At 39.7% G+C, this 70,003-nt stretch overlaps 1 protein-coding gene across 1 annotated transcript; it reads left to right on the top strand.

Annotated features, from left to right (window-relative positions):
* The first annotated feature begins 32,740 nt into the window (after nt 1-32,740).
* On the top strand, nt 32,741-68,793 carry ENPEP (glutamyl aminopeptidase). Its single transcript, XM_065690218.1, has 20 exons — nt 32,741-33,598; nt 38,532-38,673; nt 41,301-41,432; nt 46,736-46,856; nt 48,929-49,083; nt 49,697-49,810; nt 51,478-51,612; nt 55,857-55,922; nt 57,309-57,374; nt 58,875-59,026; nt 62,097-62,176; nt 63,236-63,363; nt 63,488-63,543; nt 64,329-64,479; nt 65,240-65,313; nt 65,430-65,531; nt 65,641-65,811; nt 66,618-66,758; nt 67,568-67,646; nt 67,885-68,793. Exons 1-20 carry the CDS (start codon nt 32,985-32,987, stop codon nt 68,032-68,034), a joined length of 2,829 nt encoding a protein of 942 aa, XP_065546290.1. The 5' UTR covers nt 32,741-32,984; the 3' UTR covers nt 68,035-68,793.
* Nucleotides 68,794-70,003: the final 1,210 nt, after the last annotated feature.

Here is a 70,003-nt window from a genome sequence, read left to right as displayed (position 1 = left end):
ATAATTTTAATAGAGCTTCAGTAACTTAAATGACTTCAACAGAACCTGAAATTACCTTCACAAGTCTCTCTCAGTTTCTTTAATCACATTTCAGTCATTTATATTATAAGAATTGCTGAAGTATGTTCCATGTAAATTCAAACCTGGCCTTTTGTACAGGTTTATAATTGGAGATGAACATTCAGGAGTGATATAAATAGCTATCACAACCTAATTGAGAACAGCCTCAGTGTAAAGAACTGAGAGGTAAGAATGAGACTACACAGGGATCCTTCAACTTCTGATTTAAAAACTAATTACTATGATTTATTCTGAAAGAAAGAGAGTGATAAGAAAGAAAAAACTCTTCTGAAACAATTTCAGGGTTTACAGCTGAAAGAACTCTGTCACCCAGACAAAACAAATGGGTTTCTGCAGTCAGGAAAGGAATTCAGAAAACATGAAGAAGGTGTCACTTGGCCAATTAGATCCACCAAATTTGTAAAATCTCAAAGGTCATGACAATTATAATGACAGTGCTAGGAGAACTAATTAAAAACTTGAGAACTGATTTCCTCAAAGAAGCAAAAAGTGAAGAAAAGACAAGAAAGATATTACCATCATCAGACAAAGATGCATAAGGTTTTAGGGAAGAGAAAAAGAGCACACATTAATTGACAAAAATTAAAGAAAACCTAAAAATGTTCTGGAAATGCACACTGACTGCAAGAGAGATTCATGACTTATTGCCTTGACATCAAAGCCTTATCTCTCCTGAAGATGATACACTTGAGAAGTTAATCTTAGGCTAAATGAAAACTTAGTTATTTTAAAAGACAGAACACTTAGTGGATGAGAATTCCATTCCAGCTCCTTGCAAGTAAAGTTCAGGCTCAGAAAGGGAGAAATTCCTCCTGACCATTAAAGATTACACACTTGGTGTTTGCTATTGATGAGGAAAGTGCTAAGACACTAAGGTGAAAAGTTGCAATGTAGATGCTCCAACATTTGCTCCAACAGATTTGTAAAGGAAACTTTTTAAAAAGAACATTATTTTTTAAATGAAAAACTAGGTTGGCTAATTCTCTGTATCTTTAATGACTTTTAAAATCCAGTTTACAATTATAAGCTATTTGTACACGTGAGAAAAAGGAAAAGATGCAGTGTGATTTTTTTAATATATGCTGGCACTGTAAATGTTCACTAGTTCTATCTACAAACATCAATTCAGTACAACTAATCAGGATATTTGGGTGTTAAACTCCAGCAGCAACCAGTGGGTGAACTCTGGAAATCTACTTCACTGCTTGCCTTTTAAGAGTATGGCAGATAGGCTTTTAGATATTTGAATGAGATTTTTATGGCAGTCAAAGTGACTTCAGAAAGAAGTCAAGTACTTTGGAGAGCAGTCTGAGGTTATGAGCCAAATTCATCCCTGGGAAGACTAGCAGAAGCTAGCACTTTTATTGCCATCAGATAACTCTGACTAAGTCTTCGAAGGTGACATGGAGAAGGTTAAGCACAACAATAAGGAGATATAAACCCAAAGACAACTGTAGCACATCCTTTGTATATCGGTTTAAGAACTCTTACCAGTTTTGGTAGGTTGTGATCTAAATTCACTAGAAGAAATGCTCCAGGACAAGAGGAGACCTTGACTGTGTGTATAAAAGAAATGCTGCTATTATTGACTACCCCTAGATTCCACAGAATCTTCTAGAATTTCTTATTCAAATTAAATCGTACGTATAGCTACTTGAAGCAATTGCTACTGAAGGTGTCATACATTTGTAAGACATGAAACTCTAACATGAGATTCTTTGTAAGATGAAGCAAAGACCTGAGCAGTATCGCAGCTCAAAGTTAATTTTAGATCCTTAATTACATCAACTCAATTGGGTCAATACAATTGTAATGGGTCTAGAAGGGAAACAACGACCTGAAAATTGATATAACATTTTTCTGTTTCATTATTTTCTACGCTTCTCTTAGAACAACTAAAAGGAAAAGTGTCCCTAGCCAGAGAGAAATCCAGGGAATATCTCATCATATTTGTCTGTACCTGACCTACATACTAACCTAAAGTTAAGTAGCAAACATGGATACTTCAGAGTTTTTCTTCCAGAGAGAACATTCGCAACAATCAGCAAATGCAGCATACTGATATCACTGGGAGGTAGACTTTTCTAGTATGGTGTCTAATTAAAACTTACCAGTGAGTTATGAGCCTGAGCTTCACTGAGTGCTTTTATGTCAATGAAGATTATAAATTCTTATTTCTTGTAGAAAACCAGCTAGCCTTAAAGGCCTCAAAAAAGGGTAACAGGCTGTGACATTCCATAAATGCACCCATCTAACATGCAGTGCTAAACCAACTGACTGAAGATGCAGAAATTCAAGGTTTTGTGTCCTTTTTCACTGAAAACACCAACTGCGGATTCTTTTTTTCAAGAACTGTAGGTGCTTCTGGACTTTTTTTGTCCCCTAATAAAACTTACGGAGAAGAAAGGTTAGGAGCACTGGTGCAGAAGAGAGTACTGAAGCAGTCTGAAAAAGAGCACTGAAGAATGGGAATGATAGTAGCCTCTGAGGATGTAAATGCTCCTCATCTGCTCCCAGTTCCCAGAGCAGCTGCACAAAACACACTGGGCTTACACTGATTTAGGAGGATAGACTAGATAACCTCTCAACCCTCAGCCCTATTATTTTTTATGAATCAGCAGAAAGAGAAACTCCCTTCTCATACAAATCTCAGCTCCTGAGGCTCCAAATTCTCATTTTTCTTTTCAGGTGTTTATATTATATAAACAAAGGAATCTTATCATTAGACATAAACCAGACCCAACATAATAGATTCTGGGGCCTATTGACTTTCTTAAAAGAGAAATTCAAACATGTAAAATATGTATGATGCAAACCTTGTCAAACTCACACAAAAAAATAGGAATAATTGCTGTTGGATTTGCTCATATGTAATTTTGCCAGCTTTTGTCATCAAGGGAAGCCTGTTTTGTTCATGTATTATTCTTGTGAGCTAGGAAGTTTTCAAGGTATCTACAGTTACTGCAGTCCCAAAGTGCCCAAAAGACTATTTTTTTTTCATTCTCAACTTCATCTTTATTCATCACACAGAACCCTATAATTACACATACTCAGAGATTTTAATAAACAGATTTTTACTGCCACAGCCATCTTCACCATATAAAAAATGTCTAGTCAGGCTGGCAAGCTTCCCTTTCCTTAGAACTGTTTTTACTGCATATTGAAAATGAGATTGTAAGACAGCAAAACCAGGTTCAGTGGGCTTTTGCTGATCACATACCGAACAGAAAGGTTTGCACCATGGTTCCTGACATTACTAGCTTTCTTCAGGCTGCATCACGTGATCATTTATGAAATCCACTTTGTGATCACTTCTGGTAGTCCCAAATTAGCCTCCATTGTTTTGTGCTGGAAAATAACCTGCCAGTTCCTTGGAGAAGCAAACCAGCAGCACCATGAACAATAAGCTCTCCAAAGTCAGACATACACACGTTTCTTGTTTCAGCCCTGTCAGACAAGCTACAGAGATCTTTAACTTCAATTATTTGCAACTGCCTGGAAACCAGCACAACCTGTCCATATGGGAAACTTGACAAAGCTGTCAATAATCCCTGTTTCACTGTAGATTTATGCCAAAGAACCTTCTGCTCATACAAAATTAGACAATTATTTTAATTTTTCATTTCAGTTCCTTTCTAAATATTGTAAGAAGAAAGAAATGAGCCTACACAGTGGGGTAAAAATATAAGACGAGGATGCAGGCATGAAGAGAGTATAGACAGCAATAAACTAGCAAGCATAACACTGTATCCATTACTGAGCCCCTGGGCACCTATTTGGCTGAAGCTGCTTCTGGCAGCTTATACATTTTGCGCACAATTTATAATTGAACCGTGTGTCACTAGTTTTGGAGTTTAGGCAGATTAGGTTTAGCATCTGATTTTCAGTAATATATAGGAAACACTGGAATAATATACTCTCCCATAGCACTACTATAAACCCAGAGTAATGAAATTTAAACCAGTAAAATGTACGAGTTTGCAACTGGGATGTTGAATTCATTTACTGCATAGCTCTGCAGTTTGTTTCTGAAGTAAACCCCAGGCTCTGCTGAAGTCAGTAGGCATTTTACCACCTACTTCAGCACAGCCCAGATTTTAGCCTTATGATGTGTGCTTGCACAGCAGAGGAAAAGAGACAAACAAAGTGATCAATAGGATGTTTTTAGTTTCTTGTTCTTGGCTGAAATGGTCAGAGCTGGTGAAGGGAGACTCTATTTAGACACTGCTAGTTTTTAAATGTGGTCAGGAGGTCTAATGCAGTACCCTGCAGCTGTGGCTAAGGAAAGGAATCCTCTGCTGTCCAGGGAGGCTCCAGTGGAGCAGGAAAAGTGTGGCCCTCCTGGGACAAGCTGCGGCAAGAGCTCCTTCAGGCTGGCAAGAGCTCATTGAGCACTGCCAAAAGAGAGAGGAAGGAGGCATTGCCAGCCCCAACCCTTCACCCCCAGCATCTGCAGGCCAGAAAGCAGCAGGCTGCGTTGCTTTTGAAGCAGACCAAGGCCCGTTTCTCACAGCCCGGATTTGGCACCAAGGCAGTGTTGCTCCTTGGCAGTGTCTGTACCGATTAAGATCACTGAAGCAAACAGGGAAAATAAACTGTCCTCCCCATTCTGAAAACAGTCTCTACAGTGCTAGGGTTAAGCAATGCAGAGAAGCTGGATCCCATATACTTTCTTCTGGGAATTCCAATGCAGATGCCTGAGTTCCATGCCCATTTGTGACTTCTCACCAACATACAGCTAGTGTAAATGATGTGGAAATACTACTCCCCATGCAATCACAGCTCTTTTAATCACTGTGATACAATCACTTGTGTACAGAAAGTGCTGGAAAAGCTGATGTTACCCAGCTAAGCCATTTGCAAGTTTTGCCCAGAACTGGATGTGTTTTCCTCCTGGGACATCTCACATCCACTTAGGACTGCAGGACATATGCAGTTGTCCTAACAAGACTATTGTACATCGAAGAGCTTGTGATCCATGCAGCAGTTGCCTTGAACAAGTGCAGGCACATGCTGTGTTGTGCTGTACTGTGTTGCATATACTGCTTGGCCTTCAGAACCATGCTGTACTGTACATATCTCTTAAACCTAAGCTTAACTGGTTAATCTTAACGGAAATGCCTGGAGGTCTATTTCACCTGACACCAGGGATGATGCCACCAGCATATCCTTGTCTTTATCTTCAGTGAAAGCAGCATAGTTTACTGATAAGTCCTATAAAAACTCTGAAGGCTGCAATGCCAGTGAGTATCACCCCTGACAGCAAGTCTGCACAGTGTACCGTGTCCTGACCATAGGGCAGTCTGATGCTGCGTCGATTTTGGGGTTCCCAGTATCAGAAGTGACACAAGATTTTATAACTCACTGTCACCTTCAGTGCTGAACCAGCCCTCTCGGGGAAAAAAAAAAAAAAAAAAAAAAAAGAGAAAGTAAAGGAGTTATTTTGACATCCTCATTTTCTCCTACCCAAATGCTCCTGGGGGCACATCGGGGAGGCTAATTAGAGCTATTCAGCAAAAGCAAGGACAGGAGGGTCTGACTGTAAACACTGCAAAATAGCTGAGTTTACAAGCTGTTTTCCCCTTTACATCCCATTTCCACCTGCTTCTTTGAAGCTTACATGCTTATATCCAGCCGGCCAATAATCCCACCCTGCATTTGGACAGCCAGATTACTGGTTTAGGCACTCAGGTAGCTCATAGTTCACTGAGATCAGGTTTGATACCAAAGCTTTTTATGGAGTCAGATTCCAGGCTGCTGCTGGGAGAGCTATCCTTTTCTGAAATATATCCCACTGAACTTAGCAATGATACAGCAATGCAGACAGCCTTTGCTTGTTGAGGAGTGCAGACAGGATCTGCTGTGTTTAATTTGTTGCTTGTGATGTAGGGGAGAAATGGCTATGAGCTCATAAGAAGAAAGGAAAAGTCAGAGAAAAATTGACAGCAGATATTTGTACACAGCAAACTCACATCTTCCTGGACTTCCTGGAAATCTGATGTCACCCTACTTGCTGATCACTTCAGTCTGCTACATTTAAAATGTTTCCCTTGTATTTGGAATTGTTCACTGAGTCCTCAGTTCAGAAAAGACCCTGAAATATATTGAGATGAGAAATTCTCGATTCCTAAACTGGGCAGCTGAAAAGTGGAAATTCAGGCATTTGTATATGAGTTTCTGTGTTGTGCCAGCCCTCCAACCACTGCAGGCTGTGATCTGGGGAGCTGGCAGGATACAGCAACTGGCAGAGCTCCTGCTCCCCAAGCATGCAAGCGAACAAGGCACATGCTGCCAGCTTCAGCACCTGCTAACTGGGAGCAGAGATTGATGCAATGGCGCAATATCCATCCCATCACTTGCAGAAATATTTGCATCTATATCCATCATAAAGCTGAAGTCTTGGGTTTCTTTTAGTCATTTTTCTGGTGACAGCTAATGTTGTTTATCATCCCTGTGCACCTCATGCCCTAAAAGTTCTCTGAGCTGCAGTGAGTTTGAACTACAAATTCTCTATTGTAAATTCACTTTGAGCACCTCACTGAAGAATGTATTAAAGTATATTACCTATGGTAAGGTAAGTGAGTTACCAATTTGGAGAAATCTACTTTGCCATAACAGGTTCTCAAAGGTGCTTTAAAGCAAAATCTAAGACCATTACTTCAAACATACAGAGTTTAGTTGTTACTGCCTGCTTTATGCTTTTTGGAAGGAAATGCTATCGCACAAACTGTAAGGAATCCTATTTTTGTCAAAAAAGAGCCTGAACAACAGTTAACACTTCTCAACAGATAGGTACGTACACCACTCCTGCCTATAAAAGCAGCCATGAACAGCAAGCAGTTGGCCTTAGTTTATTATTCTTCAATAGAGTGCATCTTGAAAGAAACGGCTTTTCAAAAAGCAGGAGTTCCAGAAAGCTTGGAAGTCTTTAAAGCAGGCTTTCCTATTTTCCATGTTAAACATAGCAGTGCATTTCTGCCCAAAAGACTTGCTAGCACAGCTGAGAAAAAATGCTTGATAGAAAGACATAAGCTATCAACCGTAAAGATGGGCTCAGCTCTAGCATATGGAACTGAATTAAGCAAATAAACTTCCAAGAAGATTTTTAGGAGACACTGACTTTCCATTCCTACTCTTCTTTAAAGCTTATCATGAATCTTTTCTGTCTTGTTTGTATATTTTTCAGTAATTACTTCTTTCTGTCATTCAACTGTATGCTAAGCTCCATACTACTTGACATATTTCCCCCTTTTTATTCACCTGTTTTTTCCGTTTTGTCTTTGCATTTTTAATTGTCCTTAAGACTCCTTGAGGCTTTATTCTTCCCAGCTGCTCGCACCCTGAAATGGTAGACCTGACAGTTCTGTGTGCCTGTGATCATCTTTCTCTGAGAGAAGATTGCTTCTCTTTTCTTATACTAGCAACTTTCTCAGGGATGCACATCATAGTGAGGCTTTTCTTATTTCACTTCAGAAAAGGATAAAGACAGGGCTGGTTTTGAAACAGAGCAAGAGAGAACAGGTATTGCTTGTGTTTCTTCACATGCACTGCTTCTCTTCCAATGATGAACATCCCAATGATCTCCAGGTCCTTCAGTCACTTCTCTTGTGGTCTCCACTGCCTGGTAAATCTTCCCTTACTTTGGCACTAAGAGATACTTCACAGATGGTCAGAGGAGAAAAAACAAACCATGGTGGGATTAGAACTACAGCTTCTTACTTAATTATTTTAAGATTTGAGCAGTTGGTGCTGCAAGAAATCAACCACATAACCTGTTGCTTACCAAAAGGGCTTCTGCTAGGGTGATGAACACATGTCCTGGGTTCAGCAGTAGCAGTTTTTCTCCTTCTTAGTAGCTGGTGCAGCGCTGTGTTTTGACTTTCAGCCTGGGAACAGAGCTGATAACACAAATGCTTTTAGTTGTTGCGAAGTAATGTTTGCTCTGACCAAGGACTTTGTGAGTCTCATGCTCTGCCAGGGACGAGGGGAGACCGGGAGGAAGCAGAGACAGGACACCTGACCCGAGCTAGCCAAAGAGGTATTGCATACCACAGCACGTCATGCCCAGGGAGGTAACTGGGGCACAGGCTATGCCCAGAAGGACACAGGCTCTCTTCTGGGGGTCGGACTCATTTCAGCAGGTGGTATCGTATTCTTTTCCCTTGTTATTTTCTCTTATCATTATTATCATTGGTGGTAGCAGTAGTGATTTGTGTTATACCTTAGTTACTGGGCTGTTCTTATCTCAACCTGTGGGAGTTACATTCTCTTGATTCTCCTCCCCAGCCCTCTGGGAGCAGGGGCAGGGAAGGAAAGAAAGAGGGAGAAAGTGTGTGTGGGGGGGGGAGGGGGGGGGGAGGTGTGTGAACAAGCTGTGTGGCTGGGTTTAAACAGCGACAGCACAACAACCCCATCTTCAAGGAGGAGTCTGGATTATCAGGTTTCAGTGGGAAAAAGTACTTTAAAAAATCTACCTAGATCTACCTTGCCTCCTAGACTGCCAAGCAACAGCATTTTGCAGAGATAGGTGCAGAAACAAGGAGACACTGAGTGGCTTTGTACTGTGCTATCGTGGAACAACAGCAGACAGCTTTTTTAGACTTTCTAATCCATCAAGCTCTCACCACACACATGCACACATGAGAAATACCTGTAGGCTAACATTACTCCTAGTAACACAAGACAAATGCCTGTATGCATCAACTGTTGAACAGTGCGTGTTATGCAACCTGACACTGCACACATGGCTGAGGGAAGAGTTCAGAAGAAGTAAGGTTTTGCAACTCAGACCTGGTTCAGTTGAAGTGGCAGAGCAGTGAGATCAGCAGAGCAGTGCCATCAGGTGCAGCTGCGCAGAGATTGTTTGTGATCACTGTGACTGGCCAGTCACACAGACTCGTACGACATTTCTAACTGAGGGACAGGCACTGCATCTCATGCAATGTATAGCAATAAGCATTTTTTTATGGTGACAATGCAACTTCTTGGTCATGACATTCTCCCTGTCTGCTTTGATCAACAGATATCATTGGCTGTTTTACAGAGATGCATGTTCTCTCCCACCTTGGCTTCCACTTAATTTCCCCTAATATCACCCTGGAGACTTCCTATTCATAGGGACATACATTCCACATCCAGAAGAAGTCTCAAAGTTAAAGCATTGTTATGTCCAAGATTAAGGCACTGAAGAGATAAGGCTGAAATGAAAGTAACCATTCCAAATATCCTATGTAGCACCTTTAAACACTTTCAGGTTAGTAGAAACTGTGCAAAGGACCAGGATTTAACAACATTATTGTGGTGGGAAATAGACAGGAAAAGTTTAAAGTGGAAGAAAACCTCAGGGCACAGGCCAGCAAGCACAGATTCAGGGCTGTCCTTGCTGGGTTTGGAGCACTGGGGTTGAGCTAGACCTAGCAAGGGAATAAAACTGTCAGCATACTGACTGAAGAATATGGTTTACATCATCTCTGAAATTGAGTATCATAAAACTAACAGGAGATGGAGACCCATGGTGTTAAAGATAGGATATTTATGGGTTCTTTGAAGTGTTCAGATATACATATAGATAAACCCTAAACTCATGATTTCCTTCTTCATGTGTAATTCTTATTGTTTGTGGAGTATTTGAATTTGTTTTTTTAAAATCTTGCTACCTCACAAGTATAGCTGAATCAGAAGCTAACCTCTGGAAACTTTAGTAGCAACTAAATGCTTTGAAATTTCAGGGGTTTCCAGACGAAGCACTTAACTCTGTCACTACATTTTTATTTTCCTGAAAGTAAGGCTGATTTTTTTTCCTCCTCTTTGATAGACAATTATCTTTAAGAAAAAGATTGTTTTGTGGCTAAAAGTATAGGCCAGGACCCTGGAAATCTGCATTTCTAGTCTGCTCTGCTATAGGTGGTCTTTATGATTTTGGGCAATTCATTTGATCTTTCCTTGGCCCATTTTCCCTTTTCTAAACTGAAGAAAATTGTATTTCCATACTTTCCATAGAAGAGTTAATGAATTCATCTTTATGAGGTACTAAAGGGATTCTGATGAGTACCATAAAAGGCTGACTTACAAATAAAATCCTCTCTGTGTTCTGGTTTTCCACTGATACAGCTGTTTTTCTCTACTTCTTAAAGCAAGGACATTTTTTTTCTAGAGTAATATTTTTCACTTCTGACACGTCTTGATTTTACCTTGGAACAATAAGTACTTGTACATTGCAGTTGCAGCGATTATTTTTATGCATGATATGCTATATATGAAACTTTCAGTGTCCAAACAGAACAGAATAGTTTCTTTCAAGATTTATTTTTAAAGCCTGTGAAAAAGCACCAGACTTGCAGCTGACTACAGAATAACATCAGTATGTATAAACTCTGCCTTCTTACTCCATCTGTAAAACAGAGGTTTGTGGGGTGTCACTCAAGCTATTTTCAAATTTTGGGTAACAACCAACAATAAACAAACCGGGCTGAGGTCTTTCAGAAGAAAAAGAGAAGAAAACTATTCTTCCTGCCTTGCACCGGCAAACTTGAACCACTTTGTTAGCATAAAAACTATTAAATCTTTAGCAGAATCTATCACACAAGTATTAATCCCTGCTGGTAATTTGGGCAATCGTCTGCTTCTGCCCTACCTGAGGATGGAGCTGCACCTATAGGGATTAAGCAGTCATGGTGTCCCTGACAAAACCTGTGGGGTGCTTGGATCAATCTAATTTTCTCCATGCCTCATCATAGGCGTATGAGACATTGGTCTCACCTGAGAACTACTTCAGCAATTCTGTATGGAAGAACGGCACATATTATGGTCAGTAAGACTTAAACATTAAGGAGCAATGTCTTCTGTTTATACTCAGTGCATTGCTATGGGATCTGACCAAACCTTATCACTGTCAGGTTGGGTCAGAAGAAAGCCTTGGGAAGTGTTGCAGCAATGGAAAATGTTTATCTTGCTACCAAAAAGCAAAGAGAATTTTAGCACCAGCTTTGCAGAGGAAATCATGTGCATAACTAAAGTCTCTTTTGTTGACTGAATGTACTTATTCCTGTATGTATATTTATGATGACACTAAGCATTATGTAGAAATTATCTACACAGTGCTATTTCAAAATTAATAAGAAATTAAAGCCTTCAAAGTATGCAGGGAAATAAATCTTGACTACTATAAAAAGCAGCTTTAAAACAACTTGAGAAAAGAAAGCAATTCCAATTTTTTTCCTATGCTTGAGCACTATTAGGATAATAGGGAGCTGCATGACACCATTCAGACAAGCAGATTGTTTAAATAAGCCCCTAATCAGAGGAATTCATTCAGCCTTTCAGTTATCCTTCCCTCCGAATGTCGAGCTGGTGAGAAAAAGCATTGGAAGAACGAAGCATTTTAAGCCATATACTGCCACTTGCAGGTCAAACTATGTTCATGTCAGCTACATAAGGCAAGGATAGACGCACACAAATTCATAGACATATAATGCAGGGCTTCAGTAAGAGATTTGTTAGAGATGCTCTGGAATAACTTCTGTCATCCTCTCAAGAGAGGAAGTTTGAACAAAGCTAGTTTTGCTGCCAAGGAGGAAGCACTTAGCAGCAAGCACAACTCTTAGAGCAACTGTGGTTATGTGTTCTGGTGGTAGCACAGCAAGATGTCCCAGTTTTCACAAAACAAACATGAGTGCATAGAAACATCAGCATGTTGAGATAATGCTCTTGAATGACACAAACAACAAATGACACAGCATGCAGTTAGGTTAGGACAGCACCAGGGTGAGTCCTGGGCTTTGGGAAAAGCACACATGCTTTTAGGCTGCCTCACCCTCTCCTAGTGGCCTCTCTGGCTCTCGGTGTCAGTCCATGCTGACAGGTCTGCACTGTGCTGAGAGCAGCATTCCCTGCCGGGTGGCTCTGCTGGCTTGGCCTTGTGCCCCATTCTTCCCCTGTGCCAAGGAAGAAGCCCTCATGTATTTGGCCATTGTAGGTTTGTGCTCTGGGCTACTTTTCTGTAAAAAAAAAAAAAAGAAAAAGCAGCTGTGAAGCTATGCATGACAAGGACTTAAGCCCTCACCTGGAGGAAAACCAGCTGTTCAGGCTGTGAAAATCTCCTCTAGGTGCCACATACAGAGGAAGCAAGGAAGGACCAGCAGTCAGTAGGGAAAGGAGGGCAGTAGACCTGCCATTCCCAGCCCACCGTGATGCCTGGAGCCTCAGAAGCAGGCAGAAGGCCAGGGTGACACTAGTTCAGTGTGTTCCACTTAGCACACTCCCTAGACTGAGGTCCAGCAGAGTTTCATCTCAGGTGGCACTTTGAAGCTGCGGGTTGCATTTGAGCAGCCCTGCAGGACACCCATGCTCTCCTGCGCCTTAGAAACTAAATACAGTGATAACAGCCTCAAGATCTTCATCACAATTTATATTTGAAGGGAATTCACAGACTTTCTGCTGGTTTGGAGGAGGCAGGGAGAGAAGAAAACCGAGTTTAACGTATGCATCCAAGTGGTGGCCCTCATCTTGCAGCAGAGATGCATTCCTGCTGACATTTTAAATTAATAACTTGTCAGTGGAGCCTGAATTACACTGTAAATATCATATTACTGCACATCCACATTATGCCTGCATGATTTCATCATAATAAAATGGCAGCATAATTTGGCTGATGTAAAAAAAGTAGTAATAAGTGTGAGATTATGAAAATATTAATTGCTTTCCAGTCAGTCTGGTGACCATGCACTGTACCACCTTCAGTGAGGAAAGACAGCCTGGGATCTATGCTGCTGTACTCTGACCTCCTTAGACAAGTGTGAAAGGGAATATTTTGATCCTGCTGAAAGGGTGACTGAACCTTCTTGTCTTTGTTTTGGGGGTGCAAGGCCAGCTTATTGCACTACAGGAAAGAAATCGCTGTGTCTCCTGTTTCCATTAAGTATTTTGAACAGCTGAAGAAGCTAGGAAGTTTAGATTCCACCAAATTAGGTGGAAGTGAGCACAATGCTGTGGAATTAATTGGAAATGCTCCTTGATGTAAAGCATAATTGCTACATTTTAATATTAGATTATACACATTTCATTCATTTACAGAGAGATAATAGTTATTTAACTTAAGCTCAAAGTCATTACTTACTATTTTCAGATCCTTTCATTCTTGCAATTTTTGTAATTAGGGATTTTGTCTTAAGTATCCTAGAACAATTACAAATGGTTTACATTTGTAAGGGATTCTCCCTGAAATTTGTTAATTTGTACCATGAATTAGAATCCTGCTGAAAAGGACTGAAATTATTTTTAAAAAGCAAATGTGCTACATATATATGCATACAGCATTAACTTGGGAACTCAAAGTATTGTGTATCCCCACATTTATTTTGGGGCATTTTATTATGACTATAGTATAGTACTTACATTTCTAAGTATTTTGGTAAGTCTATATTAGCACAAGTACAACAGCATCTTAGGCAAAATAACAATATATTAATAGTCTAAATGTGGGCTTTTTATCATTTTCTACCATTAACCTTTCTAGAAAAAAACATAAAATTGATCTCTACTTGGAATAAATATATTAAATTGTATTTTTAAAAAGTTTTTCAAGAGCAGATGAAAAAGATACTTGAATTTAAATGTCTGTATGTTTTCAAGCTAGACCTTACTTATACTTCCATGTCAGTTAACTCCTCAAAGGTATACACACTTAACACTCAAGCAGCTAATGGAGAGATAAGAGTATCCTCACCAGCTTTCCTGAAAACTGTTCTGCATAGCCTGGCTGTTTGTGGTTAAGAGGAACCCAAGCAATATAAACACATTTGTTCTGTACACCACAAGGTTCCATTAGTGAGCTTTGGTTGCTCTCCGATACCTCAGACCATGTCTGGTTTGATGCCGCAGGCATCAGAGAACTGCATCTGATTTCTGTGACCAAAGGGTGTGGGAAAATTACAACACAGTCAATTAAACTAAACCTTGCTCTGTAACCTGAGCATAACTTTGCTTCCTGGAGCATGGCAAGGCAATTTAATTCTCTAGAACCTGGATTTGCTGAAGCTGCTTTCAACTTTCTCCCTTTTAATATTTAGCTTCTGCTCATCTGTTTTGGAGTCTATATATAAAATTGTATTAATATTGAACCTACAAATGAACCAAAAGTAAAACTTTCCTAGTAAAAATAAATAAATATATACATACCAAGGATTTTGACTCCTACAATGAAATGCTATTGAGGAAATTTTAGGATATTAAGAAAAACCCTGAACACCTGGAATTCTGTCAGGTCCTTGGGTTGCTAATATAAATCAAGCACAACAATGTAAAAGAGTTTACTTCTAAGCTTTCAGACACCAGTTGCTACATGTTTTTGAAAAGTGTACTGTGCATCTAATTATGGGCCCTGTCCCTTTTCATGTGTGATCAGGTCACGCTCTCAGCTCTCCATCCCAACAAAGAGTCTGTTGTTATTCTTCATGGACATGCCCACTATGCAGGCCACACTTTCTTCTCCTTTCACGGCAGTCATTCTACATCTCTCACTTCCTATGCTGCCTGGAAAAACAGGTATGTAGATATTCTGCCTTAGTAGCCCAACACCCTGTGAAACAGAGAACTCAGTTTCTTTTTGTGAGGTTAAATTTCATTGGATTTTTTGCCATGAGGGGAGAGCCTGTTACTGACTAGAGAACCTGAAGTAAATGTGCTCAGCAGAAGGTAATTTCTTTATTTTGTCAGTTGCATCTGGGAGGAGAAGGTTTTGTGGAAGAAATAGCAGAGGGCTTACTGCAAAGTAGAAAATTCAAGTTGAAAGTTGGACACTTTGCAGAAAGAATGGAAAAAATTCTCACGTTACTGCACTAACCCTGTTGAAGGAGGCAGTCCACATGCCTTCGGGTGCCAAATTTCTACCACTACATCTTTTTCTCCACCATGGAGATCATCTCTGGCCCCAGTCCAGGACTGAGACAACAATCCAGTTTATTGCAAAGATAAGTAAAAGTTGATTTGGGGGGGGGGGGGGGGGGGGGTTAAATGGAGAAAATGCAGAGGAGACATAACACCATAAGGCTGCAGTTTGAACTATAGAGGACACAAACCAAAACACAATATCTCTCTTTAAAAACTGCTGAAACTCAGACTATTATTTTAAAGGTAAGTCAATTTTCCAGCTTATATATATGTCCCAATTACATTAACCTTAAGCCACAGGCAAATAGATTGTAAACAGCAATCAGTATTAAAAAAACAAAACCATTCCAAAGATTTAAAAACATCAATAAAACAGGCTCCTAATCTGAGAAATGCCTTAACCTCAAAGAAATGCTTCTGAGGCAATTCTTATGAATGATAAGCAACTTCGTGGGCACCATTTAAAGATAAAAATATAGCGGTGTAGTTTGAAAATGACAAGAGCACTTAAAAGCCCTATTACCTAAAAGAGGAAGAAAAAGAAATTAGGATTTTCCACAGGTTACAGCAAGAACAGCTTAAGCCAAATATAATGTATTTTTGTAGAGAAAAGAGCTAATGTTTCACTTTGATTTTTGATGGCTAGAATGAGGTAGCTGCATTTATTAGAAGAAAGAGTCATGGAAGATAGGAACTTAAGTGTTCAGAGCCAAGAAGCAGCTTCATCCTTCTGTGTATATAATAAAAGACTTTTTTCATGGTTTACTTATTTACTTCTTCGACATTCGGAGTTAATGTTTACTTTGAAGGTCACTATTATGAATGTGAAAAAGTAATTAAAACTATAAGTGATGGAGAATTAAGTGAAATGGTCAAGCATCTCAGTTTAGCATAGACATTGGTACAAAATAAAACCCTAGATCTAAACAAGAATGTTTATCTTAAATAACAATGTCAAAGAAGCATTTCTGATTCTATCACACCTCCTGTATTAAGAGCAAGGCATTTTACAAGTATCTTTGACCAGGTAAAGAGCTCGTATAAATGTTTCAAGGCAATCAGTAGGGTATGAAGTCTGGGACTATACAGGGTCATCAGTTCAGAAGGGCATAGCGCTGCTTTCATTTCAGGTTTCATAGATACTGATGCATTACTTAGTGCCCCACTTCCTGATACCAGGAATGTCAAGTTCAGTCGTAAGACAAGAAAACCTGTAGTCTTTCCAATTTGAAGGGACAAATCTGGAATTTCATCAAGTACACGTAGAAGTTTTGAAAGACAAACTAAACCTAACATGAATTTTTTAAGCCAGACCCATGTTGGTTGGAACCTCAACCCTAGTATTTGAATGTTTGCTTCTTCAAGTTAATTCTTGTAATTTAGTTTCTTTTTTGCAGTTGCAGAGTAGATCGTTTTCCTTCTTCATCTAGCAGGACAAGATGACTGTTGCGGCGCTCCACTCTGGACTCATAGGGAGCCAAGTTCTCTTTTTTCTCCCATGTGGTTAACACAAGAGCACAGGCCAATGACATTGAATTTCTGTCCACAAGACCAGCTGAGAGCAAGCATGGCCAGCTCCAACCCACATGTACCAAATCAATCTGGACTTGTTCTGACTTCTGAAGAGCCCTGAGGAATTAGCTCCATCATGTTCTCTCAGGTCTGAGGTTATGGTCCCTCAAAGCCAGATCTGGACAAATTAAGTGCTGCTTCATTTTATCTCTATAGAGGCTAAGCTAATGAACCTAACCAGATCTGACCCACTTTGCACAGAGTCTGACTGCAAGTTTGCATCCAGTTTTTCAGTCAGGGGTTTAACAGCTGCAAGGGAGAGCTGAGTCTCCTGATGTTAAATCCTCTTGTATACTCAGCACCTCCTCTCTCAGACCCTGTTCCTGAGGCCTTTAAAGAACAGGGCAATGTCCCATTTATTTTATTCTTCTAGTTCTAAAACCTGTATTAATGCTGTACTTGTTACTTGGTCAGCCAAATGAGACTGTGACTAGTATAAGTCAACGGCTCAGAAGCCTGGGGTTTAATACTTCATGTAAGTTCTGGCACCACTCAATTTCCTCAGCAACATGTTCTCAGAGTTGACTGAAATTCCAGAGGGGTAGAGACATGTTTCCACATGTTAATAGGATATGGGAAACACCAGCTCTGCTCTGCAAAGTTTCTTTAACCAGATGTATAATTTTTCTCATTAGTAAACTGAAGAGGTATGCATTTGCTGTTGCAGATGCAAATGTAACATTTGTACGGAACAGTAAATAATTTTCCACTGCAATGTAAACAGGCTTGACAGTTTGAATCTGCCATGAATTTCAGTGATAATTATGCAAATGCCACACAATATGAAAGGAAAGGAATTTCTTACATATTCATGTGGAAATATTTATATTATATTATAGCAAGATTCAAAGTGTACCGACTATAAATGCTTATGACAGCTCTATTCTGTATGAGCAGTAAGGAAAAACTAAGTGCTGTCCTTCATAGTTGTGGCCAAAATAATTCCTACACCTCATCCTCATTAATCTACCTCCAGGGGTACGGCTGTGTACTCTATCCACAAGAGCTCCAACAGCTGAGTATGTACCTCCGTGTAGACTGCCAGAATATGTCACTACCACCATACAGGGCTACTTGGAGACATACTTGCTGACATAATCTGAAGAAAAAGGCATTATCCGTGATAACAACATCTTGCTTTTTCTGGGCCTTTCAGAGTTACCAGAAAAATTCTTCTCTCATCTGTATGGCTGCAGATGAACAACATTTATTGTCTTCAAGGGAATTTCATATTTAAAGGCCAATTCACTATGGAGGGTGATGAACTCACAATGCAAGTGTTAAAAATGTAACACTTCTGTTATTGTAATAGTAGACCTTTTAGATGGTCACATCTTACATTACTACCAGGTGTAGATTAATATTGGGCACATTAAACATTTCTGCCTCTGCACTTCTTGGAAACCCAGCGTCAGACCATTTTCAAGCAGTAATATGTGGGGATACACGAGGGAACTCTGCTCAGCTGCTTGTGACAAGAAACCCTTTTTTGACGAAGGCCTGTCTCCAAGTAGTAAAAGTATTCCCCATGTCATAGCGAGAAATCAAGCACATGAGCAGTCATCTTCGCTATCCTGAGAAGGTGCTCTGAGGTAGCTATGAACCTCTTTCTTCTAAAATGACCAAACTGGGTCACCATTATTAGCAAGAATGAGAGGAATTATGGATCCTGCCACCAGACTGAAGGCTGAGAGAACTCATTAAGAAGCCACCAAAGTTAGCTGGTCTGCAACTAACACTTACTGAAGTTTTCTGGTTAAGAGTGTATTATAAAATACCTGTTTGTAAATTTATTGCAAGAATGGAATGTTTCAATAATTAGTCAAACCTTTGAATCTTTTAAAAGCCTCATTAGACTTCAATAAAATCTTTTGGTCTATGGGACTGAGGTTAAGAGATATAATAAGGAAAAGATCTCACTAAGATAACATTCACTGGAATCACAGAAGAAGACGAAATAAGGTAAAAAAGGAGGGATGAAGTTAAAACAGAACCTTCATCCCAGTTTCTGGAAACTTTACAGAGTCTTACAGATAAAACACCTTTTGTTGTCCAGATCCTTGTTTGTTCCAGTTCTGTGAGGAGATGTTAAGGTAATATTAGATCTTGCCTCCTAGCATCTTTTTCCACATACATGGCAAGAACAAAATTCCTTACAATGTATCCAAATTTAAGACTAGTGATATGAGGAAAAGAGCTAAGTCTTTAAATGGTGTTTAAGTTCCTCTTCGTAAGATGACTTTGCAAATTTCAGACACACAACTCCTCCAGTTGAAGTAGCTTTGGTACTTATGATACAAACCTCTCAGAACAAGGGTTTCTTGACTCTTTCTCTTAAATCCAAAGTGATTGCTGTCACTGAATTTTTGGCCATCTCTAAATAAAACAGCAGTGACGTTATGCTGCTAGTTGTTGGCTTCTCTTCAATGTGTAAAGGAGCTGGTTCTTTCTCAGTAAGGCCACAGTGCTACTTGTTTCAATGAGATCCCACTGAGACCATTACTTCTGGGGTACCTACAAAACACGTGGGAGCTGAACAGCCATTAATAACCCTTTTGAAGATAGGAAGAATGTTTTTCACTGAGGTCCCTAGAAGAGCAAACAAGAATATTTACCTGTACTTGTTCTCTGACCCTTTCACATTGCTATGAATAGGATTCCAGCTTTTTATATTAACTCACTATTGACAATAAGAAGCCTTGCCTCTATACCAGGCCATTAGCACAAGGAAATGGCTGTATACCTTGAGTGATGTGTAAGCCCTTAGACTGGAAAATCAGAGATCAAGAAATGGATTGGCAAGGAAATAGACCCTTGCCTCAGAATACTTCTTGCAATCCTCCTTTTATCTAAATTGATCTTCACCAGGGAAAGTTAAAGTTTGTCACACCAAGCAAAGAGTAAAAAACTATTGCATAGATGGTATAATCTTTACTGCATTAATCTTGTTAATCATTATCTCCCTGCCAACTGATGTCAGCAGTAAATTACAGAACAGATGACATCTCTGATTTCTGATCTGATCTCACCATTCCCTCTATATTCCTTAGTGTTGCAATACTAGAGGCTATTTCTGAGCTGAACTTATGTTAAAGTTTTTATGGCTGCCTTCAAGTTTTGTAAGACTAAACTGTATTAGCAACGACACTGATCTTTAGCACAAGGATGTGTAAGGAGCAGAACACACTCTGACTACACAAAACATTATTGCATCCTTTAAACCTAGATTACATCTCTTTAAAGTATGAAAAGAGTATATGGAATTTTCTGATATCAGTCTGCACTGTATGAATTTGGTTTACACAGTACAGAAAATTCAGTTCGATGCACTGAGTATATATCTTACTTTGGAACATGCAGGAAATATCCTTTATCCTTTTGCATCTGCAAATATCTCTAATGTGCTGTAAAAGTGCCTAAAGAATCTAACATAAGCATCTCAGTTTTAGCATGGAAACTGTGTAAATTCAGACCTCTGCCTCCAGAAGATTTTCTTGCTATCCTTGCATTTAGATTCAGAGTTAACATATCTCTCAGCTAGTCATCACCTTAGGAAAGGGGACAGTGTTCAAGAGGAACATAAAATACAGACAGAAAGAATGGGGGGCTCTGGTCTCTTGAAGGAGCACCCCTTTCACCTTTTGAAAAGGAGTACATTCTAGTTAGTCCATAGCAGTACGAACAATCAGGAACTGTCAGCTTTGTTAGCAGGAAGCAAACAGCCTCTGTACATCTCTGGGGTTCACCTCTGCTCAGAGATCTTCTTCCCTCTTGGACAGTGACCTGCACAGGTAAGGAGTCTGACCCAACCTCACATCAGCCACACAAGCAAATGCTACCCCAAGCTCAGATTACTAGATGCAGCACATGAAACCATGTCATCCCACCATAGCAAAATCCTTCTCCAGCCAAGCTGACATTCTGCATTTTGGCAAAGCCTTCCTTCTTTTTCATAATTTAAAAAAAAACAAAAAAACAAAAACAAAAAAAAAAAAAACAAAAAAAAAAACACACCACAAAAAAAACAAAAACCAACAACAACAACAACAAAAAAACCCACCACTTTAAAGATATTGTCCAAGATCTCTTGGCATTGCTAGAAAAATTGAACCTTGCCCTGACTCCCCTGCTCTAGCACACACTAACCATTTCAATACTTAACAGGAATCAAAAGCTTCAGATCAGGGCCAGACTACACTAACAGGCTTTTGTGGCCCTGACCAGCCCCAACTGGAACCCACGCCCCTACCTATTGGAGCCCTGTTTAGGATCAGGTTGGTCTTTTATCCCCTTTTTTAAGCACTGTCACAATCAGTGCCCGGTTTAGGACTCTCACCTTATGGACTCACTTTCCAACTAGACCTTAGCCCTCCCTCATCACTGTAGACACCCACATGGCGAACTGGTGCTCCATCAGGATTTACTAGCATGCTTTCAAGCTTGGAGCCCAGCATTTCATGGCAAGGCAAGCTGTACTACTTGCTGTGTAATCTGATAGGAAAAACCCGACAGCTCCTTAAAGAATATGTTTTATCATTTTACTGTATGTCATACATCAACTGCCACTACAGATAGTATTTTAGCCCTCTGCATGGCCAAAGGCTTCTAAGCATCTTCACTAAACATCTTCTGTAAGTGTTCTCTCCTGAAAGTTCTTTAAAAGAAACATTAATATCGCCTTCTGGAAAACACCAAGAAACACAGTCGTGGCATAATGGAGTTGAGAAGAACAACTTCAGATGAGGTAAGAAAGAAACTGATGTACCTCTCATCACTTTGGAAAAAATATTGCAACAGGAATAGTGTCAACAAAGCACGAACTGAGACTTTACCGTCATACTCTAGAAAATACAGCATTTCTCTTGGACGGCACCAGAATTAGCATGAAGGATCTGAACATGCAAACTTTCAGGTGCCTGTGTATTGTCTTGCAAATGAATTCAGTGCATGTTAGGACTTTGAGCGTTTTAACGGAGTAGGTTCCTTTTTCATTCCAGAGAAGTAACTTACATCTATTGGGCGCAAGCAATGGTGCAGTTTAAGTTACATCGTAATGAAATGTTGGAGTCTAGCTCTAAAATCATCTAAGTTGTAAAAATTATAGCAGCACAGTTTTAAGAAAGTACATTTTAGAACCAGAGTGACCAAGTGCACTTTGAGCATTAGCAATATTAAACATCTAACTTCAGAATGGCATGGCAGGGAAACATTATTCTGCTGTTTACATGAGTAGAGGGACATCACATAGATGCAGCAAGAGCCTGTCCCTTTAGCCTGTTGGTTTCTTTCTGGCAAAAGCTATCACTGAAGTATGCGGCTAAAACATGGGAGTTAACCATCACATGAGGGTAATCTCCCAACAAAACAGCATTTGAAACGCAGGGCCTTTATCATAAAACTTTGAGGTTATTTAGCCGAAGTTCTTTCTGTGGTAATAAACATTCATATCAGTTTATGTTTTATATTTGCTCCATTTTCCATATGTGAGGACACTAATGCTATTTCTGTGTAATTTGCAACTGTTAAAGCCACTCCTGATGAAAGAATAAAGTCCAATTGCATGCAATAAGATAGAACCATTTCTAGTATTTCAAAACATACTGGTGAATCCTGAGTAAACTATTAACCTGTTAAACTAGGAGACTAATTGCACTACTATAGTACAGGAATTCCTCTGAAAATGCCTACCCAGTTTCCATTTAAGCAACATGCTGCTCTTAGAGCCAACAGCTGTGCCTACCTAAGCTCAAAATACTGCAAATCTACCAGCAGAAGTCTAAAACAGGACAGTACCTTGACACCATTTGCATAACCAGGCAAACCTGAACAAATATGATTCAGGTTCCCTCACTGCCACCTTCATACAGCTGCAGAAAGTAATCTGTTTTGTACTTCTGGATATTGAAGAGAAAAAAAATGTTAAATCCAGATGTTTTCAGGGCAGCATGCATAGGAGGGAGCACAACCCAGCTCTTCCACTCCAGCCTGAGTGGCTGGCCAATAGGAGTGGATTATCTTCACAGAGAAACTAGTGTGAAGAAAGAGAAACAATACTAAATCAGGAGGAAATAATGTTATTCTCCACACCTGTTCTTCATTGGTATGTAAGTGAAACATCTGTTCCTATTTATAAATGAGCAACAAAGTTGCCACAGAGTGAGATAATGGAAGTCTGTTCTCATGAGAATAGCAAAAGTACCTTTTCAAGATACACAGCTCAGGAAAACAGCATGGGTTTCCACTTGCTGGAACAGGAAAGTAAATCATAAACTGATACAAAAATCCCTCAGAGCCACATTTCCATCTCTGCTGGGTCACTTAGCTCATAGCTTTTGTAACTTGGTTATCTGAAGTATAGAAATTATCGCACAGCTTTGGGAACAGGCATAAACACAGGTCTGGTCTTGGCTGCTCTTACGTTGGTGGGAGATGAACATAAGAGCCTGTGCGTATAATGTTAGCGCAAGAGAATTGAATCTGAAGTGCCGCACATCTGTCATTGAGTCACACAAGTGCCAAAAATAAACCAACCAAAACCAACTGGGTTGCCTCATCGACTGCCCATCCAGGGAAATACTTTCACATATAATCATCCTCTACAGCAGAAATACAGAAATCTCACCCAGTTATCACCTCAGAAGGCAAACTCTTGCAGTCAACACCTCCTTTGACCACTTTCTTCCCAGCTCTTTTGTTCAGAGCAGTCAAGGCCATTCCCTCTGCTCCACTGGTCATTGCCTAGCTTCACCACTTGCTTTCTGGGTGAGGCTGTAAATCCTAGCAGATCAAGGGATTTGGAACTGTATTTAAGAGACTAGTTCACGCTGTTCCCAGGGGGGAGGCGGCTTTAGTGATTTGCTGCATAAAAGCACTTTCTTTGCCTTGTTACAATTTCTGACGCTCCTAAATCTGTGAATGTATGCTGGAAAACACCTGAGGAACCGAATTTTAGAATTTTCCCTCATCAAAAGGCATTAATGGGTGAGGGTCTTTACTTACCCCCACGGAGGAATACAAAGGCTTTGAGGTGACATGGTATTTAGGGTTGCAGAAGCAGCCCGAGGGTACCAGAGGCTGTAGAAATGATGGTCTGTCTGAACGGAACTAGTTGCCAATAACTTGGTAAGCAGACAGTATTGACGGACATACTGTCTGTTGAGACACGGTATTACACTTGGCTACTAATAGTGACTGTGATTCAGGCTGAATATGGGGTCAGCACCGCTCAGGAGGATCGCTCTAATCCTTGCTGCGCTGGGTCTTCTGTCCTGGGTGAGGCTGTGGGATTAGTGCTGAATTTTATTTCCTGACAGAGCCAGATAGCAGAATCCCCATCTGAGCCCTGCTCTGAGGCATCAGGTAAAAAGCACTAAGAGGCCATATAGAGAATTCCCTTGGACACTGCTACTGGTCACGTGTGTGACCTAAAGCAACGTATCAACTTCCCTGTCTGTAGGAATTTTTCAGCATATTTCAGGAGACAAAAAGTCCTAAGTCTTCCTGTACTGCAGGGAAGGGCTGGCACAACGTGAGCACAGACACGCAGCTCAATGTGGTGATGGCAATAATCCAAATGATCACACAAGAATAACCAGAACTCATCTTTTTGTTAAAATGAGGCTGTATATCTGTCTGCAAATCTAGATATAGCCAAGGGTATAACACTGGTTTTTATAGGATTCCAGGAACACAGAGCTGTAGCACAAAATGCATATGAGCTTTCAGGATAACCTTGGAAAACAGGTGGTGACTTTTGTTTTCCTACATGCCTTCTTGTTTGCTTTTTCCTTCGCAAAAATATTAAACTAGATTACAATTTTGGCAATTCTTTTTTTAATATTTATTTCATTATTCTGAAGATTAAGCATTAGATTGGATGGTTACATTCACAAGGAAGCACTTGAAAAACTAGGCCGCTTGTTTAAATGCTTCATGTGAAGCTGGGAGTCTCAGTCCAGTGTGTGCCAAAATATTGCAACAGGACAATAGGGAACAGCTTGTGCAGCATGTTAAACTGTAGCTAGTCTGCCTGAAAGCAAGGGTGTGAACTCTTTCCCTGCATCGCTAAATGTGCAGCTACCACTTAGAGGAAAATACGAATTAAGAAAACCAAAGGGCAAAGCAGAAGGAGCCTTTCTATTTCTCTATCTGGAACATTTAAGGGTTTTTACTTACTATTGTTAAAACAGCACTCTTAAACGTTACACAATCAGAAGCATTTCTTTGTAATCTAGGCAAAATATCCCCAAATATCAGCAATTCAGGTATCTGTCCTGGTATGGGGTAATGGACAATTAGAATAGTAATCAGGAAGGACTGGAGGATGGAAATAGATATCCTTTTACATTAACAACTTTGTAGTTGACTACAAAGGCAGTATTGTTTTAAGCCTCTCTGTAACTTGTGATTAGATGTAGGGCCTTTTCCCATTTTTCCCCAACAACTTGATTAGCAGACAGTATGGACAAACTGAAGATTTTAACATCTCTGTCAATAATAGAGGTATTACAGACCAAACAACATGGAAGGGAGTGGCATAGCTTTTGTCAAAAAAACAGGCTGACCCTCCAATTGGAATAGACACATTCAGCTCTTGTACAAAGAAGCCCTTATGTCATTGTCAACTTGGTGCACAGATTTTTATAAAAAATAAGAAAATTATTAAAGTTCTGTCTCTGAGAGAGCTTTTTTTGTTGCTGTGTATGGTTGCAGTAGTGTATCTTTCTCAAAAAAAGAAAAAGTTATTTCCATTATAAAAACCACACGGAACCTTAAGGTGTGAGGAGTTAAGTAGATTGTACCTTGCTTCTTTTGTTACACTAAGTATATGCTTCAGAAACAACTTCCTTTTCTTGGCAAAATAAGATATGATGATTGTAAAACTATGCTGAACAGTTTGTCCTTTGACTTTTTAATCTTTAGACTGGCACACAAGCATTGAAGAGCAGTGTTGATTGCACCATAGATATGAGTTCTGATAATTCAGCTGGCAATTGCTTTGTCCTAGAGTCCAGTAAGTATTCTTCTCTACTGAGCAGATATCTTAATGGAGTTATTTAATTTGAAGAACTTTAAATAAAGTCCTGTATCATCATGAGAAGCAAGCCAACAGAATGAAAGCCTGTCATGTAATGTGAATTATATGTAATATGAATTGCTTGTGTTGGATTACAAATAATCAAGATGAATAGTACATACGTATTTGCCTACATGGCTATGCCGATATACTTGTCCTATGACTTCATTTCATTCTCTCTTTCCATTTCTTAGTGCCCTACTTTTTTCTCATGTCTCATACCAGTAGACACACTCTCTGAGCAAGGACAAAGCCTCTACTCCATCTAAAAGCATTAGACTGCTCTTGAATGCAAGTATACAAATACAAAAAAGTTCTGTGAGGAAAAAGCATCAGATAACCTATGTCTAAATGCTCCCCTCAGACATAGTAATAAATGTAGGCCTGCACTTCTCTGCCCTACTTCTTGATCTCTCTTTAGTGAATGGAAACATTATTTACTGACTTCAGAAGGAAACAGAAATAGCCCGAAAATAGCATATACAAGTAGTAGTACGTTTTTCTAGAAGAATTAGGACAGAGGCTGAAAAGTTGTCTTTTATGTCCATTTTCCTTTATTAGGTTTGTTGGTATTTTCATGGCTTCTATTACGAGAAGTTATCAGAAGAAAGTTCGTTTTAGTAAAGAAAGATTCCTGCTAAAGTCTATCATTGGGGTTTGAGAAAAAGAAAAAGTGAATTAAAGTGAGAAGGGAAAAAAAGCTCTACAGGAAATATCTGGCTATACAATATCCCATTCTGTAGATTGTCCTGTAAAACACCAGTACTCAAACTTCTTCCCTTCTAGGGGAAGGAGTGAGGCAGAAGGGAAGAAGCTAGTTCTGTAATTGTCAACATTCTTTCATCCCCCAATCTCTTGATTAATTCTCAAATGCCTTAATATAACTACAATCCTGTTTACAAAGGGGAAAAAAAAGATTATTTTTTTTCTTTTTTTTACATAATAGCAAATGAAACATTTTTTTGCCACTGCAACTGTTTTATCAGCTTCATCACCCTAGCCAAGAAAATGAAACAGGTAGCAGGCTTGGAAGTAACCTAAATACATGTTGACAGACAATTCCCCTGAGATTACACCTCCAGCTGGGCAAAAATGCTTAACTGTCATCTCCTCTTCCATTAACTTGGTTTCATTTATGAAATTAAATTATTAACTTCTTTAGTGCTGTAAATCATGCAAGCAATTATTTTTGTGTGACTTGGCATGATTTCTGAGGCATCTTACGTAGGAAAGGACTACACGAATTTACATAGCAGAACAGGTCAGAAATCTGAGTCCACTGTTCTGCTTCTCAGTGGCTTGCATAAGATGCTTCATGAACAGCATCTATGGCCACTCACTATGAATGCCACTATGTAAGAAATATATGAGAGAGAAACTTGAAAGGCTTTTCTCTAGCCTGTGTCAAATTTACTAGCTCTTAAAGCTCTATGAGTTTTCTTAGTATTATATTATGGCATAGGTAAATAGCTTAATCTAAACTACCCATTATTTTTTTGCACTGTTATCATATCACATTGCTCTTTTTTCAGATTCTCAAGCACTTTGCTATTGACTGTTATGGTATTGCTCTCAGTGCACACCATTGTAATAGAGCAAGATTCAGGGTCTCAATCTCTCTTAGTGATTAAAAGGATGATTGATCCTTCCATTCTGTTTGTTGTGCCAGTTAGTGTGATGCCTTCTTGTATTCCCACTATAGATTTTTTTCAGTAAAATGAGAAACCAACAATTTACTGTAAGTGAAAGCAAGCCTTCAACTGAAAATACTGTTTTCCAGAGTAATGTTGAATGAAGCTAGATTCATACTTGGATTTAGTACTATCGCTCTACACTGAGCAGACATCATTACTGGGCTGACTAATGCTTTGTTTTCGTTTATTCATTCCTTGAACTTACCCCTGCTTCTGAAGGGAAAAACAGTACAAATAAGCCTGCCCTGAAGGTTAACAGTTTCAGGCTGGGGCCAGTCAAGGTAAGAAGGAAATTTTACACTTCTCCATCAAAATGCTTTTCTTCTTATGAACTGCTATCTAGACATAGAAATGGAGTGATATAACTGCACCAAATGACACAACAGTGCTCAAGGGCAGAGGTGATGCCTCAGGGAACTGCAATTTAGATTAAAGGTTGTCGGATGGCAAGTGGAGAGAGGAGGCTTTCTAGGGTATCATCCCTCACTCTCAAAAAAAAAAGTGAAGAGAGTGGAAAGTAAGTTTTCCATTCTAAGAGGATAAAATGCCTTCAGAAACTCATCAAGGAATTTCCCACTGAATTTCTAAACTGCAGTATTTGTTTTCCTGTGGGCCTGCTGGTGGCCCGGGATATCTAGAGGTTTCCCTGTAAAAGCTTGTTGCTCTTCTTGCTTTTGCTTAGGAAGTTGATAAGTAAAATGTATGTTGAGTGAATCTGAAAAAATGTCCATGTAAGTTAAATTGTATTTTGTTCATACAGTAGAGCCCTCCTCAGGCATGTTTTTATAGACAAGAAGGAAATTTCACATCGGAAGCTCTGCTCTTTGAAGTGCAGAGCAATAAAGTGTAATTATTTTAATGACCAGTGTTGATAAGAAATAGGGTACTAAGATGTAAAACCAATAAAATATGTCAGAATTGGAAAGTTGGAACTGTATTCCCAGGATCCAGACTATTCTGGTTTTGTATTAGAGATTAATGATTAAGCTTAATTAATTAGAGATTAATGATTAAAAGCAAGCACATCTTGGTAGCAATGAAATGGAAGATTAAATGAGGGTGTGACATGATATGACATATGACATGATATGATACAGCAAAGCAAATGAATACAGTTTGAATTGCTTTGTTTACACAAATAGTATAAGATGACATTCACATTTCAAGGCAAAGAATCTATGTTCTGGAATTTGGAACAGGAAAAAAGGAAAGAAACAAAATAAAGTCTCTACTAAAGGTAACTCTCAGTAGTTCCTTGTGAAGAGGCTTTCAGGTAACTCCCTTCAGCCTTGACCCTAGCAATAAAATAGCACTGACCTGCTCAGAAACACTGCAGAACTCAAAACAGGTGGTGGGACTGCACTGCACTTCCATCCAGCGTGTTATACATGGAGCTCTTCAGTCTGCAGCAGGAAATAATGCGGTCCTCCTAAGGCACTGCAGCCAAAAGTACCACACAGCTGGGGCCAGATTTCAAAGATCTAAACAGGGAACCAGTTATGACTGAAGAAATCCTGACTGTCATTCTCAAATCACTTTGAAACATTCGTACTTCCAAATAACACAACCCAAAAGAACTTGGTTTGTAGTTATAAATTGTCATAAAAAAGATTGTGAGTGGAACAAGGACCACTGCAAGCTAGTAATTCCTAAGACTTGCGAATTCTAGGGAATTAATTATTGCTAGAGGGTGTTCAAAGCCAAAGATGGAGACACAACCAGTCGTAACAGGTATAGGAAAACAGTGGACAAGGGAATTATTTCTGACACAGCTCATTTGTGATCTGGGGGAAGAGCCCAACCAGCTTCACATTTTTCAAATTAATGTCCTAAATTTTTTTTTTTTTTTTTTTTTTTTTTTTTTTGCTGGAAGGCCACAGGGAGAAGTGAAGTGCAGCTCTGCCAGAAAGCAGTCGCTACAGCAGATTGCTTCATGCCTTCTTTTTGCAATGACAAATCTAATGAGGAGTGTTTAGTATAAAGAGAGCCAAATTCCTCCTGATGGAGGCAGAGAGGCTTCATTTATTATCCCTAAATCTTGCAGCAGGGGCAGCTCAGGGAACAGAAGAGAATCAGAGGTCCTTAGACTCTTGCTGCCCTTATGTTGCCTTAGCGTCCCCTAAAACAGTAAGCCAAAGACTTCCTTGGCATAGGTTCAGTAAGTGTTTCAAGTTATTTCAAGGATGGACTTGGCTTAGAGTTTCATTTGTGAGTTGCAGTGGAGGTTTGGGTTTTTTTCTTCTTTTCTAATATACTTCATCCATTTCCACATCTTTGATGCTTTCCAGAGCAGCTCTTTGTCTCATTGTCATCTTCAATTAAGGATTTCCTAGGACTATGTGACTTTTTCCTGAATGCCTACAGCAGGCTTCTGCTAGTACTGATCCTGGCTGTCACTTGCAAAAATTTTATTCCATTTTCCAAACTTAAAATTGGATATTGTATTGAAAATGAATGGCTGCCAGTTTGGGCATAAAAATTAAAATTCATTTATATTCCTGGTAGTTGTCTGAAAAGATCACTGGACATTTCTCCTAAGGGTATGTACATGTCCCCACCAGCAATTTCATGACAGAGCAGAGTGACTTCATACCCACATCCATTTTAGGTAGCTAAATGGGGTACGCAAAAAAGCTAGTGTTATAATTCTGGTGCAGACTGAGAACTAAACCCTAACTTCAGATGAAATTGCTTCAATTACAAATCAACACCAAACAAACGATAGCAGATGTTAGCATTGCCCAGGTGACTGAAAAGATTGGTATAATCTCTTTTAATTTTTCCAGAAATTAAACTAAAGCAACTTAAACTTGTCCAAGCTTGGCTAGCTCTTGCCTGCAGTCATACTTGCGGTTTATGCTGGAGCAGCTTGGTGTGAGCTTTCTTCCACTTTCCATATGGAGATTCATTACCTTATGCCTGTGAGGTGAGAGGATAGACAAAGTATCCAACTATCTTCTCTGGGGAGGCAGATCTTGTTCCTTGCCCCTTTCTACCCGGAGACAGCCAAGCAGGGTAAGTATTGGCATTGTCTTTGGGAGCTCTGCCCTCCTTTATTGCTGCTGTGTAGAGGAATTAATAGTTTGAGACCTGTCTTATCCTTGAACATGTATATTAGGTCAGTGCAGCTAGGCAGCTTCCTAGCGCTGCTATCTGACCCCAGTGGTGTCAGCTGGGAACAAAGCATATTTCTGATATGGGAGGGATAACTTTGCTCATAACTACCACTATCAGAAATATACTATACCTATTTTTGGCTTCAACTAGGCTTGAACCTTATAAAAAGAAGATCAGTGTTAGAGCTTGTGCGTAACTGCACTTCCGCTCTTGACTGGCAGAAGAAACCTATTGGAGGTTATTATCTCTGCTGCTTGCTCAGCTAATTTGTTTGTCACTTGTCCTTAACTTGTAATGGTTTTTACTGCTAGTGTTGTTTTAAGGCTTAGGATAAGAAACACATATATTTTTGTTGGTTAGGACCAGCTCATCATTTCTAGCTCTTCCTGAAGGAGACACTTGTTACCAGTGAGGAAATCTGCAAGTCTCATCATAATTACAATAAACAACCTGTTCGGCAGTACATAAGCTCAAACAGCATTTTTAATTTTCAGATTAAAAATGTAGCAGAAAAACTTATGGCTGAGAATGAAAATGGGTCAGATGTAGAAAACACGCCTGAAATTAAGACGTACTTAATATCTTGTCACTTATGGTCTGTTCTGGTTTAAAATATCTTATTTCAAATCTATTCTCCTTTTTTTCCATGTCCTACCCAATCAGAACAAGAGAAAAGCTGAAATGGTTTTAAATGTTAAGACCATGATCTTCAATGCTGGCTCTGTTGCTAGAAGTTAAATTCTTACCCAATCCATTAAAGGGCACTGGTTTCCCATGTCATATCTAGTTTTGATCATAGCAAAGAAATGAGAAACAATAAAAACAGACATAATGTGAAACAGATTTTTTGCTTTCTGCTTGATTTTTTTTTTTATTGTTTTTTCACTTTTGAAAATATCTGTATAAGAGTTGATGCTCTGCAAGAAAAAGACCTTTTATTTTCTCAGGTCCTGTTGGAAAATCTTGCCTTTAAAACAAGATGTTATCCAAATAGTAGTGTGCTGTAAGAGTGCTGATGCTGACTGGGTGGCTAAAGTTCCCCATGGCTGGTGACATTTCAGGGGGAGACTTATAAAGCTTGTAAGCAGATCCATTTCTAAACAGACTGGATAAGTCTATCCTGGAAAAGCTCCTTCCCTGACTCAATGCATCTCTCTCAGAGCATATGTTGACTGATTCTAGGGCTTAAGTTAACCCATCCAGTTGAAAATTCATCCATCTCAAAAAAAAGAGAAAAAGAAAAAAAGAGGCAGTAGTCAGAGATTTGTAACTGATGTGAAGAATGATGTTAACCTGTCTCCTAATAAACCAAAACAGGAGACATGAAGCCAAACTGATATGCCTGATTAAAAGTCTACTCAAATGGGCTCCATAAATGGAGAAAAAGGTTAAGAGATTCAGGGACTGAAGTTTCTATTCTATACCATTTTCCTTTAGTTCCGCATCAAATAAGGTCAAGACTACTGCTTTACTCGGTTTCACAATGTATTAACATCTTGCTTCCAGGCTTAGCAAGGCCTTACTTACAGTAAGTTCCACCAAGCAGAATCAGGCTTTATTCAATTAATTTGTTTTGATGGAGTGCCACATTGTGATCACACGCAGTAAATACTAAATTAGATCTTTAGTACATAAATCACATAACTGCATATTTACAAGTGTTCCTCACAGCAAGAGTTTACAGTCTGCACTGTAATTGTGCAGCCCAACAAAGCGATGCAATCCCAGCCTACCAGATTGCATGCGTGTTATGTGCAATCTCCCAAAAACTGGCCCTATGAGAAGGGAAGAGGAATGTAACATGTTTTAAAGTTTGAAGTCAGTGATCAAAATTTATTGTTCCTCTGTGCATTCTTTAGGCCGTGACTGCCTCGAATTACTCTGTAAAGGTAAATGAGCCCAGAAAAGAGCGGAAACATTTGAAAAGGCTTTGAAAGATGTATGTGATTTTTGCTGGATTTTTTAGCCTTCGGAGATGCCATTTCCCAAACTATAGGGTGGAAGTTCAAGAAAATCTTTGCTAGTAAGAGGAAAAAGTAAAAAACCCAAACCTTGAAAACCCAGACAATACACAGCGGGGGAAAAAAAAGGAAGAGGTAGTGGCAAAGGTTGAGAGTTTGGAGCACTTACACCTCTATCTGCAAAACTTTTCTGAAAGCTGCTGACAGAGCTTTGGCATCTGATCATCTCCTGACTGCTGATTAACATAGCACTGTTTTATATTTAACTCAGGCCAGAGCAGGAGGGGCTGGGGGTGGGGTTGCACTGCTTATAAGGGGAGCACGGCAGGAACAATGTTCTTCTGTGTCGGTTCCCTCCATCTCCCAGCCCAGCTGCATTCCTTTTGATCATTCATATTTCCTCCAAATGCATGTTGTCATTAATTAATTGAGTGTCTCATGGAAAGCGAGGTGGGGGAGATGGGCAGAGAACAGCTATAGCTACACTATTAAAATACAAACCAAGTCTGCTGAGTTTACTGAATGCAAGTGCTGAAGTGACTAATGAGCTTTTTTTACAGTTAGTGTTTTCATCTGAGGACAGACCCAGGACCAGAGATGGAGGGCATGCATTTTGAGCATGAGAAGACCAAGAGGTACTGCATGAAGACAAAGCATGTGGCTATCATCTGTGGCGTCGTGGTCGTTGTAGGTCTTGCTGTGGGGCTTGGCGTGGGATTGAGCAGACCTAAATCTCAGCAACATTCAGGGGAAACAGATCAGCCAACAACCCCTTCTCCCTCAGTGGACTTGAGTTCCTGTCCTTCTAGAAATGATGAGACTGGGGACTGGACCAATTTCAGACTGCCCACTTACGTCAAGCCTATCCACTATGACCTGGAAGTGAAGCCTGAAATGGAGACAGACACTTACACTGGAACAGTCAATATTTCTATTGCTTTGGAAAAATCTACCAGCTACCTGTGGCTCCACCTGCGAGAGACCAAGATTACAGACATGCCAACACTCCAGAAATCTTCAGGACAGCAAATTGCTGTGAATGACTGCTTTGGTTACGAGCCACAAGAATACATAGTGATGAAGACAGAAACAGAGCTCTCTGTCACTGATGAAAGTGATCCCTATATACTCACCCTGAAGTTTCAAGGCTGGCTGAATGGTTCCCTGGTTGGGTTTTATAGGACCACCTACACTGAGAACGGACTTACCAAGTAAAGCAGTTTTTCTTTTATTTATTACTCTTTCTTCTCTACTTCTTCAGGCGTGCTCTATTCCTATTTCAGCTTCTCAGTCTTGTCTCTCACCAATTTGCTGACATTTCTGGGCTGCTCTTTAGTTTTCTCATTCCCCTAAGGAAGATGCTGTATTCAAAACCCTGTGGCTGCTGACAAGTGAGTGTGGGCTGGAGAGATGAGGGGTTTGTTATTATTACTCTGAAAAACTTTTTCAAACTCTACTTGTCCCAGGTTACCTTTGAGCATTACAAATGGTTCTCTCAAAAAGCTGGAGGGATTGAGGCCTGGTTTTATAAAGAGCATAAAGCTCTCTCCTGTCACTCCACAATGTAACAGGTTTAGCGTAAAGAGTGATAGTTTTCCTGACATCATGCCTCCTTGATGTTGTAAGCCTGAGGAATATCCAGACTTCCCTGTCCCCTCTGCAGCTGCTTTAAAGTATGGGTAGGAAAGTCCAAAATGATTAAGGTTATCTTTGACTTGGATGGTTTTTGTGCTCCAGCTCTTCCTTTTTAGTGCATCAATAGTAATTGAAAGATTACAAATCCTCTGCCAGTTCATTTAACCCATTCCACTTCCCAGGTTTGCACTGTTTTCAGGTGGAAGCTTGAAAAAGCCACTGCCCACTGCTCAGAGGCATTTCTTTGCAGTAAACATATGGAGAGAACGTTCATTTCTTTTCAGTATTTACATTTCTGAAGTGACTCATTCCAACCTTTATGTCTAGAAGATAAACTTGGATAGATTTTTCCAAGGCCCTGTAGCAGAACACGGAGACAAACACTGATGTGTTTTCACTTGTTTGCCCCCCTAGGATAATGTTGTCATGAATGAGTCTCATCAGCTCCGATTCAGCTGCTGGCAGGCAATGCCAGGAGTAGCAGCAGTGACAGGCACCAGGAGCAGAAAATCCAAGAAGCAGAGGAAAAAAGCAAACATTAATTGCTCGTACTTAAACATAATTATCTGATCTGGGAAGAAGCCATGTAAAGAGCAGCTTAGACCCCAAACAGCTCTTTCCCTATTGTTTTCCTCCAAATGCCACCTTTGTATTGCTCTGACTTGGAAGGTGCTTTGGTTTTGTGCTTTGAGTACCTGACATGCCTGCAGAATTTTAAAGTGTAACCTGTTAGCATCTTTCTAAGTTGAGGTGTGTTACTTCCTTTGTATTAGTGAGGGATACCTAGATATTAAGTTAATTGCCCCAGGTCTGTCACAACACCAGAACAGCAGAACCAGAATGTAGGTCTCCTGAGGCACATAGAAGAGCAGAGTGACCATCCTTCAGATCCAGACAGTATAGGAAGACAAAGACCAAGCATCTGACATTAGGAAGAAAAGAGAACTTCATAAACTAAAGAAAGCATAAAATGTGAGCTCACTTCAAGAGGGCTCCCACTTCTTGATATGAGTGCTGAAAGCTGCAATTGCAAGGATGATCTTAGCCAGCAGTCTGACACACTCAATACAAAAAGGAACTTGAGTGTGCGTGTTTGTTTGTTAAGCTTAAAAAGGGCTTTACTAAGAATGAGTGAATGGTAATTTTTGTAATGCTTTCCATGTGGTTATGTTTGGGCAGAAGCAATGTACATGGTAGTGATAAGTACAGCTTCGAAATAAAAGCAACCACCAGCCAAGTTGCTGCGATGCGGATTGAGTGTAGGTGATAGCATGGGGTGAAGAACGATGGCAAAAGAAAGATCTTGTCACTTATTGAAACAGCTTTTTCCTCTGGCTTTCTGCTTAAAAAACAATGCTGACTAGAATTAGCTTTTTTTCACTTCAGCTTTGCCTGAGGCGGACATCAACCTTGGAAAATTTCAACCCAAATAGTTCCTTTTTTGTCATAAGTAAATATAAATCAGATTGGGTAATAGCAAAAGCCAAGCAAGTCTATTAATAGTGGGTATTAAAGAGAAGGGGGCTGAGGTGAAAATGAGAGCCAACATGTAATTAACCTACTCCCCCTCCCTTCTGGGCAGTGTTAGAAGCAGTGGGACTTTTTGAACAAATTTATAATACTAGAAAGTCAGATCCCAGGGCTGAGCTGCTCCCCAGCTGTCTATCTGTGAAGGCAAAGATTGCCAAAGCATTGATATAATGCCTTTTGTTTACAAACTGGGCACATGTCCAGGCTCTGCTTTTGCTTATATTCAAATGTCTCACCACATGTCATGGAAAACAGGTAGATATGTGATGAACATGCCTGCAAGTCTAGTATCCTTGCAAGGCTTAGGGAGGAAAATGCCTCATTTGGGAATCCTATTCAAACAGATCACACAATCCCCATTAGGACAAAGGTGCTTTTGGACATGTTCAGAAGTGGATCTTGAGATACCTTGGGAATATAATTATTTAAATTGATGTGCACATGTGGGTAGGGAGCAGGAAAGCATAAAATTTGAGAATGCAAATTTTATATTACACCTGCTTAGATCCTCCTGTGGGTGCCCAATTCCAGCTGTAAGAACTGAAGTCCTTTTATAAAGCTGCTACTCTGTGCATGTCATCTCGCCTTTGATGAAAGGGGAACAACAGTTCTTCTCTACTTTGCATGATGCAGTGAGCATAAATATGCTATTCTCAAATATTTTACAGAAAGGAGCACAACAGCAGTGTTTACTTGGTGTAATGGGTTCTTTTAACTCTCAATGAATGTACTAAAACCCCCTTTAATTTTGTTAATATTGCAGATAATACAAAAATGTCACAACAGCTGGTTTGGTTTTTTTGATTTTGCATTACTATTAGTGACAAGGTATGGCTTCTCTTTTATAGGAATTCCCTCTGTCCTCCATAAGAGGAAAACAAGAGGCTTATAAAATATACTCACCTGGGCACATGCCTAACAGGGGGACTTGAATTTAGGGTTTGATTGATTAGGGAAAGGCAGAACACTCTTTAGCATACAGAACTAGCACTTCCGTATTTCTTCTTCAAGGAGAACATTTTCTCAGAAGAAGCAGTGAATCTGAATTTTAGGAAAGACTAGGGGAAAAATGCCTTAATTATCCCACAGGGAGGAGTTTTTGCACAACTCTTTCTGCTTTGGAAATAATGAAGGAGGGGTGGTGGTGGAAACTCATCACGGTTCTATATGCAGCACTGTTTTATTTTGGGAACAGCTGGATGTAGTCTCAGCCAGATCTTCATTCCTTATTACTATGATATTTAAAACTGTCACCTCCAGTTCACATTTAAAGGTCTGGTTATCAACAGCAAATAGAAGGGCAGAAGCCACCAAGCAATGAAGAAAATCTTATCCAAAAACTACATTATACAGTGTGAAAGGAAATGGCATTTTATATTTCTAGTGCCACTTCTATGCACGACGTAGCCTGGACTTATCATCTATCCTGTAGTGTTAAGGTTTTGCACTGCTGATGCACAAATCAGCAAATGTGGAGGCTGTCTGCCTCCACAAATATATGAGGATAGATGGATTATCACCTTATAAATCAACAGAGATATCACAGTGTTATCAGTCTGAAGGAACAAGATATAAACATGTCAAAACATAGAGCCAATTTTTTAAGCAATAGTTGTGAAGCATTGCCCTGGGGACTTGAAGTTAACTTCATTGTGAAATAGCTTTCAAATCCTACAGAAAGTTGAGGATGACATAATGGAAAAAAAAAATTACCAAGCAAAAAAAGAAACTCTGTTGAGTCTGAAGTTATATTAAGGTGAATATTCATTATGCTTTCTGCCCATTAACTTTTAAGTTACTACTCCTATGAACATGAATAGAAAGAACCCAGACGTATTACCTCCATCAGGCTTGTAAATGATCCTTGCTGCTACAAGTTCCTAAAGACCAGTTTAGCATTTAACTGTCACAGGGAAACGCCAAGGGCAACAGAAACACTGAAAAATTGTTTGTCAAGTGAGCTTGTAGGATTGCTGCAGATCAGTAATTTACGATGTGCACTTTTAATTACTTTTTGGAAAGAAAAACTACCTTAATATTGTTAGAGCAGCTGTAGAAGTGCTGTCAGAAAATGCTCAACATTCCAGATTAATTGAAGAAGCATCTGTGATCCCTTTCACCATCAATCACTGGAGAATATGCTCTGCTACTGTATGTGGGAGCCTGATGTCACTGTGAGAAGTAATCACATGATATGAAAGTTCATAAATTTCACCTTATTTTTTATGTGGCCCTTATTGTCTAGCTCCTCCAGTTGTTTTTGAATAACTTGGATGACTTGCTAAGCCCCCCCAACACAGCTAGCATAGCATCAGTTACATACTATAATGTTCAGCTGAACTTTACATGCTTCCTCCAGTGGTTTCATCAATGGAATCAGGGAAGCAGCAGCAGAAAACTGTAACTGGTAACTGCAGAAAAAAGAAACACACAAATAGGATGAGATTTTAGGGGCACTTATGCAATTCCAAAGTGTTTTCTCAGGAGATGTTCAGGACTCCAATCCCAACATCTGCTCTAGTGGGTAAAAGACTTAAGTCACATGAAGTGACTAAAGCAAACATCCCTACACCATGAGCTTAATTTTCTTTCAGATTATAACATCAGTAGTTTATTTTCAGATGCATAAATCAATGGGAAAGCTCATGAGGAAGGTGAGCAAAATTTTTACCATCCATGAGGGGTCATTCCTAACTTATTGCCTGGCTCCTAAAAATTTTTGATGATAAGCAACTGATTTTAGCTTTTGCTCTGAAACCTAGAGAATGTTGATGACAGCTTTGGGGTATACATGTTACACATGCCTATATGATGCCAGCTTCTGCATTTCTTGTCTCCCCTGCTTGTATGAATGGACAAGTACACACAAATATTTGTAGCTGACTTTAGTTTATGAAATTGCTAAAACTGTGCTTAGAAATTGCAGATAGGATTTAAAAGGTATGTAATGAAGGCTTGCCAATGTGTTGTTTGTTTAAGGAGCATTGCAGCTACAGATCATGAGCCAACAGATGCACGGAAATCTTTTCCTTGCTTTGATGAGCCCAACAAAAAGGCGACTTATAACATATCTATCATCCATGAAGACACATACCAAGCACTATCAAACATGCCAGTACAGGTATGTATTTCCCAGCTCTGCTGCCTAAGTGGAATGGTTCTTATTATAAAGGCACTGGAAAGGTAACATGGATCACAAGGTCCTTGCATATTCACAGATTCTAGTATCCAGACACTGTAAAGTGAATGGTTAATAAATATTCCATAAAACAGGACTGGATGGTCAGTTAGGAATCCCAGTGGTCCACAAGCACACAACATGGCAACACAGAGCCAAATCCAAAGCAGAAATGAAACATCTCTTCTGTCTTCTGCTAGCTGGCCCTCTGTTCAGATATTCTAGATAAGCTTCCCTCACTAACTATAAATAGGTAATGGCAGGTTCTTCAGTCAAACCAGGTGGACTCTGAGAAGGAATGCTCTGGAAGACAGCTGCTTCCCAGATGGGAATTCCAAAATGTTCACTGAAACAGCATAACAACCCAAAGCGAGGGTCTGCTGATCATAATCTCACTGCAAAGGATCCTTCTCGCAAGAAAGTCCAGGATTATTTTTAATAATACAGAAATTAAAATCCCATCTGTCAGATCATGGGTGTGGATATTTGTCAGTCCACCATGAATGTAATTTCCTAACTAATCTATTTCTGGACCTGGTGGTTCAAATTCCAAGTTTTTTATGAAATTCAATGGCATCAATTATTTACCTCTGGGCCTTCTGCAAGAAGATTGAATGGTTTTCATCTGAGAGAGTTTCTAATGAATAGCTTAACTGAATGTGTAGTCCAATGTATAATTTCTAATAAATATGTTCCAAAGTGGGAAATAAAGTGCCAAGTAAAAAAAAATAAAAATAAAGAAATAAAGAAATAAAGAAATAACAAGCTTCCAGCCTCCAGGCTGTTGACATTTGCATCTTCCAAATCACTCCCTCACCCAGAAAACAAAGGTCTGCTTTAATGTGTACTGCTTTATTTAAAGAGTCCCCCAAACCTTAACTATCCCTTAGCAATGCAGCTGACAGAACTATTACCAATCTGCTACAGCTGCCTCCCAGACCCTTTGCAAACTTAAAGTTCTGACCTATTGTTATTAAAAATCTTTCTATGATAGAGCACCAGGCACTTTGATGAACAACAAATGAAAGGAGAGTATTTGCTGCACCTTTCCTTGCAGGCCTCAGATAAGTGAGAGTACTGGCAAGGGAAGTGAGGGGATGAGGCTAGATGTTGTGGAGATATAGTCAGTTTTGAGATTTACTTTACATCTTTACATGCACACCTTGCCTCTAATATGGACATACAAAAATAAGCTTTCAAATTCAAAGGGCTAGCTACCATTTGTTGATCAATCTTCTAAAATCCAAGTACAAGCAGGGAAATGTATATTATACTGGGTTCATACTCAGGTTTGGCTAACTGATTATAGCAGGACATTTTTTCATATGGTGTGATCATGAGGTCAGTAGCTCTGTTCTTAGCAGTGAAAGCTTGTTGGGAAATATTTTAAATGGGTGTAAATGGAATTGTTTGTAAATGCACACATGCTGTGTGTGGCACATCCTGCAGCAGTCTTGGCGGTGTGGAGCTTTATGATCAGCACTGCAAAATCAACTCAGCAAATTCAGAAACTCATATATTTCATTTGCATTTTTCACTGGAGTTAAATTTATTTTTTTTTAGTAAAGTTCTGACTTTGTTGAAAGAACAAAACACATCAAAATAGAGTCAAAATGAGTCAAATAATTTAAAAGTAGACTGTGAATATCTCTGTGAAAAAAATAAATTTGTGAAAAGGGTTGGTATTTTTTTGCTCATGGAATCATGCTCATATTAACTCTAATATTCACTATCTGTGCTTTATTTACATTGTATTTATAACAATCAGATCTCATGAAGTATTGTATCTAGTAGAAGGTTAGTATCTTTTATATGCTGTTCGCTTTTATCCTGTTTAAGTTAGTCATCCAGTCAAAACCACAAAAAAATTACAAGACCTGCAACAGCAGATAATGAACAGCAGAAGTAAATATTTAGAGGATGAATCACATAGAACAGGTTGCAGGTTTGGTCATAGAGTTCAGTTGAGAATTAAGGACATTTAGGAAAAGCAGGAATGGTATTTAAAATACAAAAACTATGATCAGCACTAAACCTTATGTACAGTTAAACAATCCACCAACTAGCAGTGCTAATTTGGATCTGAACGAGTTCAGAATATATTCATTAGACTTGTCTTTATCTCAAGTAGCATTTCTGCAATGCCTGCTTCCTACATGATGCATGTATTCAAAAAAGGAGAGAATCCAGCCTCTTCTCTAACCTGTCCAGAGTGATGTTGTTTTATACAACTATTTCAAGAAAAAAACACACTAGCATACACTGGAAAACTGTTGGCAAAATGCCTGTGCATCCGAATGATTTCAAATCCTTGATGAAAATTAGAAACAGGTAAAGATTTTTAGTGCAGAAAACAAAGTCCTATTTCATGTATTGCAGTATTGCAGAAAAAAAAAAAAACACCATTTTATCTATTCTCATGCCATCAGCACTAGGATGCCAGAAGAGGTGAATCTGGAGGGGTGATTTATGATTCCTATGTAGTTTCAGCCTTTAAAGACATATTGTACCCTATTCTGCATGTGTTTGCAATTCCAAAAATCAAATTAATTATTTTTCTGTTTCTGCAGCAAACTGTACAGCTGGGCAATAACTGGAATCGGACAACTTTTGAAAAATCAGTTCCCATGAGCACATACTTGGTATGCTTTGCAGTGCACCAGTTTCAGTGGATAGAAAAAATATCCGCTAGTGGAAAACCTGTAAGTCCTGTTGCCTCCTGAACGTGGTTCAGATGACAGATGTACTGGGATTTGCATTTAAAAAAAAACCACCAAACATCTCTTTTTATGATACAAACAGGAACATTTTTTCCCCTTTCCTATATCTGTGTTATGCAGCCTGTTTTATTAGGTTAGGTGTTCACAGTGGTCCATCTGACTTTACACAGTGTTTTGCAGTCCTTCCCTGTCTTCCATCTTAGTGACATTCCAGTCAGTACCTCCCATCCAGGCGCATGGGTGAGGAAAAAGCACTATTTCTCCAGCCTCCTACCTGATTATGAATATGACGGAATGCACAAGTTCAGGGGTACAAGACATTCATGGCCATAGATACAAATATTTTACAGTTTTCTGTGGATTAAAAGGTGTGAAGCTATGCACTTGATGTCTTCCTATTTACTGTCATGGAGACATAGGACTACAATGCTACGTACCATTATGCATTGGCTTTAATATTCTTTATTTTATGTGTCTAAATGTAGCTGCCCAGTGTAAGTTCTTTACAAATAAGTATTGACGCAGCAATAAATAAGCAGTGCAAGTGCCTGCCTGCACAGCTGGGTATTTGGTAGGTCCCCTAATGAAGTGAATATATTTGAATCTGAATCCATTAAATCAAAATAGCACCTTTATTTAGATGCAACAGGCAGTACAATCCAGTTCTCACTTGGACTGAAATCTCCTGAAGGTGCAGGTGATGAGGCTTAAGGAGATCACAAGACATTACATTGAATCACAACTTGAAAGCCTAAGTACAATTTGCTTCTCAACATAAACTCCTCATTTAGCCTACACCTAGTCTGAGATGCTCAAACTAGTGTTAAGTAATTATTGGTTTCCATCTTATTTTAATCTGAGACAGATGATGATCCCAGGACTGTACGCTCTTGCTGCTTCCCCATTCTTTCCCCTTAGGGTTGTAATACATGGTCTTGCAGTTCAGCTGAGCTGGCAGTGCTTTTCTCCTCTTCTGGAGGCAAGTGACACTGACGGACAAGCAATCTAGAGCAAAGCCCAAGCCAGACCACTGTTCCCCTAGCAAGGAAGCTCTTCCTGAATTTCTCTAGCTGAAAAAGCTCAACAAATCCTTCCCTACTTAAGGCTGTCTACTGATGTGAAAATCTGCCTTGTATAAATCTCCAAAGTGCTGATCCAGTTCTTAGCAAAGACTTCCTGGCACAGCGCTGTGCTGAGGCCTCCCTCCTCTACACCCTCGCTAGCATCATGTGCTATGTTTATATTATTTCTGGACACATAGCGAAGCCTAAATTACACTTAGCCAAGCAAACAGAGCCTGGTTTGAGATAGCAACGCAATATTCTTAGATCCCTGGTTTTGGCTTAATAATTTGTAAAACAGGAAAATGTTTTAGGCTACCCAGTCACAAAACTTTGTTAACCAGATGCTTTTCAGCATGGCTGCTCCATTCACTATCAGAGACAGGACTTTGATTATTTGGCCTTGATAGATATTCTCTACAGTTAAATTAATTTAAGAATCAGAATTTGCGCAGATTTGTACAATCTAATATGGTGGGGGAAGCATGTAGAACTCTTTATTTCCTAGATGCAAAAGTTAGCATTCTCTGCTTATCCATGCCATGCTCTAGACTATGGCTCTGAGGTCAATATTTACTTTTTTTCCCTCCAAGCAAAACAGTAAAGCCACAACGTTCCTGACTGGTTGTAACTTTTCTAAATAAAAGGGAGTGTTCACTGAAACATGGTAATTAAAGCTGTGTGTGTAGAAGCAGCAGTGTTCATGTCAGTACAGAGGTTGCCTGAAGAAACATCTTCTAATTCAAACCTTGGTTACTACATATTTTATTAATGCTATTCACTAAACAATGTCTGAGGGCTTGCCTGCACTCGAGTTGCCCACACTTTGGTTTTTAAGTGAGGTTAAAATCGTAACCATTTCCTTTCTCTTACCATAGACTTTAGCTTTACCAATATAAAGTATATGTGTAAGAATGTTCTTAATTAAGGAGCCATTTAACCTCCATAGCTAAAAATTACCTTTTCTCCAGAAAAACCAGGCTACCTTTGGAGTTGTTTAATCAGATATTTAGCAAGTCCTTCTCCCGACCAAAGTGTTCCTTTCAAAAAACTTTGAAGCCCAGCCGAGCAATGAGGTATTTAGATTCACATACCGCTGAAAAGAACATTCCACAGTTTGCTGTATAAATTGCTAGCTATAAATCCCTCATCCAACAGAAAGAGCCCATATGATCCATATATTGCTTTCATAAACAACAGCAACAGAATACAGCTCACATGGCACAGTAAATTATTTAAAAACTCTGCCATTCTGTCTGAAAGCCATTGCCCTAACAAAGATATTAATGGAATCAGTGGTAGGAAATGAGCTTACAGCTGGAAACAATGTTCCTGAGCTGATTACCTGTCAGGTACCAAATGTCTGGTTTGGAAAATCACAGAGGAGATTATACAAATGAAACCCAAAGTCAGTTCTAGTGCATGCTGAAGGTTTTGGAAACCATTAACATGGATCAGCTAGGGGACCAAAGACTGCTAAATTGGGTAAAGAGCTTACTGGAGTGGAAATTGGAAACTGTAATTGCAAACTGACCCTGAGGGAAATCCCTGGGCTTGGAATGAATTCCCAATTGAATTTCATAAGCTTTTTTTGGTTTTGTTTTTTTCATTCCAACTTTATTTCTGACCACTTACCCATCCTCCCCTCTCACTGGAGAGAGTGTAATTTCATGGTATTGAAATCGATGTGTTGTCAGGCTCTAAGAGGGCTTCTAGAGTAGGCCAGCTCCTTTGCTCCGTCTGGACTCTAAACTCCTGGCTGTAAGACAGCACTGAGGAGTAAACAAGCCACACCAACACAGCCAGAAGAATGTGGCCCATTCATAAGAGTCACAGAGCCTGCAAAATTAGATGGGTCCATTTTCCTAAAGCCAGAAACTTCACTTCAAATAAATATCTCTTACTTTCCACACTGAAGATTGTGGGGGACAGTGAAGAGAACACCTTATAGCTCCTGCCAGTGGATACTCCAGTGCTATGGCTCTGCCCTGGGGCAGAGACCTCTGTGAGATCTGGGATAAAGAGATTGAGGGAAAGACCCCCAAAAGACTCCATAAATTCTGAAGTTGAACTTTGTCTTCTTGATGTGGAGGTAACATCCCAAAAAGCTTTTTCAAGCTGTAGGCTTCCTCATCCTTATGGGTGCCATAAGGGCTCTAGTCTTCCAGGGCATGAGATTTCCTACTGCTTGACAGTAATAGCCAAAGCAGTACAGGCACCAAGCCGCAGAGATGGAAAAGGCAGCACTCATCACACTAATTTTTATGTTCAGGAAAAAAAGAATGCTCTGATATGCAAAAGGAGCAGAGAAATAGTCACTCGTCACACACAAAGCTACCAAACATGCTAGTTTTCCTGGGTCTGCCTGGTTGAAGGAGAGCCAGAGAGTTAATTTTTGTCTGGTATTTCCAGAGGTGCAGCAGCCCAGCAGGCAACATAACTGTGACTGGGTGGCTGTAGGGCCTGAGGTCACAGGCAACCAGCCACTCAACCTGCATGAGCCAGCATGCCCAGGAAGACTTACAGATCTGGTGAACACACTAACTTCAAAGGGTCTGAGATCTTCAAGCATAAAAGGACAAGAGTAAATTGTGATGACAGTAAGTAGAAAAGGTAGACAGAAATTGAATAAGGTGTTATGGGCTTCAGACAGATTTCACAGAATCACAGAATCACAGAATCCCAAGGGTTGGAAGGGACCTAAAGAGATCATCTAGTCCAACCCCCCTGCAAGAGCAGGGTAACCTACAGTACATCACACAGGAACTTGTCCAGGCGGGCCTTGAATATCTCCAGTGTAGGAGACTCCACAACCCCCCTGGGCAACCTGTTCCAGTGCTCTGTCACTCTTACAGTAAAGAAGTTCTTCCTGATGTTAACGTGGAACTTCCTATGTTCCAGTTTACACCCATTGCCCCTTGTCCTATCACTGGATATCACTGAAAAAAGCCTAGCTCCATCATCCTGACACCTACCCTTTACATATTTGTAAACATTGATGAGGTCACCCCTCAGTCTCCTCTTCTCCAAGCTAAAGAGACCCAGCTCCCTCAGCCTCTCCTCATAAGGGAGATGTTCCACTCCCTTAATCATCTTTGTGGCTCTGCGCTGGACTCCTTCAAGCAATTCCCTGTCCTTCTTGAACAGAGGGGCCCAGAACTGGACGCAATATTCCAGATGCAGCCTCACCAAGGCTGAGTAGAGGGGGAGGAGAACCTCTCTTGACCTACTAACCACTCCCTTTCTAATGCACCCCAAGATGCCATTTGCCTTCTTGGCCACAAGAGCACACTGCTGGCTCATGGTCATCCTCCTATCCACCAGGACCCCCAGGTCCCTTTCCCCTTCGCTACTTTCCAGCAGGTCAACCCCCAACCTGTACTGGTACATGGGGTTGTTCTTCCCCAGATGCAAGACTCTACACTTGCCCTTGTTAAATTTCATCAAGTTTCTCCCCGCCCAACTCTCCAGCCTGTCCAGGTCTCGCTGAATGGCAGCACAGTCCTCTGGTGTGTCAGCCACTCCTCCCAGTTTTGTGTCATCAGCAAACTTGCTGAGGGTGCACTCAGTTCCCTCATCCAGGTCATTGATGAAAATATTAAACAGCACCGGTCCCAGCACCGACCCCTGAGGAACTCCACTAGTCACAGACCTCCAGCTAGATTCTGCGCCATTGACCACAACTCTCTGCCTTCTTCCTTTCAACCAGTTCTCGATCCACCTCACTACTTGATCGTCAAGCCCACACTTCCTTAGTTTATCTATGAGGATGCTGTGGGAGACAGTATCAAATGCTGTGCTCCTAAAGATCAATCTGATGGGATCATTCCAGACCAATGAACTGCTCAGAACAAGTGGATTCCCTTCAATTGTGCTTAGCCAGGCTTCCATCTTGAGAAAACCAGACCTTGGGGAAGCAGGGGCTAGTATGCACCAAGGCATTGCGCCAAGCTTGGCCTCTGTGAGCTTCTGAACATGGGTTTTGCCATTTTACAATTTAAGCGTACTGTAGAAAGAGTGCACAGATTATGTTGACTTGGTCTCCCTTACATACAATATTTGAAAAACTTCGTGGAATCAATGTGTTATGGAACAGAATTCATTATTCAGGCCAGTCTCTTAGGAAAACCTGCAGTGTTATAGGTATGTATGTTAAATGACTTTTCAATGCTTGCCACCTTCTAACTTCTTTTAACTGAAGACTTGTCACTCTGTATTTTACAGCTGAGAGTTTATGCCCAGCCACTGCAAATACACACAGCCGAATACGCAGCAAATGTAACAAAAATTGCATTCGACTTCTTTGAAGAGTACTTTAATGTGAGCTATTCTCTTCCAAAACTAGGTGATTATTAATACCTACTTTTTTTCATTTTGTTAATTCACTGTAACAGTTATGTTTCTCCTTAAGGTCTCTCTGCTTTGGTGTAAAATAGCACAAAAGTATTTCATTGATAGCTGCTGCTATGATGTGAGGATGTTTTAAATCCATACCATGTGGTTCAAGATGTTCTTAAATGTCATGAGGGCTGGTCTCAGTAACCGTTTTGTTACCAGTTCTCACAGTTCAGTTTGCTGAACTGAAGCACCAGTCCCAGTGTGTCTTGTCAAGTGTCTTGTGAAAAATCAAGGAAGCATTGGTGTCATCAGCAAAGGAACATCATGAGCTAAAGTAGAGCCAGAAGAAATTTGAGAAAAATATGTACCACTTCCATGGGAACTTATGGACAAAGGTCAGCAGTGAGATAAGTGAGGATGCAAACTGACAGGGAGAATGTTGTACTATTTATTAACCTTAGTGCAAAGTGGGTGTGTATCCACTTCTTAGAATGAGCGTGGTCCAGCATATAACTTGTTGTTTCTACTGCTGGACTAAATAAAGACCCAAAGCTAAACAAGAGTGGGCACACAATCAAATTTTGCCCATGGTTACAAAACAAGTAAAGAAAAAGTAGTGTAGTTGGGCGTCCTCTAGCTTGGCTATTTGGACTCTGGATCTGATTTGTGCAGTTTGAACTAATAAAATAGAGAATGTAATCAGAGTTTTGGAAATGCCCCCTCCTGAGACCTCCAAAGGGGTAATTCAGTTAGGTTCATGAACTTAAAAGGACGGAAAAATATTAACTATAAACAAGTATATGTTCCCCAATGTAATGGGGAAAATAAACAAACAACTTCGAAGATGATTAACAATGCTATGCAAACCTTCTACTGGCTGTTCATACATGTACATGTATGTACTATTAGGCTACCCTCTGTTACTTTAACAACAGATTTTTACTTCCTCCTTTCAAAAAGCATCATCTGAGTTTACTGTAAATACCTGTTTGCATGACAACTGAATTAGGGAAACCAGTTCTTTCATACACCGGTAACCCAGTAATAGTTGAGACTATATCTTACCTATGCTTCACATTCAAACTTTCTTCAGAGTATGGATAGGGGCCTGTCTCCACTGCAGGGTGGACTGGTAATCCCAGGTCAGCAGTATCAGAGGGTAGATGCTCTTGTAGATTTTATACTGTTCCTCTCAGAATGTCTATTTGTTGGATAACAGATCTTTACTTATTATGTTGTTCTCGCTGTATAAGAAGACATCTAGATCAACCCTGATGAATCAAATATGTTTATGCATAATGATTTGTTTAAATACTGTGTTTCATGTTGATTTATGGCTTCTGGCATTGACATTCTCTTTGTGATTCTCATTTTGACTGTCAGTGAAGCCCTTGGCAGACTATCAGCTTTGATTCTGTAATCAAATTGTTTAAATTAAGAAATTCCTATCTTCTGTTAGGGCGGGGTGAGGTTTTTTGTTCTATTCAGTTTTAAATCCACCTGCACTTTTTCAGTAACCCCAAATAATGTGGTCATTATTTGCAGAAGAAAATGCCAGGCCAACTGAACTCACAGTTCTAATTTAAACCTGTATTGACCCCCACAAATTGCCAGGAATAGAAGCAGATGTTGTTCACAACATGGGGGATTTACTTCAGTTAACATGTCAATAAATAGTTTTAATACAACAGTGTGACAAACAACAACATGCCTCATTATGCTGCGGATAGTTTCAGGTTTACGGCCTACAACACATCCCCAGACAATACTATTAATTTCTGGAGCCAAAATTAAATAATGTATGATATGCATGCTCCCAGGAGGTGGCATACCATCACCTCACAGGACAGATCCCCAGTAGTGCAACTGCTGCTAGCTCTATTAATCTCAGTGGAGCCTTGCTATCAGCTGCTCTAGGCCAGTTCCCAGCTTCTTAAACATAGGTCAGAGACTGCAGTCCACAGTAGTTAGCCAGAACCACAGATGGTAAGCAAAACAGCCTGTGAATACACAGAAAGAGGACCAGCTAAGTGGCATAAAGGATACAGTGGTAATCATGTTCTCTTTCTTTCAATGCAGATAAAATAGCTATTCCAGATTTCGGGACAGGTGCTATGGAGAACTGGGGGTTGATCACATACAGAGAAACAAACCTGCTGTATGATCCCGATGAGTCAGCCACTTCCAACAAACAGAGAGTAGCTGCTGTGATAGCCCATGAGCTTGTTCATCAGGTACATTTTTATGATTCATTTTTACTGTGCTTCAAAAGGGTACTCCCAACATTTAATCTTGCAAATACCATTCTTAACTCTGTCTCAGGATCTTTTATGTGTGCTCCTAATTTGATTGCAAAATTTCATGTTAAAACAGTTCCCCGTTAGATCTTTACCTACTGCCTTTGAATTCTTCTCTGGAAAGTAGATGCTCAGGTCCAGACGGTGAGCCAGTTTATAAAAATCTCTCTGAAATGTCTTTGAGGAACTAATTTGCATGTGCAGATGTCTCTTTCAAGCAAACAAATAGGGACAACTATACACTGTAGAGGCTGCCTGAAAACATATCCTTACAAGCACAACTCATCAAATCAAGAGGAAGAAACTAAAATTTTTCATTGGCTCATGAATCATTAGCAGTCTCCCCAGTAATATGCAATTTTATAATACAAGTGATGTTTTAACACAAGGCGAAGCCTGAATTCCTATTTAAACCCCAGAATTATGGTAATTTTCATCTGGCAATAGGAAGAAAAGTGAACAAATTAATGTTATAGGTGGAGATGTGAGATACTAAAATGTACATTTACCATTTAGCTAATACTAACATAAACAATGTTTATAATTGTAGTGGTTTGGAAATATTGTGACCATGGATTGGTGGGATGACTTGTGGTTAAACGAAGGATTTGCCAGTTATTTCGAGTTCTTGGGAGTAAATGCTGCAGAACGAAATTGGCAAATGGTAATTATTTCTGTCTTGTGGAGGGTTGGCAGGGCTGCGGGGGGCATTTTGGAAAGGAGTAAAAATTATACAAGGATGATGAAGACTTAAAGTATGTTTTTAGAAAATTAACATAGTGCAATGCAGCATAAAGAAAAAGTTATTTTAAGCTTCTCTACCTACCTATGTTATAGTCTGAGACTAGTCAAACAAAATAAAGTATTGGTCTGCATGGAAAAGTCATTCTTTTCAACAAAGTAGGTCAATTGTTTGGTCATTATTATGGCAAGTAATACTTGGTGGATTCTGGACCGAGCTTTAGCAATTTTGCAAGGTTGTTGGAAGGTCTAACACTGGAAGATGGAGTTTCTCTTTTATTTATTTAGTTGGGCTGTAATGTCTCTTCATGAGACTTGTCTAAGGGCTGGGAACCTGGGCCTGCCTTCACAGTTTGGGCTGTTTGTTTGTTCAGGAAAATATCAGATCCCCCATTCAGCTGCTGCCAACATTTAAAGTGTCATTTCAAATGCCCAAGCTCAAACAATCTGTAGTACACACACTGCGAAAAAGGTAGTGATAGAGAATGGCCCACAGCACTGGCTGTGCAGCAAAACAAACTCCAGTCACTTTAAGGGGGTTGCAGACGAAAGGGTAGCTGTAAACATGCATTATACTCTGAGGAATGATAACAGCATGTGAATAAAGGGAGGCTTGCTCTCTCCTTCCTCCCCTCCCAAACAGATGCGATGGCACATAGCATGCAATGTTTCCCTCAGCTGTACAAGTGTAATGAGATTCTGGCTACTAGAAAATATATAACATATGCCAGTGAAAGGAAGCAGGGTAGGTTTGCAGATATTGACCCTGTTGTCAAAATCTACTCACCCCTTCACCTGTGACTCTAGAAGCAGGCATTATTTATCCGGTGCTTCCCCTGCTTTCCTCCCTGCTCCCCATAAATATCTCTTCTCATCCATGTCATGTGAGGCTGAGAATAAAATCATTCCTGGGTCACTTCTTTTACACTTTGAAGTAGAGGATCTGTTGTGATAACTATATTAAAAAAAAAAGAAAAAGTAACTAATGAGCCTAAAATTTAAAATATCTTTTTGTATCTAGATACCATGTTCATTTAAGATCTAAAGCCATTTCAGTGTTAGCATCCTAGTGAGCAGAAGAGGAAAACTAAATAGAGAATTAGTCTTTTTCAGTCGATATTGATTAGGAAGTAAGGAGATTTTGACTGCAGGCAACTTCATTTTCTAAAAAAATAATAATTATAATTCCTTTAAAAAAATCGTAAACCTTGGGATAGGGAATCTGCATCCTTCCTCCCTCCTTCTCTTCCTCCTGAGCAAGAGGAACCCATAACGCATTGCAGATATTGTCACATTTCTGAAATTTTCAATGCAATTCCATTTTTTGCCTAGTGTGGGGGGTTTTGTGTTATGATACACATGGGAAAGCAGGATTTTCAAAAGGCAATTTATCTTAGTTAAGGAAAAAATTTACCCCTCCCCGCTCAGACATAAAGCAGAAGTTTGCAAGTCCTTCTTTAGCGGAAGTAAAATTTCATTCCATTTTCCTACTGCCTCTCCCTAGAGAACCTGCAGTTCAAGCTACTTATTTTGTGAAGTTAGTCATATACTCCTGCATTCGTTTCTATTCTAACACCTTCTCTTTCTCAGCTTGAACAGGTTTTAATTGATGATGTGCTTCCTGTAATGATGGATGACTCTTTGCAGTCTTCCCATCCGATTGTGGTGGATGTGTCATCTACAGCTGAAATCACCTCTGTGTTTGATGGGATATCCTACAGTAAGGTAGGGTATCCTCCTGCTGTGACTTTGGATGCAAAGAAAATGGGGCTTGGGAGAGGAGATATAACTCAGGAGAAATAATAATAATAATAATAGCTCCTAACCCATTTGGGCTGTGTCCATGTGGATATTTTTCCTAGGACATTTCTGACTGTTGTCAGTGGTGATTCAGTCAAAAGCAACTGTGAGAGAAGCAACACAGCCAGAACCTCAGTCACTGTGCACCAAACCTGCACACAGACATGCAGGGAAATCACAGTGTCAGCAGGTTCTGCCACTAGAGTTTTTGGGTTTAAAATTATCCAAAAATATATCCTAAGCACATCCTTCTCCCACCACCTCATGTGATGATGCAGCCCAGTTATGTCAAGCCTCATAATCTAATGCAAGGGTAGATGATGCAAGGGCAGGTGTCTAGGTGTCCACTCTCTCACTTTCCCATCTCACCTTTGAGGCAGTATAAGCAAGCAGTGAAAACAGGAAAGTAACTTTCTGTCTCGTACTGCTCACAGTATCCCAGCCACTCGAGAAGCCTTACCAAAGATGAACTATACCAGCCTCTACTGGCATGGGCCCTAGATTGGGAGATAAGTTAGCTCCACGTTTCACTAACAGTTGTGGAGCTCAGGACTGACTTGGTGTACAGTAGTCTGTAGGCCAGGAGATGGTAGTGGACACCACATTAGGTATTTGACAAGCTTTATGCTCATCCTGGGGCTGTCCCTGCCAGTGGTGGTGGGGACCTGTGGCCATAAAGGCTCTCCCAGGAGCCAGCTGGAACTGACTGTAAGAATACACTGGGTTTTTCTGAGCAGCAAGATATTAGGATGTTGGTACAATCCAACTGCTGCTGTGACCAGAGCACACAGAGGGCTCCTTGCACCCACAGCCTCTAGTAGTACTAGCTGTGTGGGACAACAGCCAGGAGCTCAGCTCTTATAGAACTACTTTGAGGTCCAGAGCATTAGAGAGGCCAGCTGTCATGCTGAGGATCACCACTTTGATGTGATCAGCTAGGATCCAGACTAGGAGGCTGAAGCCAGCTTGTCTCCCTCCATATCAGATATAGCCAAAGCCATCTTGTCCTTAGACAACCCTAGACATGGAACAAAGCACGTGTCCCCCAAGCTCCCTATCTATCTGGTATCTAACCAGGGAGTCCCTTGACTCAAGCGCACTGACAACACTTGCTTCTAGTTATTTTTTTCAGTGCATTGAAAGACAAGTCTGAAGAAGCACAGGAGAAAACACCCCTGTCCCTCTTCCCTCTCACTCCCATATATGTCACCAAGACGAGGAAGGAGCTGGGACTCTGCTCACTCACTCCTCAACCAGCAAACTCCTATGTTGCTTCTGAGACTTATACACCACGTTTGCATTGACAGCTTCTTGTATGACTCTGTCAGTGTTTCCTATTTGATGTCATAACAAGTTTCCACTAAACACACAAAATCCACCATTATTAAATACCGCTTGTTGCTTTCCTACTAAGCTCCCATTATTGGCTAAACAAAAAGGACGTATTGCATTGACTTTAGCTTTAGCTGTGCTAGTCTGTAGCTGTAGATATTACTTTTATTAGCTAGACTTGTTCCATCCATTTCCATCACTTTTCTGTTTTCAGTTGTTAAATCCTCTATCCAACAATACAACCAGTATTTATTGCATCATAAATGCCTCAAAGTCAAATTATAAACTCTGTGGAAACCTGCATTGTGTAACACTGTTCTTAAATCAAACTAACAAAAAGTCAAGAAACATACAGAGCTAAATCAAATAGTCTGGACCAAAATGCATTTTAGTGGTGATCTAAGCAAGAGACATACTTTTGCATGGTCTGAACGAACAATGGAGAAAAAAAACCCTAGCTTTTACTCATCTCTTTGTGCCTAGATAATTGCTACATGAACTCATTTTTTTCTTTTTTAAATGAAAACACTTGAGGACTCATGCATTGTTTGGGAACAGTCTGCTTGGGATATAGTTTGGCTTGGGATATAATTTGGCTTGAATGAGAAAGTCTTCATGTAGATTTAGCTCAAATTTCTGCTGGTATTTACATATAAATGCGTGACAAAAATTAACTTGTTTCTTTTTGGCTTTATTTTGGCTTCTCTTTTGCATTTTTCTTAGGAAAACAATCTCCTCACAGTAATATTCATCACTAAACAAATAAAGCATGTTTTGGAATACTCCCTGTTAGTTTTACCAGAGAAATTATAGGGCTTATACAATCCTAAAACTCTAATGAATTGCCTAAGGGTCTGGGGAGTCGTTGCAGTATATTCTGTAAGCAAACATTTAACTGCTGTATGATCAGTAGGGCATTATGTGCCTAGGAAAGCTCTACTAAAGTTGAGTCCGTGACTACACAATGTATGTAAATTTGTTTAATTTGCTCTTAAAAAGTAATTGTGTCTCACCTCTTTTCCAGTTTAACCCTCTTTCTTAGTTTGAAAGATTCTATTAAAGTAACAATGACTTTTTTTTTTTTTGTCTTTGGAGTTCAAACATTGACTACCTTTTCAGAAAAAAGGATACTTAAATTTAAGTTCTGCTAGAAATTTGGTCTTAGACCCCCACAGTTTTGGAACCTCCCAGCTAAAGAAATTTAGGATTAAATGGTCCACATTTCTGCCATATACAATCTTGTCATATACTTGGCAATTGCTACAACTCTTTAGGAGAAGTTATATGGGTGTTGATAAAAGATTCCCCTCCACATCCCCATCAGACAATGTCAGCCATTCAAATCAAGGTCACTTCCCTGAACCTCCCCAAATAGTTGAAAGAAAGGAAAATTATTAAACCAGTTACGGGAGCATCTGAGTTACTCTCAAATGCACTTCACCATAGACTACAGAGGAATAACAAAAGCAGGGGGAAGAGACTGAAAAACAGCAGCAGAAGATGCAAGGGGCTAACTAGACACTGCAATTTAAAGCAAAAGAAATCTTCACTGTTCCTAAATGCATGCATAAATGCGTATTTCTACCCTCACTTTTAATATAAATGAGAGGGGATGGTCTATGAGAGGTGATATCAGCTAGGTGACTGATAGACAAATTTGAGCAACTGAACTACTCTAGTGCATACACGTGGCCTTACATGTATTATTACAGTAATCATAAACAGCTTTATGATGGATATCTGCTTTAAATTTTACTGAGTCATTTTTGAACATATTTCATGGCAAGCACACTAAATTACTGTACCAGAAAAGAGTCATCTGCTAACCACCTTGACTCTGCAACAATAGTCTGGAAAGCAGTTTGGGGCATATCTCTTCAAACACTCCCTCTGCCATATCTTGTGCAATCAAGTTGTTATTCTCAAACACCTAAATAGAGGAGACAGGATTTACTGAGAATTCAGATAACATTCTTGTTTTCATGGGACAACTGGATTTTTAAACCAGTCATGGCATTAGGTTCTCAGCTGCCTTTTGATTTAGTTGGGAAAATGAAAATATGATAATCCTAAAATCATATTTTGCATTTTAGATTGGGTTTGCACTGCTTTTATTTTTCATCATATTGTGCCCCACTCTGTTCCATGTGACTCTTCTGCTTCTCTCTCCTGTCTTCCCTTTGTTTCTTTCTTCTTTCAATGTCCTAGTTGTTTTCTCTGAAGCCCAAAGAAATAGGTTCTCTGATCCAAATTCTACCTTGCTTCAGAGGCCAAAGCTCTTATACCAGTCTTCAGAAATTCTCATTCTGAATGTTGAGATGACATCCACAACACGGAAATGCCCAGACTTGCAGCACTTTTGGAGTTTCCTACCTGCTGGGTGTTCAACTGATGTCAATTCCTCTATCAGGCTGTGCTGCTGGACAGGGCTAGTTCCCAGATGTTCTCACACCTGTCCTCTTCGTAGGGAAACAGGGAACCCTGCTCACACAAACCGGTAGAGTGGCAGGACAGTAATCCCTCAGCAGCAGGGCTTGGGAGCCCTTCTGCTAGCACAGCTGAATGTGGAAATGCATGTCTGATCGCAGTTACAGACCCATTCTCACATCCAGAATTAAGCTCCTGCAGACAGGCATGCCACGCCATGATGGAATTGGAAAAAAACGCTTCTTTTCTCAGATGGATGGTTTCTATTTCTGCCTTATAAAATATGCATTCACATGTTGCTTTTAAGATTAACGGAAATTCAGTGTTAAAGCTGTGTAGAATGACCTTCTACACAGAATGACCGTCAGAATGACCTGTAGAATGACCTAAGCTTTTCCCTTTGTCCTCAGGGTGCATCAATCCTCAGGATGCTTCAAGACTGGATGACACCAGACGTCTTCCAGAAAGGCTGTCAGGTAAAGGTGGCACCAAAACACAACAGAAATACAGCCCATCCTCATGTGGCAGTAGCAAAATCATTATTTAAAAAATTAAGATCAGAGATCCTGCTGTTAGTAGCAAAAGTATTTAATGCATTTCAGTACTGAGTGGACAACATCAAGGGGAAGAAGTTCCATGCTCCCATAGAGGAAGGAATGTGAACTGCATTAAAATTTGCTAGCCTGCCAGTGAGGACAAAAATTCATGACTGCTTTTAGTGGAGAAACCTCCTCCACCCCACTGTTTTCCTGTTGTCAGCTTTACCATCTGCAGCTTCATATCACCACGGTCCTCCAACCTACCCAAGCCTGCTATGCAGGGGCACTTTCACAAGCATAAGCTCATCAGTGCACTATTGCAGGGGCACCCAGCCCTAGAAATTTACCAAGATAAAAGGGGAGATATTGCACATTTCATAGTCCTTTCTTGTGGAAGAGAAAGGATGATGCTACAATGTTATGCAAAGAAAAAATTGGAGAAAGGAGCCCTCCCAAAAAGAGGAAGATTATTTGCCTTTTACTCTGAACTGACATCTGTCATCTTTGAAGTGTTACAGCACAGGTTACCACATTTGTTCTTACCTCCCTCCCTCCTGGAGAGCACACTTGAGGGATACTACAAGACAGCTGTATTTTCCTCTATTTTTCCTTTCATATATTCAGTCAGGATAGTCCACAAGATAGGAAAATACAGCCACCTCGTCCACAACAGATTAACACTTCCGCTCGGCACAGACCCTTCAAGATCATTAAAATAGGTAGTGGTAGCTAACAGTGAAACAAGTAGCACCATCTACTGACTAAACATCACCACGATCCAGATAACGGCAGGAAAACACTTGCGAAGCAGCCAGGTAAGACACAGAACAGGAAGAGTGTTTAGGAGGTGCAAACACTTGCCTCAAAACCATTATTCCTTGTAACAATCATTTTTATCACAGTTTAGAGGTGAATAGACTTTCCTCTTTCCACTCTGAGTCCACAGCTAGTGAAATCTCCTGAAACACCTTCCTCCTTCTGAACAACCTCTTAGACAGAAATTTGCAACAGGGTATGCTGATGTCCATTCAAACAAAATAAAAATAACTCTTCAAGTACAAATTAGCTTTGTACTAACAAGTCACACTGGAAAATGCTGACTTTCAGCATTACAGGATGCATTGGAAAGCAAAGGAACTTCATGAGCTGAATATTGATCTGAATATTGATCAGCTGAATATTGATCCGTTCAAACTCCATCTCCCAATACTACAAATCATGCTGTCTGTACTCTCTATATCTCTATACAACTGCATATGTGTACTGTTTTCATAGGCAAAGAAAGACCTGGTAGTATTTTCAGAGTCTTCTATTTCTTTCTAGATATATTTGAAGAAACACCATTTCCAGAACGCCAAGACAGATCAATTTTGGGAAGCTCTGGAAGAGGTATGTTTTGCAACAACCCAAACCCTTACTAATAAACGTTTCATATCTCACCCATTGATTTCCCAACATTTTTATATTTTGTAGCTCTTCTACTAATGAGAGATCACAAGCTAGGCAGCTTTGCAGTATATCCCAACACATCTTCTAGCAAATATACTATTTCTTCTTCTTTTTTTTTTTTTTTTTTTTTTTTATAAGACTGTGGGAGTGGAATAAGGAACAAGAAAGGACACCTTGCTAATAAAGAGCCTGCTACTGAAAAATTTCCCCCACAACTCAAATTCACTTCATGGATGAATACACTCCTCATCCACCACACACATGCATCTCATACTCTCCATTATCCCTAACCAGATTCAGCTGTTTGAAAGCTCTCAACAGTATCCATTCCCAAGTAAGTTTGCTGCTTATCTCTGTCTCTAGCTTCTGAGTCACAGAATCATAGAATAGCACTGGAGAAGTCCTTAAAGAACATTCCGTTCCAACCTTCTGTCATGGGCAGGCACACCTCCCACCAGACCAAGTTGCCGCAAGCCCAGTCCAACCTGGCCTTGAACACTGCCAGGGATGGGGCAGGCACAGCTTCTCTGGACAACTTGTGCCAGTGCTTCACCACCCTCATAGTGGTGGAATTTCTTCCTAATGTCTAACCCAAATCCACTTTCTTTCCCCTCTGAGTTGGGTAATTCTCTGTCCCATAATTTTCTGATCTTTCCTTAAGGCTTGCCTGTCTCTTTCCATCTATCTCATTACCCCCAAAAGCCCACATGCATACTGCCAGGTTTCTTCCCATTCTTTCCTTTCACCACTGTGGACATTCACACAGCCTGACTTGTGCTTTTGTGTCTGCTTTCAAGTTTTCATCGTTCCTTGGGCCAGACTTCTTCCTGCTGTCTGGCACTCTGCATCTTCACACCATCTACTTCATCTGAAGAAGGAAACAGTGACCTTTAGTTCTTTTCCCTCACAGATGGCACCCTGGGCAGGCAGTGGCAGCTTTCTGAAGCACCAGTCTCTAGGACAGAAGTTCACAGTCCACAGAATAGATCACATTTTACATTAGTACAGCTGCTAATGTTTATTACTGGCTTCACACTCATAAGTGCACTTATACTGCAAGGGGACTTCTGGCTTTGAAAAGTCTCTTTATGTACTTTCTGTCCTGGTCAGTTGTTCTCTCAGAAGAAAAAAAAAAAAAAGGAATAATCTTAGAACATGCAAGGGGCCTCAAAGTTTCCACAGTATTTCTTGTCCGTGTTACTAGCCAGTCTCCTGCCCACATACTTCTGATTTTCTTTGTCTGTGTTCAAGTTTCCAGCTCATTTCTTCTGTCAATGACAGCCACCACAAAAGGATTTAATAGAGGATTTTTTGTAGTGAACATACTCTTTCCTCTTCCCCTTTCTGCTCTTCTTTCTCTCAGTATCAGAGATATTATTTTGTTTTTCCACTTTGGACTGAATTTCCTTTTTCACTGCAACTTTCTCCCATCATTCATAGGCAAGTGATATACCTGTGAAAGAAGTCATGGACACATGGACTAGGCAGATGGGCTACCCTGTTTTGGAGATGGGAAGTACTTCAGTATTCACACAAAAACGTTTTCTCTTGGATCCCAATGCAGATGCTTCTTACCCTGCTTCTGATCTTGGGTAAGTTCCTGCTGTAAATGTCTATCCAAAACAGGCAGAAATACTGTACAGATGCTTTCTTCAACTGACATACACACAGGCAGTGTTATACCCATTCTTGCTAAACTTACTCTCAGCATTCGTTTTTAAAAAGAAACCAGCAGAAATTAGATACAAATATTTTAAATTTAGGACATCACCAGCCCTTTGCTTGAGGGTTTCTTTCTCAAACACAGCAGAGTAAATTTGGACAGAATCTTTCAGAAAATTTATTTCCACACATAGATAACTCAGATGATTGCAAGCCATCTGTTGAACCACTGCAAAATATAATCTGACAGACTAAGAAAAACTGAGACAAAATTGTCTCTGTCCAGAAACCAGATACCATGACCCAGGTATTTTGCACCGTGATAGTTTATTCCTTTTCCTATATGATATAGGATCTGTAACACATCATAGGGTTTTCACACACCATACAGGGTCTTCTTTATACATCTTAAAAATATGAGTTATAGTGAAATAGCTAGTCATGTATAAATGTTACTAATCCTCCTCAAGAGCTATTTTTTCTTATTCAACTCAGGACAGTATTGCATAATTTTACTCATCTAAAAGATAGTTATCTAGTCAAAGTTAGCCATCTTGGACTCTTATGTGGCAGTCAGCCAGCTACAGAAATTCACCTACTGTATTCAAGGTAGGTGGGATTTTTTATAGGAGCATATTTGTCAATTAACAGATGACTAGCCTGAAAGGAGACGAACCCCATCCACAGGTTGGTGGACCTGCACAGAAAACTGTCTTGGCTGCACCATGGCATCTACCAGCTGAATGAATGTTCAGAGCTGGCATTGTGTATATTCTTAGCCAGGCCCAATTTGGAGGCATTACAACTTTGCTAACATTTCAGTGGAAAAGATTCAAATTAACCCTTATTAGGAAGTTTTCATTCCTTGAACTATCCCAGTCAACTAAACCAGTAAAACTTGGCTGTATGAACCAGAACTAAATCTACCCAAATGCAATTTTGCATTAGCTTATACTAGTTATTGTAATACAAAGAGCAAGAACAAGGAGAAACAGTTGTGGTGCTTAATTTCATTGTGATTCAAAAGAAAAAGCTTGATCAATGACAAGTCCCATGGTATTGGCAGCTTTGGATAGGTAGCAAAAGAGCTGGGATGAGATAATTACCTGTGTATTTGCAATGTTTTATTTCTCCCAATATAAGCAGAAAAGCTTGCAGGGTTTTGAAGCAACTCTAGCTGCAAACTACAGCACTTTGCCATCTGAAGGCTGGTTCTACACACTATTCAGGGAAAAATACTTGTTTGTGTTAAACATTTTGGACTTATTGCACTATGCTCTAAGGTAGCAGACTCGGGAATCATGCTTTTGCTTGACTTCAAGACTTATAGTACACTGCCATTTGTCATTTCTTGAGTAGAAATCCCAGTGCTGTTCCTACCTTAATCTGTCAAGAAACTGAACTGTGCACTACTTCTGCTATTCCCAAAGTGAAAGGGGAATTTGTTTCTGAATATGTAGGTTTTATAAATTACTTAGAAATAAAATGCAGTAATATATATTATAATGTTGATATTATCTATCTTAGGACAGACTTACTCCCTTGTCTAAAAGTCAATCCACTGAAAATCAATACTTCCTCCTTCCACCCTCACAGATGAGGAAACTCCTGAAAAGATCCTACCCCAGATGGGAATGGCCTAATTAATTTCCAGGTTCAGGGTTTCAATTTAAGTAGTGAAAACTCCAGGCCTTGAAAAAACTCCTGAATCCTGCAGGGATAGTCTCCTGAGCTGTCTGTTTATTTCAAATTTGTTTGGCTTGAAAGAGTTCTCTCCTGAATGTTGGCAGTTAAAAGAAATGGAAATTCAAAAACCAGTGCTGGGATGGACTGTAATATGCTAACATGGAACAGCAGCTGACTGCTCAAAATGGCTTAATAATTTTAGCAATCCTATGCAGGTGGCTGTGAAGGTATGCTCATGGCATGCTCTGCCGTCCTGCTTCCCTGACCACCTGGTCACAGTCTTGATTAGGCTGTGCTGTGGCTCCCTTCCATCCAGTGCCTCACTTTTGGAAGAATTAAGGGTCTCTTGGAGAAGGAAAAGAGTCTGGAAAAGGCAAGAGGTCCTACTGACTGTATGGCAGTGGTTGCTTAAGCTCATTCAGTTTTCCCATCTGTAAAAAAAAAAAAAAAGGTTTAATAATACCTAACCACATATTTCAAGTCAGCATTGCAAAGATTAACTGGTGTCTGCATAAAGCCCTACATCAAGTATCCACATATAGTCATCTTTTACTGAATTAATTGCTTTGTACCCTGCTAGATTATTATCAGACATAATATGAAGATACTGCTTAACAGGACTTCATGTTCCAAAGCTGTGGTAATAACAAAGTATAGCACAATAGAAATTCATTCATTTAACCTCTCTCTGATTATGGGTAATTATTACCCTCTCCAGCATAGAGAGTCATCAAGAGGTGAAGATTGCATTCAGAAAGACATGGCCCCAGTAGTTCCACTGATTTTAAAAAAACACAAACCCAACCAGATAAATTGTGCAGCTTTCAGCCTGAACTTTAGGCACGTAATTTGCACAGTACCATATTAACTTGTCTAAAACATCAGCATCAGACAGTAGAAAAAGTCTTATCCCATCCCTTGCTCAGTTCACCAGATCATTTTGAGAACTATTGATAAATACAAAGTATTAAGACAAGATACTGTTATTCCCATCTCAGACACTTCATACTTCTTATTTTCTTTTCAGGGAATGTAACTGCCCCAATCATACCATACCACACACAGCTGACATTTTATTGCCCGAATAGAGTATCACAGCACAGAAACATTTTTACAACACAAACAACAGCTATAGGTAAAAGGCTGTGTTTTGTTACTAGTGGTATTTGGTAAATGTATGTATACCTAAGCACACAGTTGGCTTCATGAAAAAAGATTTAAGCATTAAAACAAATTGAAAAGATATATTGGAATTTTATTTTAGCATTTGCTTTCAAATGTCATTTGATTCTCTTTCCCTTTAAATAATTTCAGTTACAAATGGAATATACCAGTGAAATGGAGACTTGGAAATTCAACAAACTATACTTTCTACAATCTATCAGATTCTGCAGGTAAACGTACCTTTTTCTTTTAAGAGTAATGAATGAATAAAGCTCTTTAATGTCTTCAACAAGAAATAAAATACAGAATCAACTTTCATGCTTTACAGTTTTCAGATCCAGGAACCATCACAGAGCTTTGTTGGGCTGAAGTTAGTAGTTATATCTGCAATAAGATGATTATTTCCCTTATACACACATTATGCCAATTTAGGCTTAATTCAGGAAAGTGCTTAAGCATATGTTTAAATACAGTCCTATTCAAGGAAGCATCTAAGCATATTCTTAATTATGATGTACTAAAACCAGCAGGACTTTGATATGCCCATTTTCAAGCCAAAAAAATGAGGTGAAGTAGCAGGCTGCTGAACGCACCTGTGGCATGGTAAACCTGCAATCTGAGTTCAGTTAAAGAAAAAGAGCTACATATGCTTTAAACCATTTTCTAATGCTGGTTTCAGGAATGAGGAAATACCTACATGGGTATTTTTGATGATTGTTGATGCAGTCAAATTTGAAGTTATTATAATTCTAGTACCGAAAAAGGGGAAAAAAATGGAGGGAGGGGAGTTTTTAAATTTCATCACGTTAGAATTTCAGAAATATCACAATCAGCTCTTCTCTTCATGTACCCTTAAAAAGTTAGTTGACATGAACTGAAAAATTAAATTAGTTGAGGATAAAATATGAGAACTTTAAAACGAATAGTAAACATGAGGGTGAAAAAACCTTTAGAAATATTTGCAAGAACTGCTTCTTTGCAATTTTTTACTTTTTACAATGACACCAGTTTTCACCACCCTCCCCCTAGTCATAGTGATCTCCATTTTAAATTTAACAAACTAGCTTGCTCAAATAATTACCATAATTCACTATTCTAAGACAAGTGCTGGCCCTCATCAAAGTCTATAATAACTCATCTTTACTCACAGCCATTAAAAAAAAATAAAGTGAAGGTTTGTATCTCATTTCAATATTCATCAAAACCAAATATTACTTTTGGAGTTACAGAATCTCCAGTGAGTTCTGTGTCCTGTAAGATGCACAAACTGATCACTGTTTGTTTTGCAGGAATTGTAATACCATCACCTCCCAATACTTTTGTGAACATTAATCCAGACCACATTGGATTCTATCGGGTGAATTATAATAGTCATAACTGGGCCAGTTTAAGCACTCTTCTGGTCAGCAACCACAAAGTGAGTGTAATAACATTAACCTGCCCAGTGGATCTCTTATAGAGGCCTTTTGAAGCTGTTTTTTTTTTTTTTTCCTGCAAATAGTCTATATATTTTTGATCATTCTTTTTTTCTTTTCACACAGGATTTTTCTGCTGCTGACCGTGCAGGGATTTTGGATGATGCCTTTTCTTTAGCAAGGTAAACTGATTTCCTGCAGAGATTTCAACACAAGGTCTTCACTTTACATTGACTATTAATTAGAAGTAACTCAGACAATTGAAATAAAGTTTCAGAATTTGTTACATCACAATTGGTTATTGGCTTGTGTCGTCTTCAAGATGGACAAATTCAAGTACGCACTGTCAACTTGCAATACCAATACAGCCAAGGGAAATGCTACCCTTCTGTTCAGTGGAATTAAAAAGAAAGAGGGCTTTAATTGATAGATCTTAGAAAGGGGTGTTTTTGCCATGGTAAGTAACAAGAATAGAAGCAGTCCATAAGATGTCCAGAAAATCAGAAGCACTTCTACAATGCATAGCGTGGCATTAAGAAATTACCACCTCAGCTATCTTGTTTAGAAGTTTGCTTGGAAACTTCTAGCTTTTTTACCCAGCCATGCTGATACAGATAAACTTTAGATGACCTTCTGAGACAGCATGTAAGTCTGAATTGCCTCAGCCTTTCAGGATGTCTCCAGATCTAGCAATTCCTTTTTTTGTGACAGGAGCTGCCACAGTCAGTTACTCACTTCTGGGCACACTGGCCTGCTGCACAGTGTGAGCAGCCTTCTCACAGCACTGATCAACAGTGATCCCCAGTGATTTCTTTGGAAAACACCTCCCAAGTTACATTTGAGATTATTTTACCCCTCCCAGAATTTATTTCAGACCTTCTAAAGGAATAAGTGTTCTAATATGTTTAAAGAAGCAAGTTTTTTAAGTTCATTAAAATAACAAAAGTTATGTTTTCTCCTTCCACAGATCTGGACTAGTGAATTACTCTGTTCCTCTGGAGCTCACAAAATACCTAATAAATGAAACAGACTATTTACCATGGCATAGAGTTATATCATCTGTATCTTACCTCACAGACATGCTTGAAGATGATACAAATCTCTACCCCCGATTTCAGGTGATTAAGCAAAAAAACCCTAAACATTTCTTCATGTCACCACTGGATCTGACAGCTCAAGATCTGTAACACCAATAATACTGAAGTTCAAGTCATTTTCAATGTTGCTGAGCTATCAGCATTTACTTTTTTTACTGTACTTGAAAAAAAAAGTGCTGAGAACTGCTTAGTACTGTTCTCTGAATTACTTGGATTCTCAAGTCAGTACTATGCACCTGGAGGAGAAAAATATGCCTAGTTATTCTTATAATCCATCACCATAAGTCACAGTACGGACATTTGTTAGTCAAGGCTGCCCTGCATCCAATGAAGAAATATGTATAAGGCAGCAAAAATCTCTGACACCTGTCCTTAGCACAAAGGGTGGCTATATCTCATTGTGGCAGTGAGCAGGTTTGTTGGTTGACCTAACATGCTGAACATGAGTTAATGGTCACTAAAATAAGCATGTCCTGAACTCAGCATTATCTATGGAAAATAGTAGTGGCAGTGTGTCCTTGCTGTACCCCAACCTTCATTTGGGAGGGCAGGCAAGGCTGGAGAGAAGCAGGTTGCCTTTGTCCTAGAGGCAAGTCACTACTGCAGGCATTCAGAATTGCAGGCTGTGGTGATCTGGAAAGATAGTGTGTGTTTGTATTATTTTTTGTTTAAGAGATGCTAGTTCTGGGGAAAAAAAATGAAGGAGAATAAGCTATGAACACAAATATATTATTATTTAAAGAAATCTACACAAGTAACCAATCCCCTTTTTCTACCTCAGGAATATTTCCGACAGCTGGTAAAACCCATTGTGGATCAACTGCACTGGAATGATGTTGGAGGTCATTTGGAGAGGTTAAACAAGCTTTTTTTCCCCTTCTCATGTTATTAAGGGTTTTATTCTTCATATTATTGATGGATTCTAAGAACACTGAGCAGTAGGAAAATCCCTTTCTCTCTCTCTTTCAAAGGCTCCTTCGTACGTCTGTTCTAGACTTTGCCTGCAGTATGGGTGACACAGAATCTTTGAACAACGCTTCTCAACTATTCAATCAATGGCTACAAGGACAAACGTGAGTGATCACAGGTTTTGTTGCTGGTGAAGAATACAGCATGTGACTTGGTCACAGAACTCAAGCAGGAAAGGGGTAAGAATATTCAGGTACTGTTTCTTTATTTTAGTATTCCTGCAAATCTCCGACTCCTAGTATATCGGTATGGGATGCAGGACTCAGGCAATGAGACATCGTGGAATTACATGTTCGAGAAATACCAAGAAACTTCATTAGCTCAAGAAAAAGAAAAGCTGCTGTATGGCCTGGCATCGGTAAAGAACATCACCCTTTTGGACAGGTGATTTAAACACACCAAGATTTTTCTTCCCCTGCAGAAACAACTGGTCACTGTTTGCTTATTCCCCTCTCCTCTCTCCTGTGCTGTCAGTTTTTTCAGATTACAGCATGAGGAATGCAACACATTTTCAAGACCAGTTATCTAACACCTACCCTCCCTCCCCCCAAGATTGTACTGTAAGAGAAAAAAGCCTTGCTCCTTTAGTGGAAAGATATTGAACACATGGTAGTTTCTTCACACATTCAACAGCCTTCAGCTTTTCCAGCAGTGCCTTCATCCTGTATAATTTTAGATGCTTAATAATAAAAGTTAGTTGTCTATGTTTCCTTTGTAAGCAGTGAAAGGAGGCAGGACCTCTAGAGTACTGGTTATTCGAGAGCAGGAAAGGGACTTTTTTGTTGCTTGGCTACACAAACAGGCTGGACTATTGACTGAACCAATCCTGTTTTCACTATTTTACTAAAGCACAGGAATAATAATGGTTTTCTCACTGTTTTCGAGAAACCTAGAGACATAAACCCTATTTATTTTCTAAAGAAATACCTAACTGCTTAGATTTCTCTCAATACAATTATCTCTTGACCCAGTTTTCAACTTATGTTTTAGATCAGTGTACTTCACCTTTAGAATACTGTAGGCAAAAATAATAACCTTGCCTGGAAATTGGCTGTAGACTGTGGCAATAAATACTTGAGAAGTATAGACATTAGAATTACATTATTTCTCATCATCATCATTTAAGTCTACAACTGTTAACTTATGCTTGGTTTCTGTGGTCTTTCTGATTTTTATGAAATTTCCCTTAGGTATCTGAAATATATTTACAACACCAGCCTCATCAAAAGCCAAGATGTGTTCACAGTCCTGAGATATATCTCATATAACACCTACGGGAAAACAATGACCTGGGACTGGATACGACTTAACTGGGAGTACTTAGTCGACAGGTACACTAATGAACTCACCGAAAACTTTTGTCTACATCCATCTATATTTCTTGTTATATGCCATGCTTTTCTATGTTTTCACTATACAGCTGTAATCAATGGCTCTTGAATAATGAAAGCTGAAAGCATATTTAACACAATCCTATCCACCTGCTACAAAAAAGTGCTTTGCTGTTAACTTGAAAACCATTCATTCCCTAAATTATCACTACCCAAAAATGGTAATTAAAAAGTACAGAAAGTTCTCCCAAGGATATAGAAATATGATTACTGCCTGGAAATTAAGTCAGTCATGTCTCTGTTTTTTCTATTGATATCATAACAAGAAGACTGCATAGATTTTTTTTTTAACTTCTTCTGGTGGTAACAACAAGGAGCAGATATGCAGACAAGCAGTGGTAGCAATAGCAAACCTTTTAACTTTGCTCCTCCCTATTTGAGCGACTTCTCTCTCCTTCCTTCTCCTTTCTAAGTGCTTGAAGATGGCATGGAAGCAAAGCACACTTGCAAGCCTAGAGCTGTGAACTGCATTTGTCAGCAATACACTTGATTTCCAGTATAAGACAAAAAGTCACCAATTAAAAGGTTAAAATTCCCCCAGAAGAGATCACTCCATTAGTAAATATATTTGAGAACACCACAGGTATTGTACAGAAGTATCACTTTTCAAGTATTTTAAAAACAGCTGAAATCTGAGTGCATCTGTTTTATCATAGCACAGTTAGAAGTTTAAGCTTCAGATAATGACTTGTGCCTTTTTTTTTTTAATAGTTTTGCATAAAGCTTCATTTATTAAATTGTTTTTCTAGATTCACTATCAATGACAGATACCTTGGTCGAATAGTGACTATCACCCAAACTTTCCACACTGAGCTCGAGCTTTGGCAGGTATGGTGACAGCACTTCTACTGGGTTTAAGTCAATACCTTTAACAATCTACTGGCCAGGGAACTTGACTTCTGTTCTCTAAATGTGTAAAGCAGTATGAGTTACTGCAAAACTATCCCAGTGCTACTAGAGTGAGCTTAAATATCTCCTTGCCAGAACTGCCCTCAACCAGATCGCTGCAAAAAGCCATTTGCCCAATGTTTGCTTCATGTCAATTATTTTTCCCTCTCTTTTCCAGATGGAAAATTTCTTTGAGAAATATCCTAATGCTGGAGCAGGAGAATCACCCAGGAGTCAGTCAATTGAACAGGTGAAGAACAACATTGAATGGCTAAAAGTAAACAAGGAGGAAATACAAAAGTGGCTAGAAGCACAGCTAGGCCCTTAAAGTTTTACTCTGTTAAAAATACCAGGAACTCATTCTGGGTGCTCAGATCATCAGAGGTATTTAGCAATGTGGGTTTCTCACTTAGGTACCTTAGAGGACCAAGGCCTAATATTTTTTCTACAAACACTTGGGATACCACTGCCAGAGCAACATTTCTGCAGTTGCTGAGCAGGAATAGCTTTATATTCTGAGAGGTGAATTTGCCTGAACAAACAAGACAAACATTTAAAGTTACTCAAGGCAGAAGTGATGGCAGAACTGGAGTACTCACTGATCAAGCTGGTCTCACTCCTTCCTCACACCACTCTGAAAGCTACTTCTTGGTTGGCACAGAACCAGCATAGTAAACTCAGGGATTCCTTTCCACATGCACAACACAAGACATTTCTCCTGAAGGGTATTAAGCAGCAATTTTTCCAATATCTGAAAATCATCTCCTATATTCATAGCTGTTAAAAAATCTCCATTTGGGATTTAGCTTTGCATTCTGATACTACAGAAAGGCCATTTAAGCTTACCTCTCCATTGATTTTTGAAGTTTAACTGCTAGTGCGTAAGGGATCAATATTATCAGCTTCTTTTTCAATATTACTAGTTGGGATTCTGCAGCTTGGAGGAGGGGTTTTCTTGGTTATTTTTGTCTTATTTCTAACTCTTCTGAAAAGAAGAGCTTGTGGCAGCCGTTACTGCAAACAAGACATATGGTACTTACTGTCTCTTTCCTTATGTAAAAATAAAATTTAAAACTCTGCCTGGAAATCTCAGTCTGTTTCTAATAAAGTGCTAAATCTGCCTGGCATGTAGAAAAGCAGCTGTTGCATAGCCCAGCTGTGCTGTACATACACCTTCAGTGGCTTTTGAGGGGGGCAAATCTATTATCTCCTCTGAGAAAACACTAAAAGAAATGTTAGATTCAAGTAGAGGGGCAGATGAGTCCCACTGCTGCAATTCAGCCTACTGCAGAAGTCTAGGCAGCAAATAAACAACTCTTGGTCCCAGGTCCTTCTACCACTATGATGCTGGAGAAGACAGTGGGGCTACTACCCGCCCTCCCAGACTGAGAGATGGGATGTCTTGAAGCTACCAGGTTTCCATGCACTGTGTCCTGACACTGTACAAGCAGCAAACATGAGCATCAGCCCCATCCTCCTTACTTTCTCCCAGGTCTTGTAGCGGAAAGGCACAGAAGAAGGGAGCCAGTCCCGGTCCAAATGCCCTGGGAGCAGGACCACCAAGCATCTCACAGTAGGTAGCCCTGGGAGAGATTAGGCACAGCTGTTGGGAAATTCTGCAGCTGGATGGGAGGACAGAAGCATGGAAGAGCACTTTCCTTCTTTCTGCAGTGCTATTCCAAGAGAAAACTAGAGACATTGAGGAGACCGCTCTAATGTACAGAATTCCCAGGGTACAGGCTCTGCCTGCCTCTGGACCTTGGTACAGCACAGAGAAGCTTGTACAGTTCCAGATGGAAACACTTTACCCTGTTCTCCCAAGAGATTCAGGGCTGGAACTGGTTTGGACCTCTCCCTAGACACCCAAACAACTGCAACAAGCCCAGACAAATCTGGTGACCAAGTCAGATGTTCTGTTTTGGCTGCGATAATTTTCTTCATAGTAGCTAGTATGGGCTATATTTTTATTTGTGTTGGAAACAGTTTTGATAATTTGGGGATGTTTTCCCCCCAGTGAGCAGGCTGGGGGTGCACAAGAATTTGGGAGGTGACACATTTGGGACAGCTGACCCCAACTGACCCAAGAGATATTTCATACCATACAACATCATAAAAGCTGAGGGGAAAAGAAGGAAGAGGGGGTGTCGTTTGGAGTTACAGGGTTTTGTCTTCCCATATAACCATTACATGTGACGTAGCCCTGCTTTCCTGGAGATAACTGAACACCTGTCTGCCAATGGGAAGTGGGAATAAATTCTTTGTTTTGCTTTGCTTGAGTGCATGGCTTTTCTTTACCT

Source organism: Lathamus discolor, chromosome 1 (assembly GCF_037157495.1).
Source record: "Lathamus discolor isolate bLatDis1 chromosome 1, bLatDis1.hap1, whole genome shotgun sequence".
NCBI lineage: Eukaryota > Metazoa > Chordata > Aves > Psittaciformes > Psittacidae > Lathamus > Lathamus discolor.
Note: the sequence above shows the minus strand (reverse complement) of the source record. Positions and strands in the feature narration are given on the sequence as shown.

What these genes read in the sequence shown, in the direction of transcription:
- ENPEP (XM_065690218.1), top strand. Translation starts at nt 32,985, where the DNA reads ATGGAGGGCATGCATTTTGAGCATGAGAAGACCAAGAGGTACTGCATG. An exon ending in TTTGGGAAGCTCTGGAAGAG is followed by an intron (nt 57,375 to 58,874) that starts GTATGTTTTGCA and finishes CATCATTCATAG; the next exon opens with GCAAGTGATATACCTGTGAA. An exon ending in ATCTCTACCCCCGATTTCAG is followed by an intron (nt 64,480 to 65,239) that starts GTGATTAAGCAA and finishes TTTCTACCTCAG; the next exon opens with GAATATTTCCGACAGCTGGT.